At 55.3% G+C, this 69,819-nt stretch overlaps 2 protein-coding genes and 1 non-coding gene across 4 annotated transcripts; 2 read left to right on the forward strand and 1 right to left on the reverse strand.

Moving 5' to 3' along the window:
• The first annotated feature begins 1,781 nt into the window (after positions 1 to 1,781).
• Positions 1,782 to 2,818, forward strand: RPRML (reprimo like). Its single transcript, XM_055131833.1, has one exon. It carries the CDS (start codon positions 2,027 to 2,029, stop codon positions 2,366 to 2,368), a length of 342 nt encoding a protein of 113 aa, XP_054987808.1. The 5' UTR covers positions 1,782 to 2,026; the 3' UTR covers positions 2,369 to 2,818.
• A 22,304-nt stretch (positions 2,819 to 25,122) lies between these two features.
• On the reverse strand, positions 25,123 to 45,053 carry GOSR2 (golgi SNAP receptor complex member 2). Of its 2 annotated transcripts, none has more exons than XM_004617978.2 (6): positions 44,921 to 45,053; positions 35,935 to 35,999; positions 33,628 to 33,736; positions 32,825 to 32,957; positions 29,891 to 30,031; positions 25,123 to 27,678 (listed from the first exon to the last, which is right to left on the reverse strand). In XM_004617978.2, the coding sequence occupies exons 1-6, from the start codon at positions 44,947 to 44,949 to the stop codon at positions 27,517 to 27,519; spliced, it is 639 nt and encodes a 212-aa protein (XP_004618035.2). In that variant the 5' UTR covers positions 44,950 to 45,053; the 3' UTR covers positions 25,123 to 27,516. The 2 variants fall into 2 exon arrangements, with proteins under 2 accessions (XP_004618035.2, XP_054988639.1); XM_055132664.1 differs by having other exon boundaries at positions 35,935 to 35,995; positions 44,921 to 45,008.
• On the forward strand, positions 34,016 to 34,121 carry LOC129403862 (U6 spliceosomal RNA). Its single transcript, XR_008629520.1, has one exon. It is a non-coding gene; the product is annotated as a U6 spliceosomal RNA (small nuclear RNA).
• Positions 45,054 to 69,819: the final 24,766 nt, after the last annotated feature.

Raw genomic sequence — 69,819 nt, forward strand, 5'->3', positions numbered from 1 at the left:
GCTCCTGTAGGAGGCACGATCATTATTCACTCTGTGCCTTCTCCTCCTTCCTCTTTCCCTCCCTCCCTCCTCTCCATCCAGTTGCTTCTTTTAATCCTTCGCCAATGGTATCTCCGTCTCCAACATCTTTGACCTAAACAGTTGCAAAACTCCCCTATGCAAGCCAGATAGGTAGTATTGCAGCTAAGATGCTTGTCTTGCATGCAACCAACTTGGATTCGATCTCTGGCACCATATTTGGTTCTTCCAGTCCTACCGGGATTAATTCTTAAGCACAGAGCCAGGAGTAAGCCCTGAGCACAAAAAGGTAGGGCCCAAATGCTTCCCCCGCCCTAAGTCTTTATTATCTTTCCTTCCTTCCCCACACCATCAAAGAATCCAAATTAATACAAGGGTGGGGAAAATGCCCTCCATTCCATGAACCCTGACCCCAAAAATGACCAAACACAGGACTGGGGGCAGTGCCCTTATTCCCAACAGCATATGTGTAGATTAGTACAAATCTGGATTGCAGGATGAGGTTGTGTATGCTGCAGAATTATTTTTCAAACTAAAACTGAATTAGAAAAGTACTGTTTTTGCACAAAGAGTGTGTTACAAGGCTCTTTATGGTAATTTTCTTTCTGGTGCAAAAAAAGGGAAGAAAAAAAAAAAAAGAACTCAAACACCCAAAAATAGATGCCTTGGTTAAATACCCGGAAACTGTGTCTCACTGCAGAGCAGTGTTTCCAAAGGTGGGGTTCAGAGCATCCTCTGGGTGATAGAGATGTGTATTCTGGGCCCCACCCCGTACCCCAGACCTACTGACTCAGAAACCTGGGGGTGAGCATATCCCTAAGTCTCAGAACCATGGGGGCAGCTGAGACATTAGGAAGGAAGCTACCCACAAAATGACAAAACAGCCTTCCAGAAGGGCTGGGTGGCCTGTACATTCCCATTTGGGGGAAGGAGCATAGTCTGGGTGTGCAGGGGGTATTCCTGGCTCTGGACTCTGTTCAGAAGTGAGGGACCATCTAACCGAGTCTGCCACAGGCAGGGCGAGAGCCTTGGCTCCTGTACTAGCGTCAGGATGGTAGAAAACAACTGAGGAGGTTTTGTGTCAGAGTGGTATCATCTGCGCTCTGGGTGTGGAGTTATGAGGCTTGACATTTTTTAATTCTGCTAATTCATATTCTAACTAGTCTACAGTGAGGTGTGGTATGTGTGTGTGTGTGTGTGTGTGTGTGTGGCCATACCTGCCTGTGCCATATAGGACTAAATGGGGGGCCAAGGATCAAACCCAGGTCAACCACGTGCACTCTCTACGCCCTGTGCTCTATTTTGCCCTCCAATGCGGTGTTTTTGTACAAAAAAAAAAAAAAAAAAAACTCCTTATTTGGGGAGGGGCCGCGAAAGGAAACAGAGGGCATCTGCCACCGCAACATCTTTCAGCACCCTCGAGAGATTGCGGTGATGCAGGGCCGCAGCGCAGAAGCGAAGGAGGAAGGGAGAGGGGGAGGAGGCCCTGCCGCGAAGCCCCTCTGCCAGGGCCCACTTGGGAAGATCCTAACTGCCAAGAGCCCCAATTCCTGCACGGGCGTCCTGGGCAGACTCTTTCCGGTCACGGTCTTCGGCTGCCCCGCGTCGGGGCTTCACGCCAAGCAGCTGCGAGGTGGCCGCAGCCTGGAACTCCCGGGGCTCAGCAGCTGGGCTACCAGCCCGCCGACGGCGACCAGGCGGGCGTTTCCAAGGGGCGGGGCGTCTCTAGGGGGCGGGCCGATCCCGGGGGCGGGGCGTCGCTGGGGGCCGGGCGGCGGGAAGCCTGTGGCTCAGTCCCCGACAGCTCCGCGCTCCGGGCGGGTGTGCGGCTGCCGCGCCGCCTGTTGCTCGCGCCTCCGGGCCGCCGCTTCTCGCCCGCGGTCCAGGGGCAGGCGGCCCGAGGGGTGCCACGCACGGGCAGCCTCCCGCCCCCCCCCGTCCTCGCGCCTGGGGGGACCTCCCAAAGCCGGCCCGCGGAGCGCGCCCCGAGAGCCGCGCGCCCGGCGCGATGAACGCGACCTTCCTGAACCAGAGCGACCTGGAGGCGGCAGGCGGCGTCCAGGAGAACCGCAGCCACGGCCTGGGCACGTGGCTGGGCTGCTGCCCGGGGGGCGCGCCGCTGGCCGCCAGCGACGGGGTCCCCGCGGGGCTGGCGCCCGACGAGCGCAGCCTGTGGGTGGCGCGCGTGGCGCAGATCGCCGTGCTCTGCGTGCTGTCGCTCACCGTGCTCTTCGGCGTCTTCTTCCTGGGCTGCAACCTGCTGCTCAAGTCGGAGAGCATGATCAACTTTCTGGTGCAGGAGCGCCGGCCCTCCAAGGACGCGGGCGCCGCCATCCTGGGGCTGTACTGAGCGCCCGGCGCGCCCCTGGGCCACCCGCCTCGGGGGCTGCTCGGATACACGAGCCCCCGGGCCCGCAGCCACGTCCTCCGGCCCGGAGCATCCCGAGGCTCGAGGCGCGGCGGCAGACTGCCCCGGACGGGCGCCCCGCCCCGGCGACACGGCGCGACTCGCAGAAAGGGACCTCCTTACCCGGCTCCTCGGTCCAACGTGCTCTCCAGCCTTGCGGGAGGGAGTGGGGAGGGGATTCCTAACTTTAAAAAAAAGAAGAAGAAGAAGAAGAAGAAGAAGAAGACGAAGAAAGAAGAAGAAGATTGCAACTTGGGGCTTAAGTCGCTCGCATGGGGCGTTTTGTGTGTGCGCGTGGGGGTGCGGGGAGAGATGCAGGATCCAGGACTCAGCTGATCTCGCATCTAAAAAGAAATCTTGTAATAAAACTGCAGCCGTCGGGCCTGACCTTCAGGCGGTGTCCCACCCCTACCTCTGTGTGTGTTGTGTGGGGTGTGTGGGTGTGGGTGTGTGTCTGTGCATGTATGTGGTGTGTGTTGTATGGTCTATGCTGTGTGTGTGCTTGCATGCATATGGTCTGTGTGTTGTACGGTCTGTGTGGTGTGTGACTGCATGTGTGTGGTGGTGGTGTGTGTGTGCATGTGTATAGTCTGTGTGTTGTATGGTCTATGTGGTATGTGTCTGCATGTGTGTGGTCTGTGTGTTATATGTGTGCAGGGTATGGGTGTGTCTGTGTTGTATGGTCTCTGGGGGTACGTGTGAGGTATGTGTGTCTATATATGCATGTGTGTGTTGTTTGGTGTGTGTGTGTGTGTGTATGTGTATGTGTGTGTGTGTGTGTGTCTGAAAGCAAGCACTTATTGCGGGGAACCTGACCCAAGGACTGGGTTGTAGGAACAGCCAGTGAAATCAATTAAATCATTAGGAAACTTGAATTGACTATTACATGAACTGAAAAAAAAATTCCATGACTTGAGGCTGAAAGGGGAAAATAGCAAAATCAACACATCGGGGCCTAGAACAAATGAAACAGAATGGGGGATGGAGATCTAGTTAAGATCTCAGTAAAGATTTCAGCATATCCCTTTAACCTCGGGCATGTTTTCCTCCCACTCCTCCCCAGAGAGGTGAGCAGGCTCCCCAAAAGGGTCCTCGCTGCACCCCACAGTGAGGACAGCCGAATGGCTGTGGGGGCGATAAGGGGAGAGGGGCTTTGTGGGGTAAAGGATTTGGGAGGTCTGAAAGGCAGAATATGGGCTTCGAAGTGCATCTCTCTGTGCAGGGCATTTGGACAGTCAGTGGGAGAAGCCCCGAGGAATCCTGGTGCTCGATGGTGCAGGACTTGCAGCCTAGAAAACATAACCAGGACACTGGCCGGGAGGGGGGCGGGGGGTGGCACTGCTGGGGCGAGAGGCCAAGGGTTGGCCTGGGAGAATATTGGCTTTGTGGTCTGTATAATCCCATTCCCGGAGCCAACCGCAGAGTAACTAGGTTTCTGAGGGGGAGAGCTGCTTTGCATTGTCTTTTCTCTGGCTGAAGCCTGAACTGGGAAGAGAAGCAGCCAGAACATTTCAGCACTCGCTTCATATTGGGGATTTGGGGCTGTCAAAAATACCCAGGGCCACTGATTAGGGAGACTCTAGAATCTTCTGATCCCTGGACCTTCCTGTACCTAGAATCTTTGGGATCAGGATGCCCTTCCCCTAGATCTCCCTCACAGCCACCTCTAATGTCTGACCTGGGAACATGGGTCCAGGTAGTCAGACAAGCCCGTGACAGTCAGGGTCAGAGACACCTTATGGAGTATCTATGAGGCAAAACCCCTGATGTGCAGAACCTTCTCTGGGAAATTCGGTGCCATCCGCCAGTTGTCCAGCCTGATCTGAGAAGTGTGGCATTGAGTGATTCAGGTACCTGGGTTGGGACAGTTGGAGCTCAGGTCACCCCAGGTGTGGGATGGAGGGGATGGTGGCCCGGAGGGAAACCTAAGGATAGGCCCATTCAGCTCAGCCGATGGCCCATCCTCCCAAAACCACCCCCAGGACAGCAAAATGGGAGTTTGGGGAGGGGGAACCCAGGCTTACACACTTCCTGTCCGAGTGAGAGCAGCGTTTTTCTCTGAAAAACGGGATGGGCTGCGGACGGCGCTGGGAACAAGAAGGGGGACTCAGGAGTGACGTTTCCACAATTTCCTGGGCGAGGAAAGCCTTGGCGGGAAGCTTTGCAGGATCTCCTCCCTGGAGAAGAACCAACGGATAACCGCGACAGGTGTGTGAGGCTGCGTGCTGGACCCGTCAGCCCAGCTCAGGGCAGTGATGGGGGGAGGGGCATGTGCCTGCTCAAATGTTCCCCAGAGGCTCAGGTCTCAGGCAACCGGAGCTGGGTCAGGGATGCGGGGAAGATGGGATCCCATGTAAAACCTCTCTCGGCTCTCCCTGAAGGAAGGGTTGCTGTTTACCGAGCGTTCTTATATAAACCGTGGGGGCAGGGGACGCGGTTATATAAGAGCATAAGACACAATGCTCCAGGGAAAGCTGGGACTGGAGCATGATCCTGAGTCTGGAGCACGGGGTGTAGGATGAGAAGGGGTGCAGGGGGCAATCTTCTTCCAAGGTCCCGCCAGGGATATGGAGCAAAATCTGCAGAGAACCGGAGACTAGAAGATCTAAGACTCGCCCGTCTTTGACATCTTGGTTGTCCTGCTTGGAGCTCTGTGAATCCGAGACAGTTATGCTGTCCCAGCTTCCTCTTCGCTCTATTGAATGGAAGCATTAGGACCCACCATGCCCGGGGAAGAGGCATGTAAAGAATCCAGCACAGCACCTGGCACGTAACAGACACATAGCAAGGATCATTATGCTGCTGTTTATCATTGCGCCTCATAGGAATTCTTTTTTGTTGTTTTGTTTGAGGGCCACACTTGGTGGTGCTCAGGGGTCACTCCTGGCTCTGCACTCAGGAATCACTCCTGGTGGTGCTCAGGGACTGTATATGGGATTCTGGAGATCAAACCTGGGTCAGCCTCGTGCAAGGCAAACGCCCTACCCACTGTACCATCGCTCTGACCCTCTTGTAGGAATTTTTTCCCAGCACGATAGACTGGGTTCTCTGAAAGATCCCTGGACAGAGACAGTCATTGGTACTTTCCAACTTTCTAAAAACCTTGTAATTTTCAAAGCTCTTTGTGAAGCAGGACAAGAAATTAGGCCTAAGCTTCCACCCTCGGGAGGAGGGTTTCATTACTATCCCACTTTAAAGATGAGGAGACTGAGGGTCAGTGAGGAGACTGAGGGTCAGTGAATTGACCTCTGGTCACACAGCTATAGATAAGGACAGGGCTAACAATCAGCCCCGCCCGCATCACTCCAGTTTTCACTTTGCATGATTTTGCTTGTGCTGGGCAATGACCTGGCCAGCAATCCCTGGCCTGGCCTGGCCTGCACAGGATGGGGACCACTGCTGGGGGACCCTGGAGAGCTGGGACCTTTGAGCTAATCCCTGGTCCCATCTGCTTGTTTAAAGATGAGAAAACTCTGGAGTGATAATACAGTGGGTAAGGCGTTTGTCTAGTCCAGCTTGGCCCTGTTCCGTCACTCACCCGGAGTCAATTGTGGATCTTTTTGAGGGTCAGACCCTGTGCTGAGCCAGGTGAGCAGGGACTTGGCAGAGCAGACATCAGCCCTGACCCACACCCCCTGAAGCCCTCGCGCCTTAGGGCCACTCACCCCGGGGGACGGGTAGCTGGTTCCAGGTATACCCAGAGACCAGGCCCAATGTCCACTTCTGGTTTCCCTTCCTCTGGGTCAGGGTGCTAAGGTGTCCTCACCAGCAAGTGTCCCCTGGGGGGTGAGGGTGGAGGAGTGTTTGCACCACAACATCCACTTTCTTCCCTTCCTATTTGCAGGAGTGGGGCTCACACAGAGCCCTGCTTAGCAGGCTTCTGGCAGCAGAACTCTCTCCCCGCAGTGCAAGAGCGTCAGGGGAGGTTTCAAGGGAAAGAGGGGAGCATGGGAAGTGGCGGATGACAAGAATGCAGCTCTTGACCAGTATTCTAAGGGAGGGGAGGGGGAAGGTACGGCCATGCACACGCATGCGCGCAAACCTCTGTTCCATTCAAAAGATGCTCGTGGGGTTTGTCAGCAACATCTCAGCGTGTCCTTCTGGGCCTCTTGCAGTCGAGGCCACACCCGGTGGACCAGAGAGATGGCGCACAGGGCTGAGTGTAGTATGTTCTGGCTCAGGAGCTCCAGGTTCTATCGCCAGCCTCACCTGGACCTGGAGCTCTGCCAGGTTTGGTCTTTCCCTCACTCTCCACCAACCCTCTCCCCATAAAAAAAATCACAGGAAGTATATAGAATGCCCAGAGCCCTGATCCCTAACCCAGTTCAATCAAAACAAGTGTCCAGGTCTTGAAGAGGGAGGGGGTGTCCTGAGACTGTATCTACTTACCCTTGCAGCTGAACAAGAAATGCTAGAGGGGGGGCTTCCTACCCATGGCTAGGGACAGTTTCCTCTTTGGCAAACACTCTGAAATTTTCTGGAAAAATAAAAGACAACAGAGTTGGGGGGGGGGTTTGTTGTTGTTTGTTTGTTTTTTTTGTTGGCTCTTTGGATCACACCTTATGATGCTCAGGGCTTACTCCTGGTTCTGCCCTCAGGAATTACTCCTGGTGGTGCTGGAGGGAAGAATATAAGATGTGCAGGAGATCAAACCTGGGTCGGAGGTGTGCAAGGCAAATGCCCTACCAGTTGTACTATCGGTCTGGCCTTTTATCTTTTTTTTTTAAAGTTACTTAGGGGTCAGAGTGATAGTACAACAGAAAATACAGCAGGTAGAATTTTTGGGACCTCTGGGTAAATGACAAGGAGTAGGAGTAGGCTGGGTCATATGGAAGTTCAATTCCTAGTGTTTTGAGGAGTACCCATATTATTTTCCCAAAAGATCAAACCAGCTGACATTCCCACTGGCAGAGGATGAGAAATTCTTTTTCTCTACTTTCCCAGTGTTGGAGGAGTATTTTAGAGAGTAACTCATTTTGTTGTAGAACGTGTTGGTGACCCCCCACCATGAAATTGTACTATTCTTGCTGGTGATAGAAGAAAGCTCCCCCCCACCACCATTTTAGGCTGACAATAGTGTAAGAAGAAAAATGGAGAGCTGGAGAGAGAGTACAGCAGGATAGCATTTGCCTTGCATGCAGCCAACCTGGGTTCGATTCCCAGCATCCCTTATGCCCACCTGAACACTGCCAGGAGTGAAAGCAGAGCCAGGAGGAACCCCTGAGCCTCACCAGATGTGGCCCTATCCCCCACAAAAGTAAAGCAAAATGGAAAGGGGGTGTGGCTTTGGGTAAGCCAGGAAGAAATGAACAAAGACATTCATTTCCCTTGGAAAGACAGAAAGGAATTCATTATTATGAACCATATAAATAGAGAAAAAAAGAAATGTCAGGAAGAGATGGAGGACAAAATGTTGCCACCAGCCAGGTACACACTGTCATAAATATGAGGACAGATTTACAGAGAACCTAAGGCAGGGCTATGACTCATAGTGGTAGCCCATATGTCTTGCATAAGTGCGACCAAGGGTTTGATCTCCTATCAAACGCCTCTTATACCAAACTGCTCTGTGTGGCTCGGATGGTCCCTAGAAGCTGTGCCCAATACTGTTAGATGTACCCCACGATAGAGGAAAATCCACAATAGATGATTAGAAACCATGAAGATTTTCTGGAGGGGCTGAAGAAATAGTACGGCGGGTAAGGCACTTGCCTTGCATGCAGAGAACCTGGGTTCAGTCCCCAGCATCCCATGTGGACCCTGAGCACCACCAGGAGTGATTCCTGAGTAGATTCAGGACTAACCCCTGCAGCCTTACTGGGTGTGAACCCTCCCGCCCATCCCCATAAAAAACCCTATCTGAAAAAAATTTTTTCGGGAGAATCGATGGCTGATCAGATCATGTTGAAGGGGTTCCCATAGCACAGGTAAGTGCCACAAAGGATGGTACAGCTCAGGGGTGCCCCACACTGGGAGGCAGAGGACAGGCAAGTGAGAGGTAGCAGTCCGAGAGGTGAGGAGTACCACAGAGATTGTAGTCAGGGGATACATCTCCTTTTGCCTTGTCCTGACCCTTCTTGCCAGCAGAGGAGTCTGAGGCTCTGTCCTAGGCTGGACACTGGGCAGAATTCATGACCAGCAGGATTCTGCATACCCATGGTGAACTTAAGAAACTCATAGATGCCCACTAAGCTCAGTGAGTGAAAGCAGTAACACCGAAGGCTCAACTAGCACCTGACAGCTCAGTAAATATTCAGAAAATAACTTTAGTAATACCACCGTGAGACAATATGTTGTAACAAGTGATATAAGTTGTTTTGTGCTTGCTAAGAAGGTAAACTGGGGGTGGTGGGGGAGTGAGTAATTGGGAACATTGGTGGAAGGAAGGTCACACTGGTGGTGGGATTGGTATTAGAACATTAAATACCTGAAATTACTGTATTATGAGCAACTTTTCCAGTAGCTAGGCGGTCACACCCAGGGACTGCCCCTGGCGCCATGTAATCCCACCAATGGCCAACATCCAGAGACTATAAGACCAAGCTCCTGGAAGAGAGCAACACAGAGAGTCTCTTGCCCCTGCACCAGGGTGTCTTCACTGGGACCCTTCAGAGGGGGTGGGTTTCAGTTTCCCTCCCCACCCCAAGCAGAGCCCCCAAAGCCAAAGACCTCTGGAGCCTAGCCACAGCCATGCTCAAGGCCTCTCTCCACACATTCAGAGGAGCCTCATGCATGAAGGAACCAGCATAGGAACCCAGGTGTGTGGGACCTGGGACTGAGATCTCCAAGCCTGCTTGGATCGGGACTGGGCCTCTTCTGGCCAGATCCCCCCTTTTCCAGTAGCTAGGCTGTCACACCCAGGGACTGACCCCAGGCACCGTGTAATCCCATCAACAGCCAACATCCAGAGACTATAAGACCAAGCTCTCGACATCTTATAGCCTAGTTCTCCCTCTCAGAGAAGCTGGAAAGCTACCGAGAGTTTCCTGCCCACATGGGAGAGCCTCACAAGCTCCCCATGGCCTATGAATGGGTCTCATTCCCCTGACCCTGAAAGAGCCTCTAATGCGGCACAATTGGAAAGGACAAGTAAAGAGAGGCTTCTAAAATCTCAGGGCTAGGACAAATGGAGACGTTACTGAGACCACTTAAGAAATTCGACGATCAACTGGATGATGATGATGATGCGTACGGGGCTGAGGCCATGTACAGTGGGCTGGATCTTTCCTTGTATGTGACCAACACGGGTTTCATTGCCAGCACCCCATAGGGTCACTGAGTGCCATCAGAAGTGATCCCTGTGGGGCTGGAGCAATAGCACAGCGAGTAGGGCATTTGCCTTCCACGTGGTTGACCCAGGTTCGATCCCCAGCATCCCATATGGTCCCCCGAGCACCACCAGGAATAATTCCTGAGTGCTTGAGCCAGGAGTAAGCCCTGTGCATCGCTGGGTGCGACCAAAAAAAACAAGTTTTAAAAAAAAAAGGAGTGAGCACAGTCAGATGTAAGCCCTGGGCACCACTGAGTAAGGCTGAAAAATCTAAAAAGTAAAAGAAACTGCAACATGTAAAGCTCAGCTGAGGTCTGCAGTGGCATCCTGGTGCCACAAAGCCTCCTTGGGGACAATCCTGACTGCACAGTGGCCTGATGAGAAGCTCCGCTTCTAAAAATGTGACTTTGATGAGTTTCTTGCGCTGTACATATGGGCGGCCCATGTGTAGTCACCAGAACGGTGAAAAACTCCCATGAATTGCCATGGAGATGATCGCTGGAACCAGGTTGCCATGGTAACTAACTTGTTTCTAAGCAGCTGTGTCACTTGGGGAAGTAGGAGAGGCATGGAAAGCGCCCGCAGCGCCAAGTCGAAACACAGACTCCCCGCCAGGCCGGCAGCTCTTCCCGGGTCTCTGCACCCCTCCTCCCCTTTCCTGCTTGTGCTTCTAACTGCTGAGGACCTGGACTGACCCTCTGGCTGTGTCCCTGCTGCCTGGGGACCAGGTGGGAGTGTGGTGCCCACAAGTTCATTTCTTTGTTGCTGTCACTGTTTTGGGACCACACCGGGGGATGCTCGGGGATCACTCCTGGCGGTGCTCCGGGGACCCAATGGGGTGCCAAGGGCTTGAACCTGGGTAGACTGTGTGCAAGGCAAATCCCCTACCTGTCGTACTGTGGCTCAGGCCCAGAACCTGCCCCGTCCTTTCTCTGGAGCAGCGTTGCCTCCCAAGCAGACAGTCTGCTGCGCTGTCCGTGGTGCTGAACCAAGGCGGTGGCATCCTGGACCTTGTGCTGTGGTCAGCGCTCCTCCAGATGGCCACCAGGAGTCCCGACCCTCTTTCCAGCCAGGCTGGCCCTTGGATCTCAGAGACCCTGGAAAAATTTGGAGATGGGGTCTTTTGCTGTACTCGAATGCTTGTTCTCAGCATTTCAATGACTCGGCGCCCACTTTGCATGTGCTTTTGCTGAAGCCTCCACCATATCCGTCCCCCATGTTTTCTCATCTGTGATGATGAAATGGGGGGTGACATGAGCGCTAATGCCCGTAGAGCTCAGAACCTTTCTTGGACTATGGGAGTGTGGAAAACCCACAAGAGTCTGTTACCTGCCCAAACATTCGGCACCCCAAGTGGGGAAAGAGGGACACAGGGCTCCGCTGTCCAGGAGAAAAGAGGACCAGAGAGCAGGACTTACATCATTCTCAAATAACCGTTGATCATGGAGGTGATTCGTACTTGTAAGATTCGTACAAGTGTTACAGTTGTAGTAAAATCTCAAACTTTATATCACCCATCCACACACCGGATGCAGGGCCCTGACTCTGCTCTGCTCCTCAGCAGCACAGAATGAAAAAAAGGACAAAGAGGAGAGACTGTACAGCAGGTGCTTAACCAGGTTCTTAACCCAGCCAATCCCATCCACATTTGGTTCATGGCACCCCATGTGGTCCCCTGAGCATCACCAGGAGTGATCCTTGAGCACAGAGCTAGGAGTAAGCTCTGAGCATGAGTAGAGAAGGGAAGGGAAAGGAAGGGGGAGGGGAGGAGGGAAAGGAGAAAATGCTTAAGGAGGCCCCTTTCCTGTGGATCATAGACTGCAGGATCTGCTCCACAAAGCATTGTTTTTCACCCTTCAACTCCTCAAGTGGTCAGAGTGTGGTGGTTGGGAGTGTGGAGGAGTTCCTAAGCAAGAAGGTCCCTTGGGTCAAGCCTGCTTTGATCCCTTATTAACCAGAAGGCTATTTCCAAGCCTTAGTTTTTTCATTTGAAAGACCCACATTGAAGGCGCATTCCCTTGGAAGTATTGTTGAAAGGGTCAAGCCACATCATTTATGAAAATATACCACAAGCACAGTTTCTGGCACTCTTCAAAAGTGATTCTTTTTTTTAATGTAGGAGTACTGCTATTTATTCAGCCATTGATTAAGCTGATTGAATTGGGCAGGAACTCCACATTATTTAAAAAAATTTTTTTTTGCTTTTTGGGTTGCACCTGGCGATGCTCAGGGGTTACTCCTAGCTCATGCACTCAGAAATTCCTGGCGGTGCTCAGGGGACCATATGGGATGCTGGTAATTGAACGCAGGTCGGTCGCGTGCAAGGCAAACTCCCTACCCGCTATGCTATCTCTCCAGCTCCTTTTTTAATTAAAAAAATGTTAATTGAATATCTGTGAGATAGACCATTGAAAAGCTGTTAATAATTGGGTTTCAGTCATACAATGATCCAGCACCCACCCCTCCACCAGTGTACATTTCCCACCACCAAAGTCCCCTGTTTCCCTACCACCATTCCCCAAATCCCATCACCATCCCCAACATCCCTTTATGGGAAGCACTTTCCTTATTGTTCTCTCTCTCTCTCTCTCTCTCTCTCTCTCTCCTTTTCCTTTTGTGCATTACTGGTTTGCAATACAGGTGCTAAGAGGTCATGGCGTTTTTTTCAGAGAACTTGGTATTTTTGTTGGGACAGTAAGGTGGGAGTAGCTTTTCAATTGGGTGGCCACTTTCAGGTTGTGGATGTGACTGCCACGGCTTCCAGGAGTACAGGGAGGTAGGGGGTGGTAGCCTATTCTGACCCCGAGAGAGCCTGGAGATTTCAGACACAAAACCCACATACCTGAATTTTCTTGGTGAGGTCTGTCCAGTCAGGCTGGGAGTATGGCATCGGCAATTTTTGATTGTGGAAGCAAGTGACTGCCGGGGGCTCTGCTTGAGCAGGCACAGTCCAACCTGCCCCCTTCCAATTTACCCCAGAGGAGTAAATCCCAGCCTTGCATGGGTCCGAGATTAACTGCAGCCTTTGATCTCTTTCAAGATTTATTTATGGGTCTCTAAAATAAGGCCAATAAATGAGCTTGTGTAGCTGAGTTGGAGGTGGTTTGTGGGCGTGGCTTCCACATACCTAACTTTTCGCCGTTATATTTCTTGGTGAACTTGACCCCAATTTGTTGGGTTCGGCCAAAGGTACAGCGGCAATTTAGGAGTATCAGGAAACCTGAAGGCACCATCAGGCTGCTGATGCACTCACCCCGCAGGTACAGGTTGACCTGCTGGCAGCACCATACCCCCCAAAAGTGATTTTTTTGGTTATGTCCAATACAAACCACCTCAATGGTGCATGGTGTGAAATGATGACCATTGTCTCATATACTGTGAGCCTGGGGGATGCTGGGGCATCTGCAGCCAGCGAGGCAGATGGGTTGCTGCTTCAAGTTGGCTGACTGGCTGGAGAAGAGTTTCCCAAATGGGGGATGCCAAGCTGGGGGGCATTGCAGCAACCCAGAGGGTGGCAGCAGCCTCAGGTATCATTGGGATGGAGAACTAACTTCCTTCCTTCCTTCCTTCTTTCCTTCCTTCCTTCCTTCCTTCTTTCCTTCCTTCCTTCCTTCTTTCCTTCCTTCCTTCTTTCCTTCCTTCCTTCCTTCTTTCCTTCCTTTCTCTCCTCCTTCCTTCCTTCCTTCCTCCCTCCCTCCCTCCCTCCCTCCCTTCCTTCCTTCCTTCCTTCCTTCCTTCCTCCCTCCCTCCCTCCCTTTTTTCCTTCCTCCCTTCCTTCCTTCCTTCCTTCCTTCCTTCCTTCCTTCCTTCCTTCCTTCCTCCCTCCCTCCCTTTTTTCCTTCCTCCCTTCCTTCCTTCCTTCCTTCCTTCCTTCCTCCCTTCCTCCCTCCCTTCCTTCCTTCCTCTCTTCCTTCCTTACTTCCTTCTTTCCTCCCTTCCTTCCTCCCTTCCTTCCTCCCTTCCTTCCTTACTTCCTCTCTTCCTTCCTCCCTTCCTCTCTTCCTTCCTTCCTTCCTCCCTTCCTCCCTCTCTCTCTTCCTTCCTTCCTTCCTTCCTTCTTTCCTTCCTTCCTTTCTTCCTTCCTTCCTTCCTCTCTATTTTTCCTTCTTTCTTTTTGGGTCACTTCTGGCTGTGTCCAGGGCTTACTCCTTGCTCTACACCCAGAGATCACTCCTCGCAGGCTCGGGAACCATATGGGATGGCAGGGATCAAACCCAGGTTGACTGAGTGAAAGATAAGACCCTACCTGCCATACTATTGCTCCAGCTTTGCATGTGGCCAATCTGGACTTGATCCCTGGCATCCCATATGGTCCCCCAAGCACCACCAGGAGCAATCCCTGAGAGCAGAGTCAGAAGTAACCCCTGAGCACCATTGAATGTGGCCCCTAAACAAAACAAAAAGGTAGATTGGGGAGGGGTTGTTGAATATTAACCCTAAGTGTTTTAGGCTTCCTCAGTGAGTTGCCCCATTTTTTTCTCCCCAGAGAAGCTTACAGTGCTCTTGTGAGCACCCCTAATCCCCTGAGTTTATCTTTAACCTTTCCTTTGTGTTTTACCTCTAATTGTCACAACTCCCCAAGTAAGTCTTAGTTACTTCTAAGTCAAAAAACTTGCGGTGAAATCTGGACTTTGTATTTGTAGTGACTACTTGCTTTTCTATTTCCCCTATAGCCTTTTCATGTTTTACTATAGATCAGTGTTCTTTACCTGAACACAGAAAGACCGTTAATGCTATGCTCCTAATATTTGGGAGCTGATTGACTCTGAAATATTTCTATTCCTGTGTAACCATTATAATTACTTGACTCAGGCTTCAGTTGCTATAGTTCCTAACACCCCACAAAGAGAGGTCCTGCTCTGGGACTGGGATGGACCCAGGGCAAGCAGCAAAGCCACCCCGGCATCGAAATGGGACAATCTACAAAAGCACAAAAAACCAGGCTGTCTTGATGCAAGCTATTATGACTTAAGAGACAGGACCCCCCATGAGGAAGGACAAGCTGAACCTGCCTAACGATTTAGTCTGGGAATTACAGTAAAAGTCTTGCTTGCTCTCAGAGCCTAGAGAATGAAGTTTTGGAACCTACATCTATGTTTATCTGAATAACCTGCAAGAATGTAAGAAGTAAACTTAACTGTTTCGTATTTACTAGTAGCAAGGGAAAGAGAAAAGCAATATAGATGTCCCTGGGAGACAGCGTGTCTCCTTGAGTTAATCTCCCCAAGAGAATTGCCTCCGCCAAAACGCTTTACCTCTGTAAATGATCAATCACACCTACGTGCAGTCCTATACCTCCAACCCCCTCAGATGTTCAGATGTCCTGTAAGTACGCTCACAGCTCTGCCTTAAACGGGCCATTTTGACCATCAGTCTGTGGTCACCCGTCTCCTTGTTCCTCTGCTGGGGGGTTGGTTCTTGGCCACTGAACGCTCGTATGGCACTCTCACACTTTGAACTCACGGGGTGTGCACTGTTTTTCTGAGAAGGGCTCAATCCTGGGCTCAATCCATTTGGGAGGCTCTGTGCCACAGGGTCCAGCGCAGAGACTTGGCAGAGACAGCGAGGGGGTGGGGGGCGTCTCTCCTCTCCTCCCTGGGGCTTCGCCACACGGTCTCTATAGAAACAGCACAGCTGTCTTTGCCCAAACGCGAGGCCCAGCTCTCCAGGCCACCCTCGCTGTGGCTCAGAACTGTTTTCTCTTCTGTCACATCTTATTTATCAAAACGAGTCACAGGACCAGTTTGGATTCACTTTCATAACGAGATGAAATAAAAACATGTTTTATTGGGGGGGAGGGGAAATCCTTAAAAATTAAGTATTTAATTAATCAGTAAATGACTTTAAATTATTTTGGGGGGCTGGAGCAATAGAACAGTGTGGAGGGCACTTGCCTTCTACCTGCTGACATGGGTTCAATCCCTGGCACCCCATATGATGCCCCAAGCCTCCCCAGGAGTTATTCCTGAATACTGGGTCAGGAGTAAGCCCTGCCGGGATGGCTCCTAAAAACAAAACAAAAAACACACACACAAACACAAATCCCAGAGAGATCTGAAAGCAAAGCAGAAGTTGGTGACACTGCAGGGCACAGAAATACTCCTTCGGTTCTAAAACTTCAGTGACAAATTGGAGACAGTACCTTCAGGCTGCCCCGAGCCTGCTGTTGTCTGTCTGTCCCTCCCTCTGTGGGGTCCGCTGGTGTGGCTGAGTGATCCCAGGCCCCCACCTTCCAACCGGCTCCCGTGGCCTCTCTCTGGCCACGCCCCTGATTCTGCCCTTCCCCCCCCCAGAAACGGCCCTGCCTGAAACTGGACTTGGCTTGCTGAGTGCCGCCCCCTTATACTATTCAGTCCCCTTCAAATAATTATTCAAGGCAGATTATCCACTTCCTGTGGGAGAAGTCAGGAGTCAGGGGCTTAACTTCAGCTCCGACCTCCCATCATGGCTGGAGCTCCTGAGTTTGGACTCCATCTCAGGCAGACCCGAGAGGAGTCCATCCGGGGGACGGGGGGGCTAGGGGCTAGGGGGGGTGGCAGGGGTGAGCTTCATGACCTGGCACTCCCCTGAAGCGAGCCCAGGCTTCTGGAATGTTCTACAGCCGGGCCTCACTGGGGCTCCTTCTGGCTCCCCCTGACAGTGGCGCTTGGCTCTGGCTCCCAGACTCCCCGGCGCCTGCCCTCAGCACTTCCTTCAGCTGAGGAATAAAGGGAAGCTGAGCGCAGAGCCCCCACACAGGCGCCCACCCCCAGAGACGTCCTCGCGAGCTCCTGCAGTCGCGACTGTCAGGAGTGGGTTTGGGGGGAGCAGTTTCCATGGAAACCAGTCTGGAGTCAGTGTGCAAATGTGTCCAATCCTTCTCCTTATTTGGTGTCTCCTGTGGAAGCCTGGAAACGTTGGGAGAAGGATCTCTGCCTCTCTCCCTCACCCTGCAAATTGCTTTCCCTGAGCTCCGGGTACACTGGCAGCCTCACCCCTTCCCTGGCTAGCCAGATGAGGAGGCCCCGGAGGGCTGGGGGCCAGGAGACCAGTGCTTCATGGCTTGCACGGGGCAGGTTAGCAGCGACTGATTCCCCAACAGAGGCCAGTGCTCCAAACTCAGCCCGGACTCAGGGACGCGCTCAGTGCCCTGGCGGGGAACCCAGAGTCCCAGCACCTTCCTCCAAAGACAAGAGCCATGTGAAACTTGAGGAGCATCCACCCAGAACCCCAACTCTGTCCTATAACCTGCCCCCCCCTTCACACACACACACACACACACACACACACACACACACACACACACACTGATCCCCACTGCAGACTCAGCCCAGCTCCTGACCCCGACCTCCCACCCCAACCCCCACCCGCCAGACCCCTGTCCTCTCTTCTCCCCATAACTTGTCCTTCCAAAGACACACACAACTTGCCTCCCTGGAGCTTCTCCCCTCTGAGCTGCCTGGCTGTCGCCTCCACTCTTCCATCTCAGATTGAACCAGCTTCCTGGAGGCCACCTGTCCATCTCTCCCCACTCAACTCAGGCTCTCAGAGGCTTTCTGGGGGTCTTTGTGAACTCCGACCCCTGTTTCCAGTTCCTGCCTGAGCCGCCTTCTCCATCAGCCGCTGAAGGGGGCCAGAGAGGGGGCGTGTTGCCCAGAGCAGGGTGGCAGCCTCCTGTCTCCCCCCAAACACACACATACACACACACACACACACACACACAGAGAGCACTGCCGGCCACATAGGCACCACCAGACGGTCAATATGTTGTCGCCCCCTCATTGTCTGTTGGGGACCAACAAACATCCCCTTAAAAGCATCCACAACAGCTAAGGAACACAGAAATGAGGCGAAGTTGGAAGGAGAATCCCTGCCTTGTGTAGGTGGAGAAATTCTGCCTTCACTGCCTCAGCGGAGGGGCTGGGGTGGGAGTTAGAAATGGTGCGTGAGTTGTAGCTGAAGAGATTCTAATCGGGCACTGATCTTGACTGTTCGCTGGTTTCCCTGGAGGTTATGTTGAGCTTTTCCAGGGACTCACAGTGCCCTCCCGCCCCCTCCCCCGCTCCCGGCACTCCCATGGGCAGCTGCAAGGCTGTGGCTTAGGTGATGTTCTCTGGTCTGGCTGACAAGGGGTCAGGAAGATTGTGTAGTTCCTAGCCTGTGTGGAGAGGCAGTACCTGGTTCCCACCCTAATCGGGGGCTTTATTCACCCCCCCCAGGATGTTTCCAGTGCCATGGTAGAAACACAGCCCCCATTCTGCAGAGTCCTCAGTCAGTTGGCAGGCTGAGGTGCAGACTGGCGTAGGAGGTCTCAGACACATCGCGAGGCTCAAAGGATGCAGTGGTACAGCTGGACCTAAGCGTTGCCAAGTCAGTGGTCAAAATCACGGGAAGGACAAAGGAGTTAAGACCTGGATCGGAAGGCTTCCTGGAAGAGGTGTGGTGGGGTAGGAGAGAAGGGAGCCATGCTTGGCATTTCCTCAGAAGGATGCTGGGCCTGAGACGTGGGAAGCATTTTACTGTAAGGCGTCTAGTTAGAAATTAAATCCTTCCATGTCCTTGTGTGACATTGGCGGGACTAGTTGGGGAGCTCCGAGCCTATGTGATTTATCGCTCATCATGTGCAAGTTTTGCATTTAGAGTCTAGTGACGTGGGTGGTGTGGGAGGGAAAAATCAGAGGTGAAGTTGTGGGTCTATCTTCTTGTACAGAGAGCCAGAAGCGAGGGCAGCTAGGGGGACCCGCCAGAGGAGGCTTCAGGGGCTCTGGGCAATGACCTCTACTGCCCTCACTAGCCCTGCACCTCTCCAGGCATCCTTCCTCCCAGAGGGCTTCATATCGGCACTCCTGTCTGGGACAGACACCCTGCGCTCTTGCCGGCTATGCCCGCTTGCAGGCCATGCCCACTTGCAGGCCATGCCCACTCACAGAGGCCAGGCCCGCTGACTCTGTCCTTCCCAGCACCGTCTCATTAACTGGGTATTGGGTGGCAGAGAATCTGCGAGAAAATCTGGGGCGGCAAGTACTTTCCACGGGGCATCATGCTAGACCATTGCAACCAAGCTTTTTGGAAGACCAAGCATGTCCCAGAAGCAGAGGTGGGAGGCTACAAAAAAAATCAGGGAAGCATCTGATTGGCTGTGCATTGTCATGTGGTCGCCCGCTGACCCCTCTGGTTGGCCAGACACGCTTCCAGGTGGGCGGGGAGGAGGCGGTACCGAGTTTCAGGGGAGAAATGACATTATCAGCCAAACCAAAGGCTCAGGGTTTGCAGGCCAAAGAGGATGTGGGCAGCTAAGCAACGGGCACCCGCAGCAAGACTTTAACAGCACAGAAAGAAAATAGGCCAAAACGTAGCTTCAGAAAAAAAACAAACAAAAAACTCACCCAAGAACTATGGGAATTTCCCCCGACCCCTAGTGCAACACAACAGTTTAGTTGCAGGAACCAGGCTTGGGGAGAGCTCCACGGGTTGAACTTATGCTTCTCATGGGGCCGGTCTGGGGTGGAATTCCAGCACTGCAGGGTCTCCTGAGAACCGCTGGGAGCGACCCCCAGACAGACAGATCACAGGGACCCGACAGAGCCACATCAACAAAACACAGAGAAGAAAGAGTTTCGAGAGGAAGCTCTCCCGGTGGGATGCGAACTTGCCGTGAACTTGGCAGTGGTGGTAAAAGAGGTGACGCCTGGGCAGGAGTGGCCCCAGGGGAGGCCAGGCCAGAGCTGGCGGGGGAGTGAGGGACAGTCAGCCAGGCTGTCCCCCCTGCCTGGAGGTTCGCAGCTGGCTTTGGCATGATCTTAGCTGAGAGGCAAGGGGCCCTCTAAGGCTCTGTATAGGGAAAGGAGGGGAGCAACTCTGATGGGGGGTGGGGCAGGGGCAAGAGGCAGCCACTGGAGCAAGTTCTGAAGCCAGTTAAGGAGTGGTCAGGAGCTGGAGAGATAGTCCAGCAGGCAGGGCGCTGGCCTTGCCCAGCTGACCTGGTGGGTCAGAACCCCATGTGGTCCTTAGCCCCACCCGAAGTGATCCCCTGAGCACCACAGGGTGTGGCCCCAAGCAATCACACAAAAAAGAAGTGGTTAGATGGCCATTTGCAAGAGCCGAGGCCGCTGCCCGGTGCTCCCCAGGGGCTCTTGCTGGCAACAGAACAAGTTGCTGTTCAAGCTGGAACCTGGAGCCGTGGGTGGGCCGGGGCGGCAGCTGGGCGAGGAGCTGGGCTCAGACAGCTGCACTGGGAATCTTTGAGGAGGAAAATTCTCAGGAAGGAGCTTGCTGTCACCATGGGAACCGGCACAGTCCACAGCGTGACCTGTGGGGAGAATGCCGCCCACCTGTGGGTGTCACGGTGGGTGTCACATGGGCACCCCTGGACCCTGCTGCTCTGGCCGAGCTCCTGGGTTCTGTCCATGTTTGTGTCCTCTTAGGAACATCACAGTCTGCTCACATGGACAGCGTGTCAGTTCCTGTCAGTGTCTGTGAGCACTCACTGTGTCCGGGAGATGCTTCCAAGCCAGGAAGGCCTTTGGCAAGGCTCCTGTCCCCCAGAGCCAACGGTGCCTGATGGGAGTAAAGCACAGTGGCGGGCCAGGGTGGAAGCTGTCGGGGAGGGCAGAACTGGGACAGCTGACCTCACTCTGATCCCCAAGTGGGCCTTAACTCTCCCTGCAAAGGTCAGGCTGGTGGTCCCTGAGCCCCCTTCTAACTCTGCTTTACCTATTTTGGGACTTGGAATCCAACTTTTAATTTTTTTTTTTTTTTTTTGCCACATCCAGTGTGCTTGGGACTACTTCCAGTTCAGTGCTTGGAAATCACTCCTGACGGTGCTCAGGGACATGCAGGAACAGGGGGTGAACCCGTGATCCCTGCAGGCAAGGATGTGCTCGGCCCATTGAACTATCTGGGTCCACGGAACCGACCCAACAGCTTGAGTCTCAGCCCCGGGTCCCAGGCAGCTCATTCCCTGGCACACCACAGCCTCCCTCCCCGGCACCCTTTTTCATGGCACAGGGTACCCCATAGCAACCCTGCAGGGTCTACTGGACTAATGCAGAGGATGGCCTCAAGGCTGCCCTTTGCCCCCGACTCCGGGTATCTGAGTCGGAGACACCTTGGGGTCATTACGCGGTTGACTTGGGAGTCATTTTTTTACCTGTTACATGTTCAGAAACCTTCCAGTGTGGGACTGAAGAGACAGTACAGCAGGTAAGGCACCTGCCCTGCACACGGCCAGCCTGGGTTCGATCCCTGGTACCCCATATAGTATCCTGAACACTGCCAGGAATGATTCCTGTGTGCCCAGCCAGGAGTCATCCCTGAGCACTGCCAGGAGTGAACCTCAAACAAAAAACAAACAGAAATATTCAACTGTTGTCACGGCTTTTGTGACCCTCCCTTCAGCTATACAGCCCCACATGGGGCTCCAAGCCCGAGTTTCGGAGGCTGAGGTGGGCAGGTTGTTCCAGGGCCCACCTGTCGCCAGTCCCGACCACCTCCACCACAGACACAGCCCTGCTCCACAGTTCCTGGAGTGCGGGGCCACCGTTCCACCATATTTATGCCCAGTAGAGCACAGGAAGTTTGACAGGGAAGTTGCATAAGGGCCCAGCAGGCTCCATGAGCGAAAAGAGTAACACAAAAGGCTCAACCAGCACCAAGCAGCTCAGTAAACCCTCAGGTGACAATAGTGATGTCATTGTGAGATAGAACAAAGATTAAAAATGGGCTTTTGGGGCTGGGGCGATAGCACAGTGGGTAGGGTGTTTGCCTTGCATGCAGCCAACCTGGGTTCAATTCCCAGCATTCCGTATGGTCCCCTGAGCACCGCCAGGAGGAATTCCTGAGTGCGTAAACCAGGAGTAACCCCTGTGCATTGCCGAGTGTGACCCAAAAAGCAACAAAATAAAATAAAATAAAATAAAAAATGGGCTTTTACAAAAGGACAGAGAGAGAAAGAGAGAATGTGTCTGCCACAGAGGCAGGATGTGGGAAGGGGCAGAATGAGGGGGAGGGACACTGGGAACATTGGTGGTAGGGAATGGGCAATGACGGAGGGATGGGCACTTGAACATTGTTTGACCGGAACGTAATCATAAAAGTTTGTCTGTAATTGTATCTCATGGTGATTCATTAAAATTAAAAAATAATTTTTTTGCTTTTTTTTTTGGGGGGGGGTCACACCTGGCGATGCACAGGGATTACTCCTGGCTGTGCACTCAGGAACCTGCTCAGGGGACCATATGGAATGCTGGGATTCAAACCCAGGTCGGCCGAGTGCAAGGCAAACGCCCTACCCACTGTGCTATCACTCCAGCCCCCTAAAAAATAATTTTTTAAATGGGCTTTTATTGATCTATTTTCCAAAGATTCCATTTGCCATTTTGGTGTAACAAGCAGTATGAAGTGGACCTGTTTGAGTCTGCCACTGGCGCAGGCTTAAGGGGAGGGAGTGGAAAATTGGGGACATTGGTGGAAGGAAGGTCACACTGGTGGCAGGGTTGGTGTTGGGACACTGAATGCTTGAAAGAACTGTTATGAGTAACTTTGTGAACCAGGGTGTTTAAATTTTAAAAAATCCTTCCAGAAGCCAAAGATAAATTAATGAAAAATAAATAATGATAAAGAGTCTCCCTTGAATGAGGCCCATTTTTGTTACTGTTACTAGACAGGGACAAATGGAGACGTTACTGGCGCCCGCTCAAGCAAATCGATGAGCAATGGGATGACAAGTGATACAAGTGAATCTCCCTGAGCCCAAGTCAGGGAGATGCTCGTGGGGCTGATGCTGGCGTGGCCTACAGGAGGCCAAGGTGCAAGTTCCAACACTGTGTGGTCCCCTGATCACCACTGGGAGAGAATCCTGGATACTGAGAACAGCACCCTGGGGTGTGGCCCCAAATCCACATCACTAAGTAGACCCAGCACCATGAATAGCGGGTGCTCCGAGAGGAGGTAGGAACATAGCTAAGGAGGTGCTGAGCCCCTGCGAGGATGGAGCGTGCCGTGGAGTCTGCAATGGGCGGGGAAGACAGACTGTGAAACCACGGGGTCAAAGGCCTCCATGGCCACATGCCCTCCCCCTGGGGGCCCTGTGTGAATCCCAGTGGCATTTGTGTATTCAGGGGACCAGCACTTCAGTTTACTCCAGTCCAGCACGGATTCCAGGACCCCACCTTCTCCTCTGCTTCCTTCCCCAGACAGTTGAGGCATCCCCACCCCACCCTCCGGGGGGTTCCAAGTCGCTGCCCCTGGCCAGTAAGCACATGGCTAGGAACTGTGGCCTTGAACCTTGCGACCCCCCTCCTGACCAGCCCACACCTGACAGCCATTTCCCAGGTTGGTGACCAGCGTCCACTGTGGCCACAAACCCCAGTGACCTCTTGCCGGCATGAGGCCAAGGTCCCCACAGTCCCCACATAGCCACCCGTTCCCATTGGGAAAACGTGCAGAGCCAGAGAGATGCTGTGAGACGGGGTGCTGGGGTCTCGGGGTCAGGAGTGGTCCGAAGTACATCTGCGGCCAAGAGCCCCAGGGTGGGGTGACCTGGAGAGGGGGATGGCCGCCCCTCCTAAGTACTTTCCTTGGCAGGTACAGGGGTGCCAGACAGGGGCTGAGCCCCCACCTCTTCTGCTGGGGTGCAGCCCAAGGGCCCGGGCAGGGCCAAGCAGCCGCGGGACAGCCTGCCTTGGGTCAGCACCTGTTAGAAGAGTGTCGCACCCAGGCCTGTACATGACCTTCACCTGGAAACCCTCCGGACCCCACTGCTCCCCGTGTGGAGTAGGAGGACCCAGGCTGACCCACACGGGGGGTAAGGGGGGGCGCTTGGAGAGTTCGGCAGGACCCTGGGGTTGAAGGACATAGGAGACCGGATGGGCCTGCTCAGACAGCGTCCCACAGTGAGGGAAACGACACCCAAGGGCCCAAGGGCCCAGTGACCCCAGAACCCCCAGGCCCCCTCTTCCACAAGCCACGGGAAGTGAACGGGCATGAGAACGCTTCCCAGGCTCATCAGCAACATGCCCTCACGCAGAGTGGACGGGAGGGGGAATCCGGACCGGGATTTCAGTGGAAACAGTCCTTGGCCACGCCAGAGCCCAGAGTCACACGGGGACCAGGCCCAGCCGCTCAGAGCAGCCTGGTGGATGGGGCGCCGCCGCCCTCTAGTGGCCAGGCCTGTGTATGGCAGCCAGCCTCCATCGCCCCCAGCGAAGGCTCTGCAGCAGGGGCACAGGCTTCGGTTTCAGAGTCAGACTGGGGGCGGGGGTGTGAGTGTGTGTGGGCGGGGGGCGCGGGTTGCGCTGGGAACCAGTGGGATGTAAGACAGGCACAACCAGCTCCTCAGTGGCACGTGGGGACCATGCAGGGCCCAGCTCAAGTTTGTGAAGACTTGGGGGGGTGGGGGGCGTCAGGGAGACACCAAACAGGGCACCCCACCTCTGTCCACACAGTAACAACAGAGACAGGCAGAGTTCAGCCACATGTGGGGCTCCCCTGACCCCCGCAACTTTCTTGCTGTTGACATTTTGATTTGTTCCTGGTCCTCACTTTATAGTTCACGGGCCTTGCGACTCCCCGTAAGACTCCCTAAATCTCTTCTGGAGGAAGATAGCGTACACAGAGGCCAACATGGCTTCACGGAGGACTTGGCACTGTTTTCTTTTTTTTTTTTTTTTGCTTTTTGGGTCACACCTGGCGATGCACAGGGGTTCCTCCTGGTTCTGCACTCAGGAATTACCCCTGGCCATGCTCAGGGGACCATATGGGATGCTGGGATTTGAACCCGGGTCGGCCACGTGCAAGGCAAACGCCCTACCCGCTATGCTATCGCTCCAGCCCCCCTTGGCACTGTTTTCTAATGTTACCATGGTGGCGCGCCCTCCTGGCTCCGTGCTCACTCTTGGTTGGACTCAGGGGGAGTATATGGGGTGCCGGGGATTGAACCCTGGTCAGCTATGCGCAAGGCAAGTGCCCTACCCGCTGTACTATCTCCCCAGCTCCCCTCAACTATTACCCTTTTTTGCTTTTTTTGCTTTTTTGGGTCACACCTGGCAATACTCCGGGGTTACTCCTGGCTCTGCACTTGGGAATCACTCCTGATGGTGCATGGGGGACCATATGGGATGCTGGGGATTGAATCCGGCTCAGCTGCATACAAGGCAAATGCCCTACCCGCTGGACCAGCACTCCGGCCCTGTTCCCCTCTTTGATGAGACCTAAACCTCTATCCAGAACACAACAGCTCTATAATACACGCGTAATATTAAATTACCTTGGAGACCAGAGGCCTGTCCTGATTCAGGTTTAGGGGGTTGCCCTGGGAACCTGTCATGTACAAACAGTTTCCCAGCTGCTTCCGAGGTGGCCTGCCCCAGCTGGGAGCTCCTGCAGAATCTCTGGTCCGCAAAAAATTAGTCACAGATCATGACAATGAATGTCAGACACCTTAAGAATGTAATTTTCTACATAAAAATAAATCTCAATTTTATTCAATGTGCTTCAAAAACGATGTGATGAATCCAAATTCCCAAATGAGACCCACAGAAACTCAACGGGGCTACAGGACAGCGAGAACCACAGCGACGCCCCCTGCCGTCTGGCTGTTCCTAAAGTGGCCACAGGTGAGTGATCGGTGTACTCGGACTGAAGGGGTTCCCGCATTCCCGGGGAAACCCACCCACCGCAGAGGTCCCCAACCTGGGGAGGAGGGGTGCTACACAGCAGAGGCTACCTACAGCAAGCCCACTAGAGGGCGCTCCTCTGGCCCCGCTGGGCTCTTCCCTCCAGCCGGAAGGGGGAGCAACGGCACCAGGTTTGGGCCCAGGGGGTTCCTGGGGCTCTGGGGGCAGATGTGGAGGCACCCTTGGGCACACGCCCGTGGCCCATAGCTGCATATTTTCAGATATGCTTATGGCACCATGACCACCAGTTCCCCCTGGGGACTTGAAGTGTGCATCAGTCCGTAAAGGGGAATTCAAAGGACAGTCTTGTCCTGGCCCGCTGGGTCACTGCTCACTAGAAAGGCCAGCCCAGACACACGCACGCACAGTCCAATATCTGATACATTTCTCTCTGTCTCTCTCTCTGTCTCTCTCTCTGTCTCTCTCTGTCTCTCTCTCACACACACACACACACACAGACACAGACACACACACAGCCACACAGCAAGCTCCCAGGAGACAGACAGACAGACAGACAGACACACACACACACACACACACACAGAGCAAGCTCCCAGGAGACAGACAGACAGACAGACAGACAGACACACACACACACACACACACACACACAGAGCAAGCTCCCAGGAGACAGACAGACAGACAGACAGACACACACACACACACACACAGAGCAAGCTCCCAGGACAGACACACACACACACACACACACAGAGCAAGCTCCCAGGACTGCCAGATCACCCACCTAACCACCTACCCACGCCCCCCAGCTCCCAGCTCAGCCAGACCTGCAGTTAAAAGCCCACTTATCAACTGCTGAGTGTGGGAGGACACAGGCATGGGGAACGCTCCAAGCTGCTTCCCAAACTCACATCTGGCCCCGAGAAGCCCGTCTGTGGGCTCTCACCCACACTCAGCCTCACGCCCTTTAGGGTTCCCTCTTCCTAGGAAACTTGGGGCCCCCGGTGCATCCAGAGGGGTAAGAGCCACAGAACGGAGATTCTACCCAGAAAAGTAAACTCTGGTCCACAGAAAACGCATATGGAGACATTCACTGCAGGCCTGGGTGGGGGAGGACGTGGGGACAGACCGAGGAAGGGGGCGGGCAGGAGAGCACAAGGTGTGGTGGGGCTCCCTGCCCTCCTGGGAGACTCGGTCTCGCGCTCTTCTGGGCCACGAGGCTCCCAAGTCCAGGGCTGGCGGGGCCTAAGGGAGAGCAAACACGCTAACCAGGCCTCCAGTACCCAACCACAGGCACAGGCCTCGGCCAGCCAAACCCAGGGCCGGTCAGAGGAGGAGAGTGCCAGTCTCCAGAGAAGCCTCCACACCGGGCCCACCCCTGGGTGGCCTGTGCTCACCTGCCCTGGGCAACCAGGGCTCGGCCGGGCCAGTGGCAGCTCTGAGTCCAAGGCAGGGAAGAGGCAAAGTCGGAGGGAGGCTACTCTGGGGGTGTGACGCAACGGACTCGCCACCGACCTTTGCTCCAAGGCCCACCGGGACCTGGGCTGGACTGGGGGGCGGGCCAGGGAATGTGAAGAGCCAACCAGGCCACCCATTACTGGGAGGTTTGGGGGAGGGGGGAGGGGAAGGCTCCCGGGGAAGAACAGCTGCTTCTCCCGAGAAGGGAGCAACGTCCACAAAACGCAACGTGGGAAGTCTTCCTCCTCCCTGGTCAGCAACGGCGGCAACGCCTGCTTGCTTCCAGGCAGCGGCTTCCACGGAAGAGGAATGAACTTCTGCCCGCTGCAAGCCACCCGGGGTGCCGCAGCGGGGTGGCGAGCAGCCGGAGTGCGGGCGTCCGAGGAGCCGGAGAGGCGGGCGAGCGTGCACCGGCTACGTGGACAGGCCTTGCTCCTCCCCTTCCTTCCTCCCTGGCCCTCACACTCCTCCTTGCCCTGGCGGGGTGTGAGGGAGAGAAGGGGGATGTCCTCTCGTTCCCTAAGCTCCGTGACCTTGGTGGCCTCGAGTCCCCTCCGAGACGGCAGAGAACAGAGATGGAAACGTCCCCCGAGGTTACAGATCACAATTCCTTCCGAGTGGCCTCGGTTTGGGACAGTCAAGCAGTTCCGAAGGCGGGCCTCAGCCCCCCGCCCTCCCCTCAGGCACACACACTCACACACAGACCCGCACCCCACCCAGGGGAGGCGGTCCGCACAGGCCGGGCAAGCTCAGGTCAGGTAATGCACCACAAGGAACATGATGAGGCAGGTGAGCAGCATGCCGCCGACCATGAAGTACTTGTCCTGGAAGGCCCGCTTCTCGATGAGCCGCATCACCGTGTTGGACAGGCCCAGCGTGTTGGCGATGTCCAGGAGCTTCTTCTGCGTCCCCTGGGGAGACAGAAAGGAAGGGAAATGGAGATCTGCCGGGGCGGGGGGATGGGGGGTGGGGGGTGGGGGGGGACAGGACGTGACGTCATCACAGCGCTGGGCTCTACCAAGCCTGGAAGAGCAGCATCAGCCAGAACCATCTCGTGGCTTCGGCGCGAGGGGCCGGAGCAAAGCACGGGGGAGGGGAAAACTCTGCAGCCAGGTGGCGGGTCAACACAGGCAGGCGTCCCCAGTGCTCGAGGGTGTGGCAAAGCGCAGCTGGTTTTTTTTTTTGGGAAACTCCATTTGGGACGGGTCACGGGTCACGGAATCAAACACGGCTGCGGGGACCCTCGGAGACGATCCTGATGCTGGAGCTGGCGGCACACGGGAGCCAGGGGGGCCCAGGAGGAGGGATGCGGCGCAGACAGCCTTCGGGGGAAGCGGATCGGACAGGAACGTCCAACTTCACTGCCGCTAGACTCTTTCCCCCAGCAGGGATGCTGGATCCCGGCAGGAATTCTGCTTGGTGGGACGGCACGGATGATGTGATCACTGCATGAAATTCAGGGCGAGAGCCATAGCACCCAGCCAGATGGGGTTCTAACCAGCTGGGGTTCCCTCTCCGGCATCCCAGGTGGTTCCCACGGCCCCACCAGGAGAAGGCCCTGAGCATTGCCGGGCGTGGCCCAGAAACAAACAAAAACCCAACAAACGGGAAAGAAATTTAAAGCTTCTATCATCACTGAAGTGACAGGAGAGCGGGGAGGGGGCCTGCCCTGCACACAGTGGACCCGGTAGCTCATATGACCCCGGCGAGGCCTTCCACCGACGAACAAAAACCTTCCAACATCACCTATCTCCGAAGGGTTCTAATCACTACGGGTCCCCAGATCATTCACAAGGTTAACGTAGAAACTCCCCCCGCAGGGGTGGACGGAGGCAACCACAGAGCAGAGGCCGTGGCAGGTGTGCAGAAGAAATAGAACTGGAACACTGAACCCGAAAACTGCCCCCTAGAGGCCGTCCTGGGCAGTCAGCAGAGGAGAATGCACCCCTCAGGGGCCCAGCCTTCATCCCTGCTGTCGGCCAGGGCGAGTCTGGTCCTCACGGGGCTCTGCTGGCTTTCTGAGCTGCGGGAGGGCTGCCCACCAGCAGCCGACCCCCCTCTGCCCGCCCCGAGCCCTGCAGGGCCCGGGGAGCTCCAGGGCGCCGGCACCAGGGAAGGGGCACCGCAGGGGAGCCCGGCCTTGCCCCGTGGAAGGCGGCAGGGATGTGCCAAAGTCCGGCCAAGCTGGCAGGCCCAGCGGGTTCAACAAAGACGCAGATAAAAGCTCCTGCTTCCAAGGGCCTGTTTCTCACCGCCAGGCAGCCGGGAGCCCATGGCTCCCAGGGAACCGCACCCTGATAATGGGTGGCGCACACACCCACTGCCCATCCGGGTTGCTCCAGGAAAAGGGCTGCGGCTGACCATCGCGGCTGACATCAGAGTCCGGGCAATGTTTCTGGCAGAGCCACTCCCGGGGCCCAGCCAATGAATGGGTCAATGTCGGGTCGGGCTGCTCAGAGGCCCCCCGACAGCAAAGCGCAATGGAGGGGCTTGAGAGGCCACGAGAGCCAGGCACAGTGGGCAGCCCTCAGAAAGGGATGCTCCTGGCAGGCAGCCCGGGGAGGGGGCCCTACAGGTAGCCCCTCAGGGGTGCCAACGTCCAGCCCTTCTCCTGAGAGCAGACACTACCACAGAATTTCCCTGACATGTTCAGTGAGTGGCTGGAGCCATAGCACAGCGAATAGAGCGTTTGCCTTGCACACGGCTGACCTGGGTTCGATTCCTCCGTCCCTCTCGGAGAGCCCGGCAAGCTACCCAGAGTATCTCGCCCACATGGCAGGGCCTGGCAAGCTACCCGTGGCGTATTCGATATGCCAAAAACAGTAACAACAAGTCTCCCCATGAAGACGTTACTGGTGCCCGCTCGAGCAAATCGATGAATAATGGGATGACAGTGCTACAGTGCTACCGTTCAGTGAGTGGGGAAAGGCCGAGGCAGCGAGCGATGCCACCCTCGGCCCCGAGCAAACTCGGGACCACTCCCTCTCCCCCCACCCCGGGCTGAGGAAGTCGGTCGGGCAGGGTGTACATCACTGGGAAGGTGTGCCACAGGGAGGGGGCCGAGTCTGGGTCACTGTGTCACCACAGTCTCGACGGCCTTCACTGCTGAAGAGGGGCCCCCACCTTCAAGGTCAGCCTCTGGGCCCTCAGTCCCTCCAGAATACTGTGGCCGCCACCAATGAGGTCGTCCATGCCGTGGTGGATTTTCTGGAGGGAGGAGTTAAACTGCAGAGACTCGTCCATGGGGATGGTGGTGTCAGAGTCCTGTGGAAGAAAGGCAGGCACCCGATTAACGTTGCCAGCTGGCTCCCCGCGGCCGCGCCAGAGGAGCCCAAGAAAGTGGAACAAGAATCGGAGGACCCCAGCGGGCAAGAGCGAGCAAAGCAGGGCTCTTTGGGGCGGCGTCTGGTCCCCGGTCCCCAGGTGGGGCAGAAGGGGATCCCCGCAGTCCAGCCTGCTCCCTCCAGCCTCCTCTCAGGGCGGGCTGCACCGCTTCACCCACTGGCCAGGTGAGGAGTGTCCCTTCCAAACGCCCCATCCGTGGCCGCCCCACCGTCTGGGCTGCTCATCCCGCCGAGGCCAGGAGGCCGGCTGTGGAGAGGACGGGCTGCTGCCCCTGGCAGGCCCGCGGGGGCCTGTCTCCCGGGAAGCTAAGTCAAGCCTCTGAAGGAACAAGTGGAAGACGGGAATTCTGACGGCTGGCAGGACAGGGGCTAGGACGCCTGCCTGGTCCCCAGCACCTCCATCTCACTTGATCCTCAGCCCAGCCTTGAGAAGCAGCTGCTCTGTGAACCCCAGTTGGAAATGCAGAAACGCAAGCCCAGAGAGGAGGAAGATGACTTGTCCAGCTCTGAGCGGACAGGAAGTGCAAGGGACAGGGGTCCTCCCCCCCATACTCACTCGGCGGGAGAAACACCCCCTGCCTCCCAGCGCGGCTTCACAGGGAGAGGACAGGCCACAGGAGCAAGGCCTGAGTGACCGCTGTGCTACCCCCCTCCTGCCTCCGGACAATCAGACCCTCCTGCCACGCGAGGCCCTTGGACCACCTCAGTCACCGCCAACAGGTTAAGGCACCTTTCCCCCCTGCTCAAGTTGAGACTCATTTTTCTTTTCATTTCATTTATCTGTGGGGTTTTAGGCCACACCTGACGGTGCTCAGCGCTTACTCCGGGCGCTGCACTCAGGAATCACTCCCGGTGGGGCTCGGGGGTTCCATATGGGATGTCGGGGACTGAACCCGGGTTAACTGAATGCAAGACAAGCACCCTCCCCGCTGTACTATCAGTCTGACCCCAAGAATCACTTCTCATGCATGCTCACAGTCCCCGCTCACAGACACTGTACTCTCTTCACACGCGTTTGTTTACTTATTTGGGCCATGCCTAGCCAGGAGGGACTCAAACCCAGGGCTTTCTACTACCCCCCATCACACCCGCAGCCCCTGCTCTGAGTGTCTTAAGGAGTTCTGCAAACAGCTGATGCTTGGCGGGTCCAGTACTTTAGGGTCAGAACCATGAGTGAATCGAGGAAGAGACAGCTGTTCCTTTACTGAGACTAGCGACCCAGGCATTAATTGAATGCACTTTACATGCAGGTCTTTCTTACCCCTCCCCGCCCCCCACCTGGGAAGGGACTGGCCAGTGGCCACGAGCTCTTGGAGAGATGAAATGTCCTATAATTCCCCAGCACTGAATGGCGCCTCCTGGCCAGGGGGGCAGAGTGCTGCCAGCAGTGGTCCTGAGGCAATCCGAGCCCACCTCCTCCCCAAGAAAAATGAAATAAACTCTAGGCGACGATAACAGATAAGAATATAAACATAAAACTACCTCAGGCGTGCCGTGGAAGGAAAGTGTCACCAGATAGCGCGAACATTCACCAAGACCTGTTTTGCATGTCGCATGTGTTCTACACTGAATTCTTATACTAAAGGAAATGCTGCGAAGAAAACCACAAGCGAGCTGGGGAGATGGAGATGGCTTCCTGGGCACCGCCAGGTATGGCCCAGAGCCAGAGGAAGAGAAAAAAGGAAACACAGAAACACATGCTCTTTTTTTGCTGTTGGTTTTTTTGTTTTTGCTTTTTGGGTCTATCTCCTGGCTCTGCACTCAGAAATTAGTCCTGGTGGTGCTTGGGGGACCCTATGGGATGCCGGGGATCAAACCCAGGTCAGCCACGTGCAAAGCAAACACCCAACCCGCTGTACTATGACCCTCACATGCATGTTTGCATGTTAAAAAAAAAAAAAAAAAAAGCCCTGACACTAAACCGAGAACTGGCTGAGAGCTCAAAGGGTTGAGCGCTCGTTTGCATGACGGAGCCCCAATCTAACCCCTGCACTATATGCTTCCTTAAGCACCCAGCTGGAACGGCCCTTGATCATTGCTGGCTATGCCCACAAACATACACAATCACAAAATACAAATCACAGAAACAAAATAACCAAATCCCAGATCCACTTACTTGGTGGCATACACAGCACTTGGAAATCGCCAGTATATTTTTTTTCTTTTCCTTTTCTTTTTTAGTTTTTTTGGGTCACACCGGCGATGCACAGGGGTTCCTCTGGGCTCTGCACTCAGGAATTACTCCTGGTGGTGCTTGGGGGACCATATGGGATACTGGGAATCGAACCTGGGTTGGCCGTGTGCCAGGAAAATGCCCTCCCCGCTGTGCTATCGATCCAGCCCCAGGCCAGTACATTTTCTAGGGAGCCGTAAGGAATCACCCTGCGGGGAGGAAGGTTCTGGAAGCAAGCAAACTCGCAAACCAACGGGCCACTCCCACGCAGGGCCCGGTCATGCAACGCAGCTACCACAAAGCTCCTGGAACAAATCCCGCCAAACCGCTGCTCAGACTCGGGGCAAAAGCCATTCCCGCATGCGGATGCTGGGGCCCGCCTCAGCTGCCCTCGCTTAAAAGGGGCCCACGTTCTAATCGAGGCCTCTGATGGGAGCAACCTGGCCCCGGCCATCTCCCCGCTCATCTAACGGCTTCCTCCTCGGGTCATGGGGCTAGGGAAAGAGAAGCCCCTGCGGGCCCGGGACGCAGCCCCCTTACGTTGGTGGTGAAGGTGCGAGACAGAAGCTCCTCCCGCTGCCTCTCCTGCTGCTCCCTCGCGTAGCGCCGGTGCTGGAAGTTCCTCAGCGCGGTCTGCAGGTGCTGGGTATCGTACTTTAACTGGTCCACTCGGCTGAATCGGCAGAGGGGGAGATCCAGTTCCGGGGGCTCCGGCAGCGCGGGGGGGGGGGGGGGGGCTTCCTGCTCCCCAGACCCAGAGCTCGCTCCCTCCCGCCACCAGCAGGGCCCCAGCGAGGCGACCGAGGACGCAGGAATGGCTGCTGCTCTGATCCCGGGGGGCAGGACAGGGAACAGGTGACAGGAAGCAGGGTCAGTGACCTCTTCCTGACCTCCGGGGATTAGCCTGAGCTCCTGGAGAAAGCCGCGGGGCATCTTTGGAGCGTAGGAACCAGAAGGTTCAGAACATTTTCTGTGGCCTGGGGGCTGGGGTGGTGCCAAGGTGTCATTTTAATTTCATGGAGGGGAGGGAGGGGAAGCACTGGGCCTGTGTTCTGTGAAAAATAGACTAATCAAAGGAATTAAGAGCGAGACTTCATGTCAACCCTTGCCCGGGGCCGAGTTAAAACTCTCCCAGCACCGGGTTTCCGGTGGCCCCGGAGCAGGACAGGGGGCGAGATCTGGAGAGGACACACCAGTGAGGTCAGAGGTCACAGCACTCGCAGCCTCCGACCCCGTGAACCCCGCTGTCTCTCTGCTGGGTCTTTGTGCAGCTTTTTCAGAGCACCCCCCCAGCCTGCTTGCGTGAAGGGCCTACTCGGCAGGCCTCGGACTCGAGCACTTACAGTTTGGCGTTCTGTCTTTTGTTAGGGGGTTCCTTGCTGGACAGAATCTCCAGACGCTCGAGATGGCTGAAGATCTGGTCTATGTTTGCTTGGATTTCATTTTCCACAACTGCACAAGAGAGAAAATAAAAGAGAAAGAGAGAGAAATGGCTGGAAAAGACACAACACACTTCATTCAGAAGGATGAATCAAATGCATCATTTTCCTCGCTGTTTTTGAGAAACTCAAACACATTTATTTCAAAAGGAGAAACATACACAAACTAAAGAATAGTGGGGGGAAGAAAAAAATCATGCAAAACCTCCCAAGGGATGCTGTAAATCTTGTTTCAAATATATACTCATATCTAGCTGGTAATGCCATAGCAACGTCAAAAAACACAGGGTGGGTGCTCCCTTCGGCAGCACATATACCAAAAAATCGGAATGATGCAGAGATTAGCATGGCCCCTGCGCAAGGATGACATGCAAATTTGTGAAGCGTTCCATTTTTAAAAAATAAATAAATAAAACACAGGGTGGGTCTCCAAAGCAGTGGTCCGAGGCCTGAGGGCCCCTCGCAGGCTGCCCAGGACTGAGGTTCAAGCAACATGAAAGACCTGAGGATGAGGGTTGCGGGGGCCTGGTGCAATTCCAATGTCCTACAGTGCCAAGGATTACCCAGCTTCACAGGCAGCGCTACACCCACCCGTGGGAGGGACGGGGTGCCGTCCGGAATCGAATCTAGGTCAGCCACATGCAAGACAGTGCCTTAACCCCTGTACTGCCTGGCCCAATTGTCAATTTCTTAAGCAGCTGAAGGAGAACCAGGAGACAGCTCAAGCTCGAGTGCGTGCATGCGATTAGAGTCTGACACGGCCACCGAAGGGCCCCGGCGTCAGGCCCACACAGCCAGGCCAGGTACCGCTGGGAGTGGCCTGAGCACGGCTTAGGGGAGCCCCCTCAGGGGTATTAAAAGTAGGAGGCTTTACTGCAGAGACTGTACAGCGAGGAAGGCGTTTGCCTTGCACACGGCCGACCCAGGTTCTATCCTCAGCATCCCCTACAGTCCCCCAGGCTCCATCAGGAGTGAGCCCTGCGCATCGCCAGGTGTGGCCCCCCAACCAAAACCAGGAATAATAATAAGATCTTAAAAGCAGAAGGTAAATCTGTAAAACTTTTCTGGCTTTGGAGAGTTTGTTCACACAAATTGATTTCTGTGTTGGGGTCACACCCACCAGTCCTGAGGTGCTAAGTCCTGGTGGTGCCGGGAGACCTCGCCGTGCCAAACAGGCAAAGGCCACGCTTATTTCATGGAGCTATTTCTCTGCTCCCCCACAACCCCAAAATATTAAAAAATACAGTATCCCTGGATTTTTTTTTTATTTTTATTTTTTTTTTTTTGGCTTCTTGGGTCAGACCTGGCGGTGCTCAGGGTTACTCCTGGCTCTGCACTCAGGAAATACTCCTGGCGGTGTTCAGGGGACCAGGTGGGATGCTGGGAATTGAATGGGGGTCAGCTGCGTGCAAAGCAAATTCCCTACCTGCTGTGCTATCGCTCCAGCCCCCAATACAGAATCTCTTTAAGATCCATCTCAACTGCCAAACGTAAATAATACTGATGATGATGAAGATGAAGAGTTCCTGCAAGGCTTCCCAAGGGAATGGGTGGGGGGGGCTGGTGTCAGAGTCCCCAAAACAGAACAAATGTGACTAGGATAAGGGCCAGGAACGAGGCCGAGGAGGGAGAGAGAAGGTGATCACAGCTATCCTCCGTACCCTGTTGGCTAAACCCCCCGGTACTAATCACTTGAACTTGAAGACTGCTGGGAAAGCAAGCAGCCGGTGGGGCGACAGCAGGTGGCTCGGGAGGCCTCCAGCGACAGTTTCCAGGAGAGCGAGCCCAGCACAGAACCAAGGAGAGGGGCGCGAGCAGGAGGAAGGGGCCCGGCCAGGGTGAGCAGTGGGGAGAGACTAAGTTTTCCTGGTTTGGAAGGGAGGGGAGAGCACATTCAGAGGTGTTCAGGGGCTATGCCCAGCTTGCGCCTGATGGTGCCAGGGACTGAGCCGGGGTGGAGAACCCTGCCCCTACTCCCGCACAAGTCTGAGTGTCAGAGAGTCCGTTCCTCTAGGGCCTAAGAGGAAAGAGTGCAGCCACACCAGGCCCAGTGGAGGGGTAAAGGCGGGGGGGGGGGGGCGGGATTCCCTCAATCAGGGAAATCAAGGACTTTGCCGGGCGTGTGCTCTGCCCACCCTAACAACATCATTCCCTCGGACTCGCTGTGCCCGCAGGCAGAGACGCAGGCCGTGTCCACAGACAATCACTCACGGTGCACAGACTGCTTGTCGGCCGTCTCCAGGCGCCCCATGCTGGACTGGATCTCGAGGATCTGCCTGGCAGAGGGAGAGGGGGATGAAGGCGGCAGGAAGAGAGCTCCAAGAGGCCGTCCCTCCCGACGGCCAGCATCGCTCCCACAGAACTAAGTGGTACTTCAGGCCTACGGCTCGGCGGGGCTCCAGTGCTGACCCCCTGTGAATGATCCCGAGGGGGTGCCTGCGGCGTGTCTGCTCCCCCTGAGACAAGCTCAGGGTTGGTACCCCAGTGAGAAGGGCGGTGGTCGCTCGTGCCCAGGGCAGCACGGCAAGCCCCGGCCCAACCCATGTGCCGGGATGTTCTTTGACCCCATCCATGTGCTGAGCACCGTGGCAGTCCACGGAGAGTCGGAGTCAAAGGGCGGGAGAAACGGCACACAATCAGGGACGTAGCTGGGGACAATGGGTCAGAGAGCCACGAGAATCCAAGGGAGGAAAGAGAATCCCAAGGCTGCTGATGTCAGCAAACAGGAAGCACAGGCCGGGCAACAAAAGGGCCGGGTGCAGCACAGGGAGCAAGTCCGGTGGGTGAAAGAAAAGGTGAAGGAAAGGATACGCACGGCGGCTGGGCTGGGCTGTGCGTGCCGACATGCCCGACATGCCCGTGGACTGGCCAGGAGACAGGCACGGGGGAGAGGGAGGCGGGGTAATTGTGGGGCCCCAGAAGATAAGCATCTTCTGTTTGGTAAACACTGATTTCTAGCAATCAGGCAGGAGCCAAAGGCAACACAGGCCCCTGGCTCGGCACCGTCTCAGGCATCGGGTCCCAGGAACTCAGGAGTTTCCCCGGGGCCTGGACCCACAGGCGCCTTCCCAGCGGCCCCCCATGACCAGCTACCCACCCGCCATCCTTCTCTTTTTTTCCTTTTTGGGTCACACCCGGCGATGCACAGAAGTTACTCCTGGCTCATGCACTCAGGAATTACTCCTGGCAGTGCTCAGGGGACCATATGGGATGCTGGGAATCGAACCCGCGTCAGTCGAATCCTACTGACTGTCAGTCACATCCTACCCGCTGTGCTATCGCTCCAGCCCCGCCGCCATCCTTCTCTTGCGGCTTCAGGTTCCCTCCAGAGCTGAGCCACAAGGAGCGAGCTGCTGATTCTAAGGGAGAAGTTCGGGCGCCACCCACCACACACATCCCATACCCCCACTGTGCGCACCCCACAGTGACCCACAGTGCCCCACAACCCCACTGTGCCCCATAGTGGACCTCCCACAACCCCTACTGTGCACACCCCACACTGTGACCCACCATGGACCTCCCACACCCCCCACTGTGCGCACCCCACACCGTGACCCACTGTGCACATCCCACCCACCCCGCTGTGTGTACCCCACACCTCCGCTGTGCACACCCCGATGTGTGCACCCCACCCACACTGTGCACATCCCACACACACCCCAGAGTGCATACCTCCACAGCGACACCCGCACATCCCACACATCCCCGGAGGGAGGTCAAAACACAAAACCCGACCCCAGGGTGTTCTGCCGGCAGCGGCCCCAGGTTACTGTCAGCCCACAGCCCAGGAGGCCAGGGGCAAAGGCAGCGTCCCTGTGCTCCAGGAGGCCCTGAGGTACATCCAGGGCCCCAAGAGGCGTCTAGAAGACCCGCCGGGTCTGAGGAGCCAGGTGGCCGCCGCAGGATCTTGGGAGGTGCAGGACGCCAGGGAGGTCTCCACACCTGACCGGCCCCGGGACGAGGTGGCAGTGCTCCTGGAACAGAGGCTCTCCTGGGTGCAAGCAGGGAGCCAAAGTTCTCATGGCGGGGCCAGAGCGATAGCACAGCGGGTAGGACGCTTGCCTTGCATGTGTTCCATCCGCGGCATCCCAGGTTCCATCCCCGGCATCCCATAGGGTCCCCCACACCCCACTGGGGGGATCTTGAGTGCAGAGCCAGGAGTAACCCCTGAGCAACACCAGATGTGATTTCAAAAAAGAACAAATAGGGAACTGCTGGCATTCTCAAGAGACAAGAATATTTAATTTTTTTTTTTTTTTAAAGAAAAAGGAATCAAAGGTCAGCTGAGAAAGCCCTGGGTACATATAAAACCATCTTTTAAGAGTAATTAAAAAGCCGTAATAGGGGGCTGGAGCAATAGCACAGCATGTAGGGCGTTTGCCTTGCATGCGGCCGACCTGGGTTCGATTCCCAGCATCCCATATGGTCCCCTGAGCATCGCCAGATGTGACCCCTCCCCCAAACAAAAAGCCATAATAGGGGCTGGAGAGATAGCAGAGCGGGTAGGGCGTTTGCCTTGCACGCGGCCGACCCGGGTTCGATTCCCAGCATCCCATGCCGTCCCCTGAGCACCGCCAGGAGTAATTCCTGAGTGCAAAGCCAGGAGTAACCCCTGAGCATCGCCGGGTATGACCCAAAAAGGAAAAAAAAGCCATAATAATTAAAATAATCTGGTACAGAGCACCAAGAGACAAAGGCAGACCTGGACTGTAATTCTGACCTTGAAAGGGGGAATGGAGGAAAGAAAATCCAAATACCTGGGGATCTGGGACAGAAACCAGCAGGAGAGAAGGGACAGTGACGGACAGAGCCTGACTCGTCCAGACAGCTCCTATCAGGGATGCCCAGATCTGAGAACCTGGGTCCGAGAAAGGATACATCAAGTCTCTCAGGGGTGCTGACAGATTACAGGACAGCATTTGGGTCTGTTTTGCCAAGGAAAAAAAAAAAGGAACCAGGGCCAGAGAGATAGTACCTGGGGTTTGGCCACAAATGGTCCCCTAGCCTCAACAGCAATGATCCCTGAGCGCAGAGCAGGAATAAGCCTGGGGCACTGCCGGGTGCCCCTCCCCAGCGGGAACAAAATCAAATTCCGTACATGAAATTTACACGTGAGTCTGTGTTCTGTGAACAATTACGATACTGCATGATGAAACGAAACACAGGCATTTTAAGTGTGGGCTAAAGCAGTAGAGTGGAATCTGTCAGGGCCCGAGAAGTAGCCCGACTCTGGGTTTTCTAACAGGAGTGAGAGCTCTAGAACAGGGTCCCTCCCGGCAGCCGCCCACCGAGGCCCTCTCAAGGAAGAGCTTCCCACGCAGGAACTGAGCAAGTCCCCTGGGGAGGAAGCTGGAACCAAGTGAGGAAGGGCCGCAGGCTAGCCCACAGCCAACCCGGGCTTAAGCCCTGGTACCCCCGAGGGTCTCCCGGGAGTAATCCCTGAGCACAGACCCAGCAATAAATGGGGAACGAAACAAAGGAACAGTACGGCAGCAGGGCGCTGCCCTTGCACACGGCTGACCGGGGTTCAATTCTGGTATCCATTTGCTCCCCCGAGCACCACCAGGAGTGATCCCTGAGGGCAGAGCCAGGAGTAACCCCTGAGCACTGCCAGGTGTGGCCCCAAGAAAGGAAAAAAAAACCCAAGGGTCTGGCTCAGTGACAGCCACTTGCCTTGCAAGTGCCGGGCCCTGGGTTCAACCCCAGCACCCGACCCTCCTCTCCAAAATAAAGTGCTAGTGTGAACACAGTCCAAAGGGCTGGTTCAATGCCGGCTCCCTCAGGGAGACCCAGGGCCACAGGCGCCAACTACAAGGCGACAGACGTTGGCTCAACAAAGACAACAGAAACAAGTATGAACGGTCACTTCTAGAAAATGGGAAGAAAATGGGAAGAAAGGGAGAAGGCAAGAGGGAGGAGGGCGAGCTGGGCACAAACCAGGCCACAAGGACGGTCCTGAGGTTTCTTTATAAAGGATCTTCCTGACCTGTCGGGGGACCGGGCCCCCCCTCAATCCCGAAACTCTCCGAGGCTGGCGGGGAGAAGGGACACCGCCAATACCCACACAGCCCTCTCAGCTTCCAGCTGGCTCCCATTATTTTCTAAGCTACAAAGGATCAATTTTAAGACGCTCTAGGGGAACTTCAGGTAAACATTACTGATTCTTCCCATCCACTCTCTTGTTTGCTCCGAATGAACTAGAAAAGGTATAATCAAAAAAAGTGATTCCAATCTCTTCATTTCATGCCTGAGAGGAAATAAATGCAAAACAACAAAGCAAGAATGAAAGGCACGGTGGGAACTTCTACATGCCAAGTGGAAAAATCTGTTTTAAACTGAACCGGGAATTCAGACAGCACACTGAGGCCAATACGGAACAGGTGAACACGAGTGAGGCTGGGAGTGTGGACGCGCGCTTTGTCCATGGGGTCTGGCAGGGGCGCAGGAGCTAGCCAGAGACCCGGCTGCAGCTAAGCAAGGTCCCGGATGCTATTTCACTTCAAGAGATTGAGAGGGGCCGAGGGAGGGTGTTTGCCTTGAATGCAGCTGACCCTGGTTCAACCCGGGCATCCCATATGGTCCCCCGGGCACCACCAGGAGCAACTCTGAGTGCAGAGCCAGGAGTAACCCCTGAGCATCACTGGGTGTGGCCCCCAAACCAAAATAATTTAAAAAATAAAAGATCAAGAGATCTAGGAGGAATTTCATCCATCTGGTTAGTTATGGCGGGGAGGGAGGGAGGAGACACAGCTCTCCGTGTCCAGGAGTGACCGCTGGTGGTGCCCAGGGAACCATACTGGTGTGGGGGATTCAAACCCGGGTCCTCGGAGGAGCACCTTAACCCAAGTGCTCGTTCTTGAGCCCTAAGAGGAATCATACAGACCTGAATGGGTTTTTGTTGCTGTTGTTTTTGCTTTTTTGGGTCACACCCAGTGATGCTCAGGGGTTACTCCTGGTTCTGCACTCAGGAATCACTCCTGGCGGTGCTTGGGGGACCATATGGGATGCCGGGGATTGAACCCAGGTCGGCTGCTTATAAGGCAAATGCCCTACCCGCTCCGGCCCTGAACTATTTTTTTTAAGGCCAAAACATAAAGAAATAAAACCTAAGCAGTGCTGCTCCCCAACATCTACAGAAAACAATGCTGGGGTTAAAGGATCTAGGCTGAGCGGCCAGGGACATGGCTCAGGTGGGAAGTACATACCTTTCGTGCGTGACACCTGAGTGTAATCGTGGCACAGCAAGAAATGAAATGAAATGGGGAAGGAGGAGGGGAGAGGAGAAGAGAGAAAGGAGGAAGGGATGAAAAGAGGGAAGGGGAAGGAGAGGGGAGAGGAGAGCAGAGGAGTGCAGAGGAGAAGGGAGGAGAGCCTAAGCTAGGGGGCTGGGGTAGAGCCCAGCGGCAATGCACCCTGGTTCGAGCCCCACACCACCTTCCCACCACCCAGAAGCCGAAAGCGAGCTGAATTTCTAGTTCCTCTGTACTGAGACACTGAACAAGGCCCTCAACTTTTGGGTGCCTTAGTTTCTGTAAAAGACTTTATGTAAAAGAGAGGTACTGATAACCAAAACTAACAAACGCTCCCTGACCAAAGTAGTAGAACTTAAAATCTCTGGGGACAAGAAGATTCAGGGCTCCGGGTCAATGCTGGGTCACAGAGGGAACAAATGTGGTTGTCTTTCTAACCACTGGGAATCCCTGCCCCCAATAACAGCCTGTCTCTTCTCTCCCATAAAGTTCATCCTAATGTCCTGTGAGTTAGAAGATCTCATTCTTATTAAAAAAAAAAAAAATCGTGTTTAGACTGTTCAGGAGCTCTCAAGGTCATTTTAAAGACTTTATCCAGGGCCTAGAGTAATAGTACAAGGGGTAGGGTGAGTGCCTTACACGTGGCCGACCTGGGTTTCATCCCTGACACCCCATATGGTACCCCAGCACCACCAGGAATAACTCCTGAGTGCAGAGCCAGGAGTAACTCATGGGCATCGCTGGGTGTGACCCAAAAAAGCCAATAAACAAATAAAGAGTTGATCTAAATAAAAACATAAAAATGAAAAAGCTTGGCTGAAGAAATAGCACAGCGGGTAGGGCGTTTGCCTTGCACACGGTCGGCCCGGGTTCGATTCCCAGCATCCCATATGATCTCCCGAGCACTGCCAGGAGTAATTCCTGAGTGCACGAGCCAGGAGTAATCCCTGTGCAATGCCGGATGTGACCCAAAAAGGAAAAAAAAAAATTAAAAAGCTGATTTGATTCCAATGCACTTTCAGAGATATGCCAAGAGATAACCACATGTGGGGCTGGAGCAATAGCACAGCGGGTAGGGCGTTTGCCTTGGGCGAGGCCGATCTGGGTTCGATTCCCAGCATCCCAGATGGTCCCCTGAGTACCACCAGGGGTAATTCCTGAGTGCAGAGCCAGGAGTAACCCCTGTGCATCGCCGGGTGTGACCCAAAAAGCCAAAAAAAAAAAAAAAAAGAAAAAAAAAGATAACCACATGGTGGGGTCCAAGTCCCAGTAGAATCGATACATGACCGCTGCATCCCCTCAGCTAGTCACTGGTTTCCACAACTGCAGGTGTTCTGTGCGGATGCTCGCTGCGCTCCACCTTTTCCACGCTGGCCACTGGCTCCAAGGAGCCTGACAAGCCCCCGGGCAGAGAGGTAGGCCAGGACTCCCGCTCCCCCACACTGTGCTGGAGGGGACCCCGAGGCCCAGCAGCTGCTTGGGGGCAGGGCTACCTGGCCCGGAAGGAGCAGGGCAGAGGAGAGCTGGTCAGACCCTCGAGCGGTCATGCTCTCCGCAACACCCACTCGTCTCTATCAAGGGTCTCGAGCCTGGCAGAGGGAACTAGTTCACCCACACGCCACAAATCAGTTTTGGGACCCCAGGGATTTAGCAGCCCTCCAGGTCTGAGATCACAGAGAGCTGCCCCAGACCTGTGACCCAGAGACTCTGGGAATACACCAGATCACCCTTGACCCAATTCACAAGTGAGGCAGCACAGGCAGAAGCTTCCCCCGCTGCTGTGCCGGCCCGCCCTGCCCCGACAGCACAGACTCAGCTGCTCCCTTCAGCTGGGCCGCTCTGCTCGGCTCAGGAGTCACTCCTGGCTCAGCACTTTCTGTTCCATTCTTTTTCCAACTGACTTCAGGTTTAGTTTATAAGTTCCTGCCTAGAACTTTTGTGTGGAGGACAGAGGCCTCGTGTCAGGGCAACCTGCCATTTTATATATGAAAAAAAAAAAAAAAAGCCCTTTTACTGCAGTACCAGGGTTTAGAATACTGTTAACCACACTTTTCGTGCTCACGTCATTCCAACACCATCACGAGAACCCACGGCCCTTCACCAGCGTCCCAAGGCCCCCTTCCTGTCCCTCCTCCATCCTCACTGTAATCCCACTGCCAAGTTCGCTCTGTATTTCACCCAAAGCAAACAGCTCATCATAGATAAAGAAACCCTAAACGTCAAGATGAAAGAACTAGAGCACCCCCTTCTATGCCTCACACTCCAAAGTACTGCTTCTGTTGAGAATTGATCATGGGGTTGGTCCCTCTCTGACCTCATTTCCAGGGCCTGGGAGTGTGGTCTGAAGCGTTTCCACCAGAGCAAACCTGCAGCATCACTGAAAGTTATAGGGAAGGTTTTGGTGGAGACTCAAAACCAGGAATCAAACATATCTGCACCAATGTTCACAGCAGCAGCAGGTCACGCTCTCCAAGACTGGGAAATACGGGGTGTCCACAGACATGTGAAGGGATAACAAGATGTGGTGCCCCTGTGCTCCACAAGGACACACAAAAACGCACTGAGTAGGCAGAACACAAAGGACAAGCATAGTACGACCCATTAGTGCTGGATCTAAAACAGGCAAATCCAGAGACAGATAGAGAACAGATAGTCTCGGGGCCTTGGGAAGGGGGGAGAGGGGCACAGGAATGCTGCTTAATGGCCACTTGAGTTTCTGCTTGAAGTGATGGGAAGGTTCTGGAAGTGGACAGTGCTGCTGGTTACACACACTGGGGATACACACCACTTCAGAGAACGGCATTCTTAGGAGTGATTAGGTGTTTCAATGACAGATCAAATCATGGCAATGAGTTAAAACTAAATAGCTAACTTTCATATAGTATTATGTTTCGGGGCCACACCACACAGTGCTCAGGGGTTATTCCTGGCTACATTGCCAGATGACCACATAAAGGTGTCAGGGACTTGAACCCGGGGCCACCGTATGTAAGGTCCACTGTATGCAAGGTGAGTGTCTCAACCTCTGCACGAACGCCCCGGCCCTAAAGAGCTAACTTTTGTATCTTATGCATTATTTTACCCCCCAACCCCAAGCTCAACTGGTAGAACCTGTGTCTAGCATGTGCGAAGCAACTTTCAGGTTGGATCCCAGAACGCATGCACGCCCCCAATTCCTCCAGCATCGCCCATTCGGAGCACGGGTCTGGACCCACTCTGTGTGTGGGGCGGGGGGGCGGGCGTCACCTGCTGTGACCCCAATTACCATACTCTCTCCTTTACCACACAGGATGGTGGTGGCTTCTATTACCACACTCAAAAACACCTATCTCGGCAAGTTGCAAAAACGCGGACCCCGCTGGGAGCAGGGTCGCAAGTGCCTGTCCCCAACTCGACTCTAGCCGGTCCAGGCTGACCCGCCACCCGACCGCAAAGGCTCCCTGCTGGGTCCCCGGGCGGCCCGCGGGAGCGTGGGGAATGGGTGGGAGCACCCCCAGCAGCCTCTGCCTTGGCGGGGTCGGTGGACCCTGCCCCGGGAGGGGGCGGCCCGCGGCGAGGGGGACCCGACCCTGGATGCACCCCCTGGCCCTCCGACCACGCCTGCCTCTGCCACCAAACAATGCACGCAGTGCGGGGGCCATGGCTCCCCACTCCTGGGCACGTCGCCCGCAGGTGCTGGGCTAAGTGCCATGACCGACAGGTGCGACTCGCCCATTCACTGGCTCTGCCCAGCGAGCAGTGACAACCCCCCGAAAGCCCAGCGTCCCCGCGGGCTACTAGGCCGGACACTCCGATGGCCGCGGACCCGCGTCTGTGAGTCATTCCCAGCTGCCCGCTAGCAGCGCCGCGGCTGGCCGGCGTTCCGGGGGGCCAGTGGTGGAGCCCGGCCCAGGCCCCGGCCCGCGGCCCCGGCCTCGCCCCCGCCCGTGCTCCGAGCCGGCCCTCACTTGAGCGTCTGCTGGTACAGCGGCTCCATAACGCCGGCCGAACCGCGTCCGGCTCAGGACTCCACCGCCGCCGACCACGTCCTCACCGCCCGCTTCCGGCTTCCGGCGCCCGACTTCCGGCTTCCGGCGCCCGGCTTCCGGTTTCCGGCACCCGAGGCCGCAGCCGCGGCTAGGGCTGCCCGCGCGCGCGCCTCACCCGGTGCGGGCCGCCGGCGCGCGGAGGGGAGGAGGGCGGCCGGGCCCGCGTGCTCGGGGCCGGGTCCCCAGGTGGCGGGCTGACTGGCGGGCGCGGTGCTGGCCGGGCGCCGTCTTCCGCGGCCGGGCAGGCACGGGGACGGGCAGGCGCGGGGCCGAGGGGCTCGAGGTCCTCGGAGCCGGGCTGCGCGGACGCACCTGCGCGGGCAGCCCCTGCGCGGACGCACCTGCGCGGCTCTCCAGGCCCGCGCTCTGCTGCTCCCTCGCCGCTGCCCCTGGGACTGCCGAAGCCGCATCCCCTGGCGCTCGCTTCTGTGTCTCGGAAGCCGAGGCCAGCTCCCCACTTGTCCGTCCCGCGAACCCCCCATTGATTGAGTGATCACTTTGGTGCCAAGGAGGTTGGGACTGGGGGAACCCGACTTCTTCCTTTCCCCCCCACACCCAGAAGATTCTTGGTTTAGGAAAAGGAAACAAGACGTGTGTAACGGATATTTACAAGGCGGAAAATGCGGAGAGATTGGGTTGAGCTGGGCTCTGCGCCGGGGGTGGTTGGGATGGGGGTCCAGGAGTCTATGTGGGACTTAACCCCGGGGGTTCGCTTGTTTTTAACGGGTTTTGTCTTTTCTTGGAGACGTTTGGGCCACACCCGGCGATGCCAGGGGCTTCCTGCCGGCTCTGCGCTCAGGGATCAGTCCTGGCGGTGCCAGAGCGGGGCGGGGGGGAGCCCTCCGGGGTGCCAGAGCTCAGGGTCGGCCGCGTGCAAGGCAAGGGTCTGCTCCGTGCTGTCGCTCCTCCCTGAGTTGAAAGGTTGAGACGCACGGAGACCTGACGACTTTCCATCCTCCCAGGCTTATCTGCGGCTCCTTCCCAGGGAGGAGACACACCTCTTCCCTCGACATGTGTGTGATATGCCAGATAAATGATGCTTTTATTTTCCTGTATCCTAGATCCCACCCAGTTTTGTATCTCGGGAGACTGCCCGCCCATGCACTTTCTTTCCCTCACATCGTTTTTCCATTTATTCAGATAGTTATTAGCAAGCACCTGCTACTCCCAGGCACAGATACTGAGGGAAGGATTAAGACGACAGCCAAATCTTTCATCTCCCCTAGTGTTGGGTGGCATCAGGGCTACAACTGATACAAAATACAAAAAAAAAAAAAAAAAAAGAACAAGGAGTGCCCAGCGACTGAATGGATATAAATAGGGTCTTCAAGACTGTACAAAGCTCTGAAGGCTTTTTTTTGGGGGGGGGGAGGGCACACTTGGCTGTGCTCTGGGCTCACTCCTGGCTCTGCCCTCAGAAATCACTCCTGGTGATGCTCGGGGTACTGGGGATTGAACCCCGGGTGTGCCATGCAATCAAGGCAAGTGCCTTACCTGCTGTACTGTGGCTCCAACCCGAAGTCTTGCACGCACTCGCCATTCTATAAATGTTTACATTTACCGGAGTGGCCTTCTCTTACAGGTGAAGAGAAGGGTCAGGACTAAGGACAACTGCAAAAGAATTTCCTGTGACAGTTTAGGGCCCTCAGGGAGGTAACTGGATTAGAAGGAAAGACAGACCCAGATCATGGGAGATCTCATTGTAAGTAAATTAATAAAATGTAGTAATACATATAAATTAGTGGTGACATTAATAAAATAATGTTCATAACTTAATAAGATAGTTTGATTTTTTTTTCTGTCAGTTTTTGGCAACCAGCAGAGGTTAAATGAAAATTTGACTCATGTATTTATGGGTCATCATAAATATCATACCTGGCAGCGTGCAGGGATCACTCCTGGCTCTGTGCTCAGAGTGACCCCTACCAGTGCTCAGGTGAACATACACAGTGCTAGAGAACGAGCCAGGACCAGCTTCATGCAAGGCAGGTGCTTTACCTCCTGTACTATCTCTTCAATCCTATGTTAAAATTTTTTATTTTATTTTTTAAAAAAATGATGCATGTCTCTTGTTCTCTGGCCTCAAAGTTTCCTGCGAGGCGGTCAAACTAGATTAAGAAATGGAAACCCGGAGTCTTCTACGTGCTTAGAACTTCCCTTCAGAAGAAGAAACTGCATTTCCATCTTGCTGCTCTTTAGACTTCTTTCCCATTCATTAGCTACCCCAGTTGAACAGTGATCCGGCCATCATCTGAGGACCTGCCCTCCTCTGCCCTACTGGAACTGCTTTCTAGGCTTGCTGGAGTCCAGTCAACTCAGTCTTGCTCCGTGAATCATCCTCCATGAACTCACTGAGCTCATACTATGGGTCAGACACAATTCACGGAAGGGTTGGGGGGGAAAAAAAAGATGAGTAAGACATCAGCTTGCCACAGAAGATTTTTTAAAATTTTGTTTGCTTTAAGGAAGTCTGCTTTAGGAAGTTTTTTTCCCCTACCGATGTTGGTAGGGAAACACTGACACCTAATTAGAAAACGGTGTGGGAAAGAGATTGTTTAGGAAACCATGAGTTACCAGAGAAGGAACACAGCCTTGTCTGGGCCTAACTCCTGAAGGCTTAAAAGAGGTGATGATGCCTGATCCAAATAAACCTGGTGGGAAAAGCATCCCAGAAGGAGAAAAGGACTCAAGGCGTGCTGTGGGGGAACTATAGATGGTTTCATGGTACTAGAACATTCTGGCCAAGAGATAAAGGGCAAAACAAGAGAGACAGACTGGTCACCCCAGGCGAAGGCACTTCATTTTCTGGGTGGTGAGAAGCCGAGGGAAAAGTTTAACCTGGGAGTCAGCATCTTCCATCCCGGGACATTCGCCTTTTGGACAGATGACTCTGGCTGCAGGCCCTGGGCATTGTGGTTAAATGAGAGGGAAATCAGAGAAAAGGCAGTTTCATTGGTACTTCCTTGGTGAGAGATGCTACGAGAAATATGTGTTGAACTACTAATTTCTTTATCTAAGCAGATGTCTCCCTGTAGGGTTTGTAAGGCCAGTACATTTTTTTAAATTTATTTTCATAAGGCAGTTTTCATTCATTGATTGATTACATTCAATGTTTTAACACCAGTCCCACCACCATTATACCTTCCCGCCACCATTATTTCAAATTTTCCCACCACCAAGATTGCCTGCCAGGGGCAGATGCTAGGTAATTTATTTTCTATTGCTTATTATGAATATCATGAGAGGCTGCACAGCCGCAAAAGCAGCCTCACGCTTCTGAAATTCTAAAATTGTAAATGAAGGCTGGAGCAATAGCACAGCGGGTAGGGCATTTGCCTTGCACGCAGCTGACCCAGGTTCGATTCCCAGCATCCCATATGGTCCCCCGAGCACTGTCAGGAGTAATTCCTGAGCGCAAAGCCAGGAGTAACCTCTGTGCATCGCTGGGTGTGACCCAAAATAAATAAATAAAATTGTAAATGATTGGGGTCCGGCGACATCTCTCTAGGGAGCTAGTCTATTTTGATATTCATTTGTGAGTCTCTGGATCAAGGTCATTAATGCGCTGAGATGGTGCCTAGAGGCAGTTCGTGGGCATGACAGCCAGGACCTCAAGCGGGTGGGAGAGACGGGAAGGGCTGACCCATCTCTGCCGCTGCCATGTGAAGGCAGGTACATTTTATCGACCCAAGCAGAAGGATTGAAAATGATATGTTCAGGGATGATTCAAAGTCCCCTCAAAACATGCTTCCCATGCAGGAGCCCTGGATTCGGTCCCTGGTACTGCATGGTCCTCCAGCACTATGGGGAGTCACCCCACAACACTGCTGAACTGCCTCTCCCCCCTCAGTTATATCACAAATGAAAAGTGTGTGAACCGAGACAAGGACAATGACTCAAGATGGGCAAGCACAGAAGCCAGAGGGCCCCGGTAAGCACCTGTGTCTGAGCACCACAGCAAGTCCTGGTGAGCACGGCCAGAATGTGTATGAGCATCACAGATGAGATAAACAGAGACATGCAACTTCTAGGGGCACTTTGGCCAAATGTGTGAGCCCCAGCAGGGACCACAGCCCAATCATGGCAACAGTGATTGAATTCCTGGCTCCTGGGAGGAATGATGATGTCTTCTTGGCAGAGTTGGAAATCCCTGGCAGAGGACTGGTGCTGACATATTTGCTTTCTAATGCAAAAGTCCCTTGCCATATCCAGTCACCACTGCTTCCTGTCCAGGTCCGGGAATGGTCTTGTATTCTTTATGGTCCAATGTCCTATTTCTGGCTACCATGAGGGAAAAGCAATGCTTGTCAGCACCTTGGCTCACCAGTCCCTGAGGCCACAGATCTGAATAGCACTTCTCTCTCCATTAGTCCTAATGCCCGTTGATGCTTGTTATATGGTACCCGTGGTGCCATACATGCTTTATGCCATCCTGATAACTGCCTTCCTTCAGGACAGTCTGTTTCTGGACTTCAGCATGAGAGGAAATAGGAATCGTGAGGCAGCATGAGAGGAAATAGGAATCGTGAGGCCCTGTCAAAATGTTGGTCCTGGGGCCGGAGCAATAGCACAGCAGCTAGGGCATTTGCCTTGCACGCAGCAGACCTGGGTTCGATCCCCGGCATTCCATATGGTGCTCTGAGCACCACCAGGAGTAATTCCTGAGTGCAGAGTCAGGAGGAACCCCTGAACATCGCTGGGTGTGACCCAAATATTTTTAAAAATATTTTTTAAAAGAATATGGTCCTATCCATGTACAATAAAGTATCTTCCAAGCATGTCTTTCCAGTACTGGGACCAGCTCTCTCTCTTACTTCCCTATCAGACTCTAAGAGCCCATTGGAAGGTCCTCATTATTCTCCAGCCATTCCCTGCTTCCCAAGCAGGCTCTGTAGTGCTGCCTTAAAGACATTCCTTTTTTTTTTTCTTTTTGGGTCACATCCGGCGATGCTCAGGGGTTACTCCTGGCTCATGCACTCAGGAATTACTCCTGGCGGTGCTTGGGGGACCCTATGGGATGCCGGGGATCGAACCTGGGTCTGCCGCATGCAAGGCAAACACCCTATCCGCTGTGCTATCGCTCCAGCCCCCAGAAGACAGTTCTAAGTCAGAAATTCTGTGTTGGGCAGATGTGGTACCCTTTGAGAGCTCTCTGGTGCCCACAGAGCGCAGAGAGGAACAGTCAGGCTGTGTCCTCCTCCCTGGGCAGCAAGTGCCCTCCCTGCTTATGTCCCCAGCCTCCTCCCCAACCATGCAAGAACTTGCAGCTCTGTTCACGAGAGGCTCTTCATTCTCTGTCTTTGCACACAGGGATCCCTGTGCCTCAAATGTATTATTATTATTATTATTTTATTTTAGGTTTTGGGGTCACACTTGTGATGCTCAAGGGTTACTCCTGAGTCTGTGGTCCTAAATTACTCCAGGCAAGCTTGTGGTGCCAGGGATCAAACCTGGGTGGGCTGCATGCAAGGCAAACCCCCTCCTGGCTGTGCTATCTCTCCGGCCCCTGTGTCTCAAGCATCTTGCCCTCTCCTCAGGCCTGACTAACTCCCACCCATTCAGGCCTCAGCTCTGGCTTCACCTTCCTTGGGGAACACCCCCAGTACCCCAGCCAGCTCAGAACACCTCCTCTGTGTTCCTGCAACCCCCAGTGCTCCTGCTTGGCAGTTGACACGGGTGTGCCCACCTTCTGCCCCCCAGGCTGAAGGCGGGAGCTGTGTCTTCGGTCCCTGCATCCCCCACATCAACTCAGTTCCTGGTGCCAGGTTGGTACCTAGTAAGACAATACCCATTGCCTCCAAACAGGCCGTTTGGTCAACTCACTCTGCTCACGGTTCAATCCACCCGCCAGTTTGGAAGCCCAGAATGGCTCTTCATCAACTATAAACAGCCTTGGCGGGAACACTCTTTGTTTCTGAGAGGTGAGGTCTGGACCACCCAGGCTCGATCCTGGAGGTCACCCCCAGGACTGATTGGGGGTCCCTGTGATGCTAGGGGTCCAAACAGGAGCTCCCACAAACCAAACCTGAGTTCAGCATCAGAGTCTTCTGCCCCCGACTGCAGAGCCGTTCTTCTGAGTCAGCACCTCTGCGAAACCTGTCCCTCCTCTGCTTTCACCAGGTGGCACAGGAAGACCTGGTGTCCCCGTCCTGGTGGCTTTGGGAAAGAATGTGCCCAAGGCAACAGAGTTCGGTGCGTGGAGCGTGGCGTGGCCCTCAGGAGCCTCGTCTTTTGTTGCCTTTTCCACCAGACGTGGGCCTAGACACAGGCGAGCAAGACACCCAAAGATTCCGCTGGGAGCTGTGACCAAACCCCCAACCCTCCCCACCCACCCCCAAAGCCAGAGAAACCATGGCAATGCCTTGAGGGGTGGGTAGGGGTGGTCCCCCAGCCCCTCAGTTAAATGCAAAGCAGGCAGGAAGAATGGCATCTCTGAAGGCAGAGGGCTGAGAAAAACAAGCCCCTGGGCTCCTTCCAGGACCCGCCAGATGGAGGGGATGCAGAGGACCCAGAGGACAGACCCCAGGAAGCTTCTCCAGTCAGAGCCCATCAGCAAATTGTCTCCGTAGCCACAACAGCCAGGAGCGAGGTGGGGGCAGGGTCTGTCCTGGAGGCCGGTGTATTGTAAACAGGATAAAAGGGGCTGGAAAGTCCCTCTTATCACTGACTAATGTGGCCCCAGGTCATGGGGGGGCTGGACCCCCAGCAACCGGGGCAAAGGTCCAGCTCATCCTTTAGCTAAGTGGCTCCCAGGGCCCCCAGGTGCAGGGACTTCAGCTTAACTCCGAACTGTGGGAGAAACATCTTCCACTCCAGTCTGCGGGGTCCCAGGAGGTGATGGTGGGGATACCTGGGGAGGGGGGGAGGGGCAGGCACTGTGGTCAGTCTCTGCACTCAGGATAGATTTCTTCCTGCAGACCTGGTGGGGACAGGGGTGGGTGACCGGAGATCTGCCCTCAGTTCTGTCCCCCCCAGCCTGAGCACTGCAGGGCCAACTCAGAGCCCCAGGTCAGTATTAGCTATCTGCAGAGAGATGCTTAGATCACCCCTTCGGAGAAGCTTCCTTGGTCATCTCTGACTCCCCCTTTGGGGTCCTGGTTTATTTTGTGGAGATGGGAGTTGTAGCACAGGGAGCCTGAGTCTGAATTTCCAACATGTCCCTTTGGACCAGTAAACAAATGCCTGTGGGTTTGTTGATCTGTAAGAGGGGCTCAGTTGTACCTACTCTCTATCACCCTGGGGTCGGCAGGGGATTTGTCGCTGAACCCCACCAGGAGTGAGCCCTCAACCCTGAACATCACCGGGTGTGGCCCAATCCCCCCTTCCCTAATTATTATTATTGTTTCTATCACGTACTTAAAATCGTGTTGATTTTTTTTTCTTTTTGGGTCACACCCAGCGATGTTCAGGGGTTACTCCTGGCTCTGCACTCAGGAGTTACTCCTGGCGGTGCTTGAGGGACCATATGGGATACCAGAGATTGAACCCGTGTCGGCCGTGTACAAGGCAAACACCCTACCCGCTGTATTATCACTCTGGGCCAAAATTGTCTTGCCTTATATAGCTTTGATATACAATTACCTCACTCTAGACAGCAAAATAGTCCAAGACTCTTTTTTTTTTTTTTTTTGCTCCTTGGGTCACAGTCAGCGATGCTCAGGGGTTACTCCTGGCTTTGCACTCAGGAATTACTCCTGGCGGTGCTCGGGGACCATATAGGATGCTGGGAATCGAACCCGGATCAGCTGCGTGCAAGGCAAACGCCCTACCCGCTGTGCTATTGCTCCAGCCCCAATAGTCCAGGACTCTTGACCAATGTCTTTATGTCACCTCCAATCCACCTCAACATCGCCCCTGTCCGAGGTGGCATTTCACTTCCATCATCCAGGGCCCAGGTCTGCCACCATCTGATACTGTCATGCCCTCGTCTTGTTTCTCTATATGCCACGGATGAGTAAAAGCATCTGGTGTTTGTCCTTCTCCCCACTTTTTTTTGGGGAGGAGGTGGTGGTTGGTGTTTTGTTTGGCCGTTTAATTTGGGATTTGGGCCACACCCAGCTGTGCTCAGGGTTTAGTCCTGGCTCTGTGCTCCAGGATCACTCCTGGTGGTGCTGGGGATTAAACCTGGGTGGGCTGAGTGCAAGGCAGGAGGCTTACACACCCGACTCTCTCTCTCTCTGGCCCCACCTCTGACTTACTTTGCTTAACTTGGCGCTCTCCAGTTCGATCCGAGTAGCAGCCACTGCATAATTTCATCTTCCCTTTCCTTTTCTTTCTTTTTTTTTCCCACACTGAGCAGTGCTCAAGGCTTACTCCTGACTCTGCATACAGGGATCACTCCTGACAGTGCTTGGGGAACCAGATGGGATGCTGGGAATCGAACCTGGGTTGGCCATGAGCCGTGCAAGCTTCCTGCCTCCTATGTTGCTCTGCCCAAGTCCATCTTTTCTTAAGGCTGCAGAGGATCCACAGAGTGCAAAGCCCTGACATACTTCACTGTGTCCTGATTCTAGCCCAGGCCTCTGCCTTTTGGGTTAAGGGCCTGCTTCACATGCACATACACATGCACACACACATGCACATATATACACAGGTACACACACACACACAGCCTAGCCTCAGGGATTCTGGAAATGCCATTGCACTGGGAAAACAGAGCTCAGGAGGCACCCCTGCCACCTGTGGGAGGTGGGCCGGGATCCCCCCAGAAGGTCTCTCCGCCCGGCCTCTCGGTGAGGCAGCAGCTTCCCTGCCGACTTAGAGCTACCTCTGATGGAACCTCCTCCTCTTTGTCCTCCCTGTCCTCCTTCCTGTCCTCTCCCAGCACAGCCACCTAGGGGAGCACTTGCTAATGCACAAATGGGGTCCCCTGTTCTGTAGCCTGAATAGCCCCCCAAATGGGCTCCTTTGGGGTCTCTAGGATCAGCACAGGGCTGTGCCAGAGGCAAACGGGGATTTGGATAGGAGGAGGGGACCAGGCTCTGTTCTAAAGATCAGGAGACAGTAGGAGTTTCTGCTCTCGGCCATGGCCCACACAGAACAGGGGGGTCTTGACAGCCCCCACTTCCTACAGGCTAGAGCCCCACTCCAGACCTGCCAAGCTGGCCCCGAACCAGCCCACTCCAGGCCAGGATCCCCGGCCGCCAGGGCCCTTCGCCGAGCCCTCTCTCCTTTCAGCGCCTCGGGGAGACAAGCTCCCTTAATGGCATCTCCCAAGTCGCAGCTTTGAAAGGGAAGCGCAGGACCCCGAGGCAGGCCAGGCGGCTGGAGGAGGCCTGTGAGGAGAGAGAGGCTGACGGCAGCAATCCCAGGGGCCTGTCCCGGGCGGGCGGCCCCGAGGGCCAACAAGTCCCAACACCGACAGACCTCACAGGGTGCAGGGTGCACGGGGAGGGGGCGGCAAGGGGGCTCAAGAGGAGAGTTGGAGGCTCATCCATCAAGAACCGTCAAACAGTGGCCCCTAGGCCTGCCTGAACATTGGGCTTCTTGGAGGGGTCTCTGCAGCTCCCCACCCCCAGAACCTTCGACTCCTGGAATCCGGCACATTCCAGCGGGGTTAGGGTGGGGGTGCCCCCCGGCTCACCCACAGAGCTGGGCCTGAACTCCCACCTCGCCGCTTCGTTCCTCTGGCTGGAGCTCAGGCCGAGGGGCCCTGGGCCAGAAGAAGGTGGCCGAGGCTTCTAGGAAACAACACACAGGTAGCGGGGCGATCCTGAGGACCTCTTTTTACACTCCCCCCCCCCTTTTTACTATGAGAACTGGACTGGAGCAATAGCACAGCGGGTAAGGCGCTTGCATTGCATGCAGCCGACCCTGGTTTGATTCCTCTATCCTTCTCAGAGAGCCCGGCAAGCTACCGAGAGTATCCCACCCGCACGGCAGAGCCTGGCAAGCTACCTGTGGTGTATTCGATATGTCAAAACCAGTAACAACAAGTCTCACCATGGAGACGTTACTGGTGCCCACTTGAGCAAATCGATGAGCAACGGGATGACAGTGCTACAGTGCTACTACGAGAACTGGATTGTGCAGGGGTCTCCAAAGCCCTGCCAGATGCTGGGCTGGACGGTGGGCCCAGTAGTCCCCCTGCCCCAGGGGTCCTGTTAGTTGCACCCTCTCTCCGGAAGCCCCCTGATGTCCCTGTCCTTCCCTCCCCTGCCGCGGACAGCGCACGCTTCTCTGCTCTGTCACCACAAACTGAGGCCTGCTCCAGGCTGGCGAAGGACCTCGCAGCATGGGCAGCTGCTCCAGAAGCCACAGAAAGGCCCGGGTTCAAATCCTAACTCTGGCACCCGGGCTCGTCCCTGGTGACCCCAGCACCCCGTGCTTGTCCGTGGTGGGCTGCTAGAACTCTCGAACCCATCCATGCTACTGGACCCATGACTGCCCGAGCCCCTATGGGAAGGGATGAGGTGATATTTGCTTCCTGACGGGATTCAGTGAAAGCCCGTGTTTGAGGGGCTGGCGCGATAGCACAGCGGGTAGGGCGTTTGCCTTGCACGCGGCCGACCCGGGTTCTAATCCCAGCATCCCATGTGGTCCCCTGAGCACCGCCAGGGGTAATTCCTGAGTGCAGAGCCAGGAGTAACCCCTGTGCATCACCGGGTGTGACCAAAAAAAAAAAAAAAAAAGAAAGCCCGTGTTTGAAAGCAGCTGACGTGATCTCAGTGGGTGCCGCCACCAGCTGGATGCCCCCTCCCGCTCCCAAGGCACCGCCACCGTTTAACTCCCCCAGGCTCCCACACCCAGGACAGCTGGGGCCGGGGCCAGGCTGGTGTCCCTCTGTCCATCCCAGGCTCACTCAGTGCTTCTCTCACTCTGCACCTCTGGGAGCTGAGAGGCATGAGTGTCTCCACTCTGCAATCTCAGTTAACACTCCACGCTGTCACATGTGGGACAGGCACTCTCCGGCCGAGTCCCTTCATGTCTCTGTGCCTCCACTTCTCCATCTGTGAAATGGGTTTGATGCTGCTCCCGCCCTCAGGGGGTTCTTGTTGGGTTTAAGGCTCATCACCTCAATCATATCATAACATTAATATCATATCGTAACATTAATATCATCACATGACATCCATGATTATAAAGGGCACAGGCTATGGGCTACAGGAGAACTTCATTCAGTGTATTCCCCCACCAGGGGGGTGGTACGAGGCTTAAGGCACTGACCTGGCATGGTCATTGGCGTGGCGCTGGTCACCTGGCGTGGTCACCTGGCCTGGTGCTACATTGGGGCCCTAGAGTGATCCCTTAGCACAGAGGCAGGAGTAAGCTCTGAGCACCCCCATCCCTAAACCGCTGGCTGATTCTGGTGCCAGGGATCAAACCCAGGGCCTCAGCCGTGCGAGAAGGCCTGTGCTCTTTCCCTGAGCCACATCCCAGCCTTGCGTAGCACTGATGGACGAGCCCTCCTGCCCAGTGTGATTCATTATTCACCCCCTGGGCCCAGCACAGGCTGCTGCCAGGCCCTGCTCTGTTATTTCAGGGAAGTTTTCTCTGACCCGGGGTCCACTTTCATAGCGGGGCGGGCAGGGGGGGCGGGGAGCCAGGCTGCAGAAGAGGCCGGTGATGCCCTGAGCTTGGCCTCTGCTCCCTGCCTCCCGCCCCACCCAACCCGAGCCACGGGCTCCTTCCCAGCCTGGCCTTCTTGGGGGCGGGGGGCTGGGCTGGGGTGGCAGGGGCACCGCCTGCTCAGGAAGAGAGCGACAGGCAGGCAGCACAGTTGGAACCACCCAGTGGTCAGCACAAAGGTGGCTGCAGGAGGAGCTTTTCCTCCCCAGGAGGAAGGGAGAAGGTCAGCGGCCCACATCCGGCCCTGCCCGTTCCTCCCAGATGCTGTGGAAAGATGTCCTGGCCACTTCGTCATTGCTGGGTGGGGTTTTTCCTTCACGCTGGGCCAGGTCCGTCGGAGGACCCTGATCTCCCAGGCACACAGATCCCTCCACCCGCAGAAGTGGCCTGTCGTGGGCTTAGCTACCAGCACAGCCGCCCTGTCTGCTGGCAAGGGGTGGGAGGGGAGGCTCAGCTGCCAGTGTTTGCTGAGAGCCAGGGTCCTGCGTCTTGGCTTCAAGGGGTCGCGGTTTCCTTCTCCAGAGCCACAGATGGGCTCGCTGGCCCAATATGTGCAATCCAGAGGCATCCGTGGAGGACTCGGCCAAAGGAGGAAACTCCGCCTCTGGCTGCCCCACTGTGAGGTGTGCGTGGTTGTGCCAAGTTTCACCTTCCTGGGCACCTTTCCAGGATGTGTCCCACTCGCACATGTGAAAACAGAGGCTTTGGGGCCAGAGACATAGCACAAGGGCTAAGGCGTTTTCTCCCCGTCCCATCCTCAGCACCACATGTGTTCTCCTGAGTGACCCCTCAAGCAGAGCCAGGAGAGAGCCCAGAGCACAGCCAGGTGTGCACACGACCCCTAAAAACAAATTTTAAAATGGAGGGTTTGGGACAGAAGGAGGCCTGGATCCAGGATCCTGAGGGTGGGCTCCTTGCCCCTAGGGTGGGGGTCATGGCCAGGAAAGAGCTGCAGAGGCAGGTTGGCCTCGTCCCCCAGCCTTCTGGGCTCCTGCTGGGACAGTTTCTTCTTCCTGCCAGCACCCAGCAGAGGGCTCTCGCGAAGGTTTCAGACAAGGGTCAAGTTTGGGATTCTTGTGCTTCTTTAGTCTACTCTGACTTGGGTCAAGACTAGAATGAAGACTAGAGAAGGCACTGGGGCAAAGTTATGGTGAGAGTCGATGACATTATGTGCATATTTTCCATCCAACCTTCGTCCATCCTTCCACCCATTCATTATCTATCCACCCATCACTCATCATCCATTCATCCATTCATTCCGTGCACCAACACATTCATCCACTCACCCATCCATCCATCTACCCATCCATCCACCCTTCCACCCACCTATCCACCCATCTACTCATCCACCCATCCACCCACCCATCTACCCATCCATCCACCCACCCATCCACCCACACATCTACCCATCCATTCACCCATCTACCCACCCACCCATCCATCCATCCACCTACCCATCCATTCATTCACCATTGTCCATGCTTCCAGGATTTCTCCCTGAGCTAAGAATGGCGATCCCTTTCCCAAGAAGAATGAGCATTGCATCAAAATGGGGATTCTCTGTGTCAGGAAGATGTGGGGTGCTGGCCACTCAACACTGTCTGCTGGGGACTGCAGGACAGACCCGAGCACTTAGTGAGTGTTTCTTTCCCTGGAGCTGCTGGTGACCCCATCCCTGTCCCTCTCAGTCCCCAGCTCTGTTTGTTTTTCTCTAGACTGCTTGGCCAAACTATTCCTTGTTTGTTGTTAAAACTTGGCCAAGTAAAAACTTCCTGTCATAGTTCTCTTTCTCTCTCTCTCTCTCTGGATTACCCTAGACACACACACATATACTCCAGGGAGCGTTGAGTCACTCTGGGTCCCACATCTGTGTAAGGAACATAGGAACATGCCTACATGCCTGCTCCAGTCTATCCTGCCTCCTTGCATTCTCTCTCTCTCTCTCTCTCTCTCTCTCTCTCTCTCTCTCTCTCTCTCACACACACACACACACACACACATATCACGTCTGTTTCCAACCACGCTTTGCACAAGTAGCACCTATAGGAACCGCCTTTTATTCATAGACATCTTAGAGTCAGGCCTGAGCTTGGTTTGAAACCCAGGGAGAAACAGCTGACACCTCAGCTCATGTCCCCACCTGGCCCCAAGGCAGCTGCCATGAGTGTGCGACTTTATGGCTAATCCCAGAGCTTTTCCATCACCACTCCCAAGCCTCACACCCGTTAGCAATCGCCTCTACTCCCTCCTCTCCCTTGTCCTCATCCTCAGCAACCACTTCACTCTCTCCCTCTCTCTGAGTCTCCTGGTGTTTCCTGTAGCTGATATCTCACAGCACGTGATGTTTTGCAACTGGCATCTCAGCAGATACCTTCACATCTCACCCACAGAGCACGGGTCTGGGCTGTTTTCCTTCTGAGAGCTGAGTCCTTCTCTCTGACATGGAATGGTCAGTATGTTTATAAACTCAGTTGGTCGTCGTTGCTTTGTCCCCACCTTTCCCATACAATGCACCATGTCCTTTGCAACGTTCCTGTATGATGGGTTTCCATTCTCTGGTGTTTGGTATTTCTGTTGTTGTTGTTGTTGTTTTACCACACCAAGTGGTGCTTAGTACACTCAGTAGTGCTCAGTACACCTGGTTCTGTACTGAGGAATCCCTCCTGGAGGGCATAGTGGAATATATGGGGCACTGGGGACTCAAACCTGGGTTGGCCACAAGCAAGGCAAGCACCCTCCTTGCTGTGCTGTTGCTCCAGCCCCAGGTTTCTGGTCTCTGTGAGCAGAATTGCTGAATCTCATGGTAACTCAGTGCTTAACAGTTTGGGAAAACAGCCAAAGTATTTTCCTGCTCCATTTTACCTTTCCACCTGAGTGTCTGAGGGTTCAAGTTCTGAGGGATACTGGCACTATGGTCACAGCTGTTGAAATGTAGACACACCATTGACACCCTGGATCCATGAGGTTCCTTGAATTGTGAGTTCCCTCCCTCCCATGACAACCCCCGGCATCACCTTGGTTTTTGTTCTCTTTCTCACTCCCCCTCTCTAACTATCTTCAACCCTGCCATCTCCGCTGTTCCTACCTGTGGCCACCCATCACACAGTGAGGCAGCTGGAGAGAGAGGCCGGTTCTCCTGGGAATACTGCACAGGGAGCAGGGCCTGTGTGGGTGCGGGGTAGTGAGTGGTCCTTGAACATGGCGATAGAGATCCTTGGGAATAATTTAAAATGTATGAGACTGGGGCCAGAGTGAAAGTACAGCAGGTAGGGTACTTGCCTTGCACGTGATTGACCTGAATTTGATCTCCACCATCCCATGGGGTCCCTGAGCACTGCCAGGAGTACTTCCTGAATGTGGATCCAGGAGAAACCCCTGAGCATCACTGGGTGTGCCCCCCCTCCCAAAAAGTATACTTCAGCCATATAGGTAGTATTCAGGAGTTAAGGCACATGCTTTGCACATAGCTGATGCCGACACCGTATTTGGTTCTCCGAGCACTCCCCAGGAGTGATCCCTGAGCACAAATCCAGAAGTAAGCCCTGAGTCCCACTGTGTGTGGCCCAGAAACAGAAACAAAAACAAATAAACAATGAAGATGGTGCTTTCATTCAATATTTCTAAGATTTATGTTGTCTACTTTTTCTATCTGTGTCAGTGATATTCTAAAGCCCCTTGTTTGCTGGCTGGGCTAGGGAGTTGGAAAGAGGCAAGTTATTCTCTGTTTTTTACCCGGGATAGCTCTGTAGTATCCTGGTGGTGACCAAAGCGAAAAAACGGGAAGAAATGTTCGTCTCTGGGTGGGTGGGGTTGAGGCCCCCATGGCCCTGATTCTAAAGTTCTGCTCTGTCTGTGTGGCATTTACACTGTGTGGCATTATGCTCTGGGATGCCTTCTCTCCTAGCTGCCATGGTTCCTTCTAGAAAGAGAGGCAGCCACTGAGAAGGCCCTGCTGGGCTGGAAGGATGCTGGACCCACCCGCAGGCCCCTTCTCAGTTGCTCTTCTGAAGATTCCCAGTGAGAACCCAGGCCTAGTTAGAGCATGAGAAAAGCAGCCCCAGCGGGGCTTGAAGCAATAGCACAGCAGGTAGGGCATTTGCCTCGCACGCAGATGACCCGGGTTCGATCCCCAGCATCCCATATGGCCCCCCCAAGCACTGCCAGGAGTGATTCCTGAGTGCAGAGCAGGAGTGACCCCTGAGCATCGCTGGGTGTGGCCTAAAAAGCCAGAAAGAAGAAGAAAAGTTGCCCCGGGTCCCCATCCATGCCATATCCGTGCTCAGCAGTGAGGAAGCTGACTGAGTCTGTGCAAGGAAAGCCACCCCTCGGGGACCACTGGGCCTTGGGGACACAGGATGCAAAGAGATGGTGACCACAGGCAGCCTGGGCAGGCTCTTGGTCCTGGTGTGTTGGGTGGTCTAGCACTGAGCCCCTGACCTCTCGCAGGAGGCGTCTCGTGGATTTTGCTTGTCCCTTGTAGTCCAGCCACTGAACCAGCATCGTGGGTGCTGGGGACCTCAGTGATGGGGCCGGAGATGCAGGCAGCCTCTGGTGTGGACTGGCCAGTGTGTCTGGGTGCTGGCAGGGCTGGTCAGAGAGGAGAGGGATTTAGCTGGAAATGCCCCGTGCTCTGTGGCCGCGCTCCCAGCCTGCCAGGCTCCATCCCGAGCTCTCTGGACTGGACGCACTGGGGAAGAGCTGTGGAGAGTTAGCACGGTCCCCGACGGGGCGGAGCTGGGGGGATCCCAGCCAGCAGCCTTCCCACTGACCGGTAGCTGAACCCAGGCTGGGCTCCCAGCCTGGACGCAGGGTGACGCCTGGGGACAGATGGCCCTGTTCCTTTCAGCCTGGCCCCCCTGGGAGCCTAAGGCCACTTTCAGGGTGCTCTGCTGGGGGGGGGTGTGGGGAGAGGGAAAGGGCCTCCTCCGAGGAAGGTGGGCCCCAGCAGGTCTGGGTGGGCGCGCTCCCCGGGTGGCTGAGGCACCCCCAGATCGGGCAGGCGAGCGTGTCCCGTGCACAGGCCCCTGCCCGGGAGGCCTGGCTAATGACCCCGCGCATTCCGGCCTGCCGGCCTGGGCCGGGAATTGGCTGAGGGCAGGTCCATTAGCTGGAATTCTCCCAACGCTCACACATCAGAGCGGAGGGGGGGAGAGAGAAGTGAAAAGTTGAAAAAGAGCTAATTATCGCTTTTATCAGGGCGGGTGGGTTGATGGGTCCTGCCCGAGGGCAGCTGGGCTGCATTAAAGATTAAACGCCAGGTAGGGAGGACTGGGGCTCGTCATTCCACAGGAGGGAGGCTGCTGGCCGCCCTGTGGAGACCTGGTGGCAGGCGGCAGCCTTAGATCTGTCAGCCGCGCTCCGTCCCAGCGCCCACCACGGGCTGGCGCATTCCACCAGGGGACCCCCTTGGCGCCCTGCGCTTCCGTCCCAGCTGTGGCGCAGGCAGCGGCGGTCCATGTCTGCCCCTCCAGGGATGAGGGGTCGGGCACGCCTAATTATCCAATTGGTTGGTTTCCTGGCACCTGTCTGACCCGGTTCCTGTACTTCACCTAGTGACCTTGTAGGCAGAACGTACGCTGGAGTGACGGGGGCCGGGGCAGGCCCCCGAGCCAGGATCAGAGCCTCCTTTCTCTGCAGAGCAGAGGGAGTCCCTGCAGCAGCCAGCTGCTGTGGGCCCGTCCCGGGGGGCTTCGAGTCCTGCAGGCTGCGGCTGTGTCTCAGTCCTTTGTGCTCAAGCAGCGCAGGTAAAGGAGCTGGGCTCAGTGCTCCCAGCAGCCGGGACACGGCTTCCCTCCTGAGCCCACTGCAGACAAACACGATCCTGGGCATGATCCCCAAGCGGCCAGCAGAGAGTCACACCTCTGAGGGCGCAGGTGTGCTCAGCCCCCAAAGCAGGGTGCTGCTTCTGTGGCTGCCGGGACAGTGTTGCGGTGTCAGCATTTCCAGTTCTTTTATTTTTTTCCTTTTTGCTTGTTTTGCTTTTTGTTGGGGAGAGCCTGGCAAGCTCCCCGTGGGGTATTCATATGCCAAAACCAGTAACAATGATGGGTCTCATTCCCCTGACCTTGAAAGAGCCTCCAATGCAGCACCATTGGGAAGGATGAGTAAAGAGAGATTGCTAAAATCTCAGGGCTAGAACGAATGGAAGTGTTACTGAGACAGCTCAAGAACATCGACGATCAACGGGATGATGATGATGATGATGATGGTGATGATGGTGATGATGGTGATGGTGATGGTGATGATTGCTTTTTGGGTCATACCCAGTGTTGCACAGGGGTTACTCCTGGCTCGTGCGCTGAGGAATTACTCCTGGCGGTGCTTGAGGAACCATATGGGATTCTGGGAATTGAACCCACATCAGCCACGTGCAAGGCAAACGCCCTACCTGCTGTGCTATCGCTCCAGCCCTGTATTCAGTTCTTGAGACAAATCAAGGCATGAGAGGGGCGGGGGGGAGGGGGGGCTGAGTGGCCGAGTGGGGGACCAGGGCTGACTGACGGCAAGTTGGTAGTGTCCAGGCATTCAGCCCTGCCAGTCCTGCTGGGATGGTCTTAAAGGATGTAGTGGCCCGGAAACCCTCGAAGCAGGGGTCCCTGAGGGCCAGTTGGGCTCTCCCCAGAGGTATGATCTGCACAGGCCAGGCAGCGCCTTTGCCCCGTGGCGTCCAGCCTCTGCTCAGAACAAGTCCCTCCCCTGGGCCCCGGGGCAGTCCACAGATGATCACCCTCGGGGCTTCTTTTCCCACTTGCAACCCCTTTTGCCTGACAAATTTAATAACCATAAAATAGGTACATGAAGCAAACGCTCACTGAGAGTAAATCCTGGAGAAACTTCTCTTTGAAAATTACATAGGGGCCAGAGTGATGGTACAGTTCGAAGGGTGCTTGCCTTGCACACAGCAGACCCGGGTTCAATCCCCAGCACCCACATGGTCCCCCAAGCACTGCCAGGAGTAATTCCTGAGCACAGAGCCAGGAGTAACCCCTGAGCACTGCTGGGTGTGCATCAGCAAACAGAATGCTTAAAGCAGAGGCCATATCTTTTGGAACAAAGACATTCTGGGGGGGCTGGAGCAATAGCACAGCGGGTAGGGCATTTGCCTTTCACGCGGCCAACCAGGGTTCGATTCCCAGCATCCCATATGGTCCCCTGAGCACCGACAGGAGTAATTCTGGAGTGCATGAGCCATACACTCAGTAACCCCTGTGTATTGCTGGGTGTGACCCAAAAAGAAAAAAAAATTAAAAAAAAAAACCCAACAAAGACATTCTGGGGTCTTTGAGCTCCCCTTGGACTGTGCCTCTGGCCCTTGTGAGCCAAGCAAGGGCCAGGGCCAGGGCCTGGTGTGGGTGGCCAAGGCTGTGGGACCCAGTGCACGGGTGCGATGGGTGTCTTTTTCTCTGGCACTTTCTTATTATTATCATCACCAGGGGACACACCTGGTGATACTCAGGGCTGACTCCCGGCTCTGGGCTCAGGAATCACTCCTATCCAGCTCAGAGGACCGTATGGGATGCTGGGGATCAAACCCAGGTCTACTGTGTGCAAGGCAAGAGCTCTACACACTGTGCTATCTCTCTGGCCCCTCTCCCTGGCATTTTCCCCAGGCCAACTGACACCCTCCAGAAGGAACTGCTGGATGGGAAGGGTTGAGGGACCCAGAGAACAGCCCCCTCAGCCTTCCCACTATAAGCCCTTAGCTCTAGGGGAGAGGGCTGATTCCTATCACTGAAAAACTGGAACCCCACTAGTCTCTTGGGGACCAAGACCCTCTGAGTTCTGGCTCAGCCCTTCCCCTCATGGCCTGGGTTTGCTCCGCATGGCCTTGGTTTCCTCCTCTGCCCAAGGTCCAGGCTTGCTGGAAGCTAGAGGGGCCTCACAGCACTGGCAAGCTGGGATGGTGCTGCATCTGCAGGAGTACCTGCAGCCACGTTGGGCCAATTCTGACCTCCCTATGCCTAGTCCCAGAGCCAGGAGGCCCAGCCCTGCCTCAAGAGCCCCAGTTTTAAGGGGTCCCCCCTTTTCCTGCCAGATGCTTTGCAGCCTGATTTTAAATCCCTCCCGCCTTCCCAGCTGTGGCAGCACCAGGCCTCAGTTTGTCCTAAGTGCAGCGGTGATAGGAGGAACATGAGGCCACGAAAGGGCTCTACGAAGCACAGACTCCAACCTCTTCTTGCACCCCACTTCCTCCACGCCCCCACACCCACTTTTATCTCCTCCTGAGAGCCTGCCCGGGGTTCCTGCAGGACCCCCATCAACGTGACTCGGGTCTAAAGGATGCACCTCGGGGCAAGGTCTGAGAAGAGCTATGGCGGTAGAAAGCCCCCTGAGGTCAGCGGGGCTGAACCCTGGCCCCCCGGCTGAGCCCCTCAGGCCACAGAACTATGACTTGGGGATTCTGTTTCCTGTGACGCCATGACCAAGTCCCCTCAGGAGGCCCTTGCTGGGGGCCCCAGGGCCTCAGGAACGGAGGGGACCAGACTTCTGTCACCTGGTCTGAGCAGTGTGGTCCCAGGCGGGGCCCCTGGGCTGTGCCGGCAGGAGTCCAGGAAAGGCCATCTGGGAACCCCCAGGTCGCATTCCTCTCCCGCTTCCTCCAGCTGGGCTGCCCTGCCCCTCACCGAGCACTTTAGGCAGAGCTGGGAAACCACAAAAATGTTAAGCTGAGATGAAGGAACGTAATGGGCTGTAATCTGAAGTGACAGCAGCGTTATTAGGCGGCTGAGGGCTGCGGGAGCAGGGGCAGAGGCCGGGAGGGGGCCCGAGAGAGGCAGTGCAGCCTGGGGAAGAGGCGGGGCCTGTGCCCGGGCCTCTGGCGGGACCCCGCAGTATCAAAGGGGGCTGGGGGGGGGCGGGGGGCGCAGAGGGGTGCCAGCACAGCAGCGGGGCTCATGCTGATTGAGGCTGGGCTCGCTCTGAACGGGCAAGGCGCAAGGTTCAGGCTAAGGTGCTTGGCCAGTAGAATCCGAGGGCACAGGCAGGTGCCAGGACCTCAAACCCTGTCTTACGGAGGAGGCAGGCGTTGCAGGTAGAGAGGCCCACGAAGGAAGGCCGTTCTGACCACCCCTGCTCTTGAAAGGTCACCCAGAGTCCCTGAGGCCTAGAAGGGCCCTGGACCAGACGACGGGGCCAGGAACTCAGAGGCCCACACAGCCCCGGATGGTCGATTCCGCCCTCCCCCCACCCCAGCTGAGACCTCGGTGAAACTGTGGGGTTCAGTGGCTCTGATTCTCTTCGGACCCGAGGGGCAGCAGCTGCTTTGAGTCGGTGAGCGGGGACCCTGGGATCTGGCCCTGGCAGACACCAGGGGAGAGGGCACTTCCTAGGGGCCCCTCCAGGTCTGCAGAGCACCCCCCCTCCCAGCCCCACAAGCTTGCAGACACTCAGCTCGGGGCCACCCACCTCCCCGGACATGGTCTCCACGTGGTCCTGGCGTCACTGTGATCACCAAGGGCTCCAAGTCCAGGACCCGGCTGAGGGTGGGCTGTGCAGGCCACAGGAAATGCTTCTCTTGCTGCGGGCAGCTCTGTGTGAGGGCCAGGAAGTGGCTTTGAGGCCTCCTGGAGTCAGTGGATGACCCAGAGCGTGGCCCCACGTCACAGTGTCCCCATGTAACACGGGCCAGCGAACTCTCTTCGTGTCCTGATTTCCTTGTGGCGCAGATGAGGACCAAGCCACGAGCCCCCGGCGGGGACCATCTGGGAGGCCTGGCGTGTTCCCTCCACTGGCCTGGGTCGCCAGGGACTCCAGGTTCTCTCGCAGGAGGGTCTCTGACATGATGAATGTAGACCATGGCGTCCCCGTGGGGAGAGTGACCTGTCTATGAGCCGACTTCAACATCCGAGCAGGCAGGCTGGGGGATGATGGGCTGGATGCAAATCGTTCTTGCTGTTGTTGCTTTTCATTTTTAGGTCACACCCGGCGATGCTCAGGGCTTACTCCTGCCTCTGCACTCAGGAATCTCTTCTGGCAGTACTCAGGGGACCATATGGGATGAGGGGAATCTAACACAGGTCGAATGCATGTAAGGCAAACACCCTACCTATCTCTCTGACCCCTCAAATTGTTCTTAATGGCACAAATGTCTGGGTCTTTAATTAGAAGCTGGTAGGTTGTGGGGCTGGAGCAATAGTACAGCGGGTAGGGCGTTTGCCTTGCACGCAGCCGACCCGGGTTCAATTCCCAGCATCCTATATGGTCCTCTGAGCACCGCCAGGGGTGATTCCTGAGTGCAGAGCCAGGAGTAACCCCTGTGCATTGCCAGGTGTGACCCAAAAAGAAAAAAAAAATGCTGGTGGTGTGTGTGTGTGTGTGTGTGTGTGTGTGTGTGTGTGTGTGTGTGTGTGTGTGTGTGTGTTGCATGGCTTAGAACTCAGCACCCAAGCACACCAGGTGAGTGATCTACCACTGAACCCCAACCCAGTCTAAAAGTTTGCTGGTCTGGGGCCAGAGTGATAGTACAGTGACTAAGGCATTTGCCCTGCACACAGTCAACCTGACTTTGATCTCCAGCACCCAGTACGGTCCCCTGATGCCCGCCAGGAGTGATCCCTGAGCAGGAGTAAGCCCTGAGCACCGCAAGGTGTGCCCCCCCCCAAACAAAAACAAAACACGAAACAAAATCCCCACTGGTATACCAGACACTAACCACAGCACACGCAACCCTCCCATCGCCCTTCGAGATCACTTTGAATTTTCTCTATTTTGATTTTTTTCCCTTCTGTCACAAATAATGCATTACATTGGTCTGCCCAAGCCGGACCAATGGACCCAGTGGACAGGCTTCCGGCTGTCCTGCCCTGTCTGGCAGCCCCAGGGTGCAGCTGTGAGGAGCGTGGGTCTCCTCACGCTGCAGAGTGGTGATTTGTGTGTGGGATGGGTCCCTAGGAGACTGTGCCTACTCGCCACTGCTTCGTCCCTCAGTGCCGCACGGTGTGGGCACGTAGTAGGGCTGCTTGCATGGGGTCTGTGTTTCTGTGTCTGTCGGGAGCTCTTGACTCTAGCAAGAGCTTTGCCAGCCATCTAACGAGGCTTGGCAACGCAGGGGGCTCTCGTCTCCTAGGCAGCTGTTTGTGGGACTCTTCATCGATTCCCCGAACTGTGAGATAATTTTGGTTTTGTTTCACTGTGCTGGGGGAAAGCTGGGGCCACCCACACACAGGACAAACGAGAGCCCCCTCCTGTTCCTCTGCAGGACCCTCCTGTCCCTCCCAGCCTACGTTTGTTCCCCGGTCCCCTTTATGGTCCCCTGATGCCCATCAGGAGTGATCCCTGAGCACAGATCCAGGAGTAAGGACAAAGTAAGGGGTCCTGTCCTTCCTGTCCCCACCTGTCCTTCCCCATGGACTCTCCTGTCTATCACTGCCCTATCCTTTCTCGGGATCCTCCTCTGAATCCTGACTGCCTTTTCTTTGATGTTAAGTCTTTTTCTTTTCTTTTCTTTTCTTTTTTGCTTTTTGGGTTACACCCAGCAATGCACAGGGGTCACTCCTGGCTCATGCACTCAGCAATCACCCCTGGCGGTGCTAAGGGGACCATATGGGATGCTGGGATTTGAACCTGGGTTGGCTGCGTGCAAGGCAAACGCCCTACCCGCTGTGCTATTGCTCCAGCCCCAATGTTGAGTCTGTTTCATCGGAACATTCCTAGTACCCTCTGAGTGAATCATCGCAAAGCTCAGGGCTGTGTGTGGAGAACAGACAGTCAGCGTCCTTCAGAAGCCCCCCACACTCAGAACCAGTGCCCACCAGCTACAGAGCCAGTGATGGGCTGCGGATCCCCTTGGGCCTCAGTTTTCTCATCTATGAAATGGAAAGGTCTCTTGCTACATCTGATTACTTGTATGGATATTTGATTTTATTTACCTGGGAAAGAGGGAGTTGGGACGCATTCAGTAGTTCTCAGGGGATGGAACCTGGTTTGGTTGTGTGCAAGGCAAGTACCTCAACCCTTGGTCCCATTTCTCTGGCCCCTCAGCTGGGGTTGCTTTGGGCCCTCAATAAACTGAAAACTGGAAAAGTCTATTTTTCTGGCATGGGATGCGGGGGCTTGGGGGCTGGGGGTGGGGTTACATCCAGCTGCGCTCCGGGATCACTCCTGGGAGGACTCAGGGAACTCGATGGGAGCCGGGGATTGAACCTGGGTCAGTCACGTACAAGGCAAATGCCCCACTCGCTGTACTGTCACTCCGCCTTGGAAAAGCATTTACATTAAAACCGACACTCAGGGCCAACGCAAACTTGTCCCCAGGCCAGATGGTGTGCAGATTCCCCACGAGCTCAGGGTCGTGTTTTTGGGCCTGACCTAGGCCGAGGGTCAGGGATGCACAGGCATGGCCTTCTGAGGAGCTGGAGGGAGAAAGAAGTTTATCCTGGGGCTAAAGCGATAGCACAGTGGGCAGGGCACTAGCCTGAGACGTGGCCAACCTGGTTGTGAGGTGTGATCCCTGGCATCCCACAGAGTCCCCCAAGCCCCACCAGGAGTGATCCCTGACTGCTGTCAAGCATGCCTCCCCCCAAAATGAAGTTTATCCTGGGGGAACAGGGGGCGAGGGATGGGGGAGACTCCTCTTTGGAGGGTGGATCAGCGGGCTGCATCTTTCTAGCTGGATAAACTCACTTCCTGCGGCGGCTGGCAGCAGAGGGCACCCTCCTCTCCTGGGGCACCCGGTCCTGGTGTCTGCAGAGCCTCCTCCTTCTAGTGGCTGAAACTGCCAGAAACTCTAGGCGCTGAGGAGGAGGCAAGAGGGAGTGATGGGGAAGGAAAGGGAGGAGAGAGAAGGGCTGGGAGCATGGCGATGTGTCAGGGAGGCGGTGACTGCTGAAACAGGAAGCCCTCCTGGGAAGGGATGGACCAGGCGGGCAGAGAGTGAGACACAAATCCTTCCATCCTTCGTCTTTTCTCCCCCTCCTCCAATGAAAGGAAGGATGCCAATATTGAGATAAGGGCTAATCAGTGCACAGACCAAAGGTAAGAAGCTGTCAGCAGGAAGGGCCGGGGAGATAGTACAGCGGGTAGGGCGCCTGCCTTGCCTTCAGCCCACCCAGGTTCCCATGTTCAATCCCTGGCACCGCCTCTGAGCTCAAGCTACGCTAGACAATAGGGTTGAAAATAATTTTCTAGAACTTCCCATTGTATCTGCTCTTCCGGAGTCACCATTGGTTCTGTGCTGTGTAAGTTAAACCAAGAGTATGGGCCGGAGGGATAGTACAGCAGGGAGGGTGTTTGCCTTGAGCGCGGTCGACCCA

The sequence above is a fragment of the Sorex araneus genome, chromosome 3 (genome assembly GCF_027595985.1).
Source record: "Sorex araneus isolate mSorAra2 chromosome 3, mSorAra2.pri, whole genome shotgun sequence".
In the NCBI taxonomy this organism is placed as follows: domain Eukaryota; kingdom Metazoa; phylum Chordata; class Mammalia; order Eulipotyphla; family Soricidae; genus Sorex; species Sorex araneus.

What these genes read in the sequence shown, in the direction of transcription:
- RPRML (XM_055131833.1), top strand. Translation starts at nt 2,027, where the DNA reads ATGAACGCGACCTTCCTGAACCAGAGCGACCTGGAGGCGGCAGGCGGC.
- GOSR2 (XM_004617978.2), bottom strand. Translation starts at nt 44,949, where the DNA reads ATGGAGCCGCTGTACCAGCAGACGCTCAA. An exon ending in CGACAAGCAGTCTGTGCACC is followed by an intron (nt 33,737 to 35,934) that starts GTGAGTGATTGT and finishes TCTCTTGTGCAG; the next exon opens with TTGTGGAAAATGAAATCCAA. An exon ending in CCCAGAGGCTGACCTTGAAG is followed by an intron (nt 27,679 to 29,890) that starts GTGGGGGCCCCT and finishes CTGTCTCCCCAG; the next exon opens with GGGACGCAGAAGAAGCTCCT.